The 72089-nt window shown below is 38.5% G+C and overlaps 2 protein-coding genes across 4 annotated transcripts; one reads left to right on the top strand and one right to left on the bottom strand.

Annotated features, from left to right (window-relative positions):
• Positions 1-50637: 50637 nt before the first annotated feature.
• LOC147509186 (uncharacterized) lies at positions 50638-51261 on the bottom strand. Its single transcript, XM_086597731.1, has one exon. It carries the CDS (start codon positions 51259-51261, stop codon positions 50638-50640), a length of 624 nt encoding a protein of 207 aa, XP_086453857.1.
• A 3046-nt stretch (positions 51262-54307) lies between these two features.
• Positions 54308-62892, top strand: LOC147509185 (RING/FYVE/PHD zinc finger superfamily protein). Of its 3 annotated transcripts, none has more exons than XM_086601487.1 (8): positions 54308-54465; positions 54592-54832; positions 54934-55019; positions 55888-56034; positions 57133-57235; positions 59975-60087; positions 61782-61888; positions 62576-62892. In XM_086601487.1, exons 2-7 carry the CDS (start codon positions 54655-54657, stop codon positions 61872-61874), a joined length of 720 nt encoding a protein of 239 aa, XP_086457613.1. In that variant the 5' UTR covers positions 54308-54465; positions 54592-54654; the 3' UTR covers positions 61875-61888; positions 62576-62892. The 3 variants fall into 3 exon arrangements, 2 of the variants coding, with proteins under 2 accessions (XP_086457613.1, XP_086457614.1); XR_015218416.1 differs by having other exon boundaries at positions 54324-54465; positions 59975-61129; XM_086601488.1 differs by lacking the exon at positions 54308-54465 and having other exon boundaries at positions 54512-54832.
• The last annotated feature ends 9197 nt before the right edge of the window (positions 62893-72089 follow it).

The following is a 72089-nucleotide window of genomic DNA, read 5'->3' as shown; positions in this document are numbered from 1 at the left end:
GCAACCAGTAATGCCCGATTTCTTTAGAACAACGCGTGTCTTGGACTCACCCAAATACTATCGGATATAGGGTAAATAATACCGCATCGAGTAATCTTAAAACTTCCTCTCGTACCACATCTTTCATGGTTAGGTTTAGATGGCGTTGTGGTTCACGCTAGACGCGTCTTAGCATTTTCTTCAAGATGTATGTGATGGGTGCATACATTAGGGTCAATGCCCTTAATGTCATCGAGGACCATCCAATAGCGTAAACGGTGTTGTTGAATGACATCTATTAAACGGGATTCTTGATCATCAACAATTGAGATGGTATAATAATTGGATGACTACCATCTCGATTAAGATGTAAATATTTTAATTATGAAGGAAGAGGTTTTAAGTCGTATGGATGGAGTGGGTATTAAAGATTCTTAAGGAAAGGCATCTTCCATAGAGTAAACAGATTGATGTTCATCCAAATCGCTGGACATCACGGTCGTAGGGTCAAATAATAGTATTGACTCTAATAACTCGTTTACTTCTTGTGTATAATCATCGTCCTCAAATTCAGAATCGCTAAATGAAAGAAATTGGTATACTTCATCTTCAGGAAAAGTGTTTGTTAAATACTCTTGCACAATGCTGTCAACCCTATTCACCTCACCATTAATGTCAGGCTCTGGAATTTATTTCATCATCTTGAACACATTTACCTCGACCGAAAGATTTGTGAAAGACATGGTCATAGAACCATCCCTACAGTTAATAAGAGCATTAGCAGTTGCTAGGAACGGACGTCCTAAGATGATAGGAATGGAATCACAAGAAACTTCTGTATCCAAAATAACAAAGTCAACAGGATAGAAAAAGTCTTATACTTTTACAAGGACGTTTTCCACAATTCCTTTTGGAACTTAATGGAACGATCGGCTAACTGTAAAGTTATGGTGGTAGGTTTCAGCTCATGAAGACCTAGTTGTTTAAATAAGTAATATGGAAGTAAGTTCACACTAGCTCCTAGGTCTAGTAGCGCAGTAGCCGTATATTTGTCACCTAAGGTGCATAGAACCGGTTCTTGTATTTGACTATACCATTGTGTTCTAAGATGGATGGAAACCGTGTTAGGTGAGGAACACTTTTTGAGGAACATTAGTTCTCTTTTTGTGGTGCACATATCTTTCAAAATTTTGCATGTTTTGGCAATAGCTTTAAAGGCATCGAGAAAAGGTAAGTTGATTGTCAAATTCTGAAAAAGTCTCGAATTTCATCAAAATTCTCATCGGGTTTATTCTTTGCCAAAGCGTCACGGGAAAGCGGTGCCTTAGGGAATTTGGCAAAGGGGTCTGCTTGCTTGTTTCCTAAATTTTGAGATGTTGACTTTGTTGTATTTGGTGAATCCTTCGTAGGTTCATTATTGGAAATAGATTCATTGGAACCGTCAGATTCCTTTGGTTAATCATCTGGCATTAAGTATTTGATTGTTTGCGGTTTTCCAAATCGAAGAGTAGTGATTGCATGTACCTCACCTTGGTTGGGAGTACTTATACCAGGTGCATTGGTGAGTTCAAAGGCAGTGTTTGCTGGCTTAGGGTTTGGAACTGCTTATCCGGAAAACGCCTTTCGACTATTTTCTTGCCAATTGTTGAAGTGATTGTTGGATAGGCGTTAAAATTTGAGATTGTTGGTTCATGTAAGCTAAGAAAGTCTCACTTGTCCTATCCGTAGAACGAAGTGCGTGCAGGTTGTACAGCAGTACTAGATCCGCGATTATTCTTTGAGAAGTTGTTGATTATAGTTGGGATTTGGATTGGGCCGGACAAGGTTGCGGTTGGTTTGATAGTTAGCATCAGAAGTATTTTGAAATTGATTCTGACTTTGTTGGTATTGCTGATTATTTCCTTGGCGGTAAGGAATAAAGTTGTTGGTTGGTCAAACTGGTGGATTAGCAAAACCTGGAGGAGTCCCCAGCTGTTGGTTATTTTGGCGCCAAGCGAAATTCGGATGTTGTCTCCAAGGTGCATTAGAAATGTTGAATGCACATGCCTCCTCCGATGGTTGAGTAGAGGAAGCATATAACAAGGGACAATATGCATCGGGATGGTCGGGGACTAAGACAAAAGAACACATGGGGAGGTGTCAACGTTCATAACCCTGTTTTGGTAGTTGATCGTTTACTTGAACCGCAAAGGGCATCTACTTTTTTAGTTAGGGATTCTATCAAATTTTTTAATTTAGGATCGGGTTTTACCTCAAAAATAGATGTAGCTTTGGTAATAGTATCCTTTGATGACCTAGACGATTCAGTGTTACCCCAGTGTGTACCTTTTTTCGCTTGTTTTTCAAGGAAAGTATATGCTTCAGTAGCTCCTTTGTCCATGAAGCAACCGCCGTTCATTATGTCAAGAGTTTCTTTTGATGATCAAAAAGTCCATTAAAGAAGGAACGAACAAGGGCGGCTTTGTCTAGTTGGTGATGAGGACATTCTAAAAGAAGATCATTAAAAGCGACTCCATGCTTCCGTGAGGATTCATGAGGATTTTGCGAAAGAATTGAATTTTTACGAGCATTTACGTAGTTTTCTTTTGAGTGTAAAATTGAAGCATGAAAGCTTGAACAAGTTTATTCCATGTGTCTATGGATTGTGGCTGTTGTCCTACAAGCCAAATTGACGATTTTTCTAAAAAGTGAATGGAAATAGACGAAGCAAGAGTTGTTCCTTAGAGACACCGGATGGTGAAATGTTGTGGCCACTTGTTGGAAACTCTACGAAGATGATTATCACGGTTTTGTGATCCAAACCATGATACCACGGGTAACAAACTAAAATGTTTGGTGGGATCTGAAAATCACCGACAATGTCCTCAAGTTTGATCGCAGGGAAGAAGGTCCTTCCATGTAATGCGATATAGAAGTCGTGAGGGGGCTTCTCGGTTGTGGAGGATCGTCGGCCATAACTGCAGAAGTTAATGGCGACGAAGGAACTTGATGAAGGTAATTAACTAGAACACTTTTTAGGTGAGAACTTACGCAGTTGCTTATCGTATTTTTTCGACGATAGGTATGTTCAAATTCTTTAGTGGAACCAGACTTTAATATCATGAAAGCATAAAATTAGATCTAATTGACAGAAGGAACTTATTATTACTTGAATTTTATGATTCTCTTAAAGATTTTGGAGTTGAACATCGTAGGCTTAAAAAGTCTTTGCTAATGTAGTAGTGAAGCGAGGAATACGTGTGTATAAACCAACGACCATGTTACAAGAGAGATATGAGGGAGGCTTTCCGTGCAAGCACAGTTCTTGTAACGCCCGTATTTAAAATACGTAATTATTTATTTTATTAATTAATTATTTATTTATTTAAAATTTAATCGGATTGGATTTGGGATACGTGGGCCTGGTTTCTGGGCCCAAGTCTGTGTTGGGCTTGGGTTTTAGACCCAAGTATATAAACACATTGTTATAGAGAATAGGGTTCTTGGAGAATAAAAAAATAATAAAAATAGAAGAGCTAGAAACTTCGTTTGCTAGAAGCGTGGGTAGCGATGATGACTTCGGACTTCGAGGAATTTCGGTGCATTCATTATTGTAGTAGATATTTTATAGAATTTTTTTATTAAAGTCTCGTTACTGTCGGTTTCTTTTCGGTTAAAATATGTGTGTTATTAAACTTGAAACTCTGGAAATTTTATTTGAACTATTGAACTGTGATACTCTGAACTTAAACCGTATGAAACTTTGTTAAAATTGGTTAAAAGCTGTCGAAACTCTTTACTTGGGTCTTTGTTAATGACTAAAGCCTCAAAGCAATGAATCTTTCTCTGTATGCGATACTGTGATACTGTGTGGGGGTGTCGATATTTTTTTTTATTGAACTGTTACGGCTTGGGCTATGGAAGCTCTGTTCAAGCTTTGAGCAAATGGCGTCAGCCCCGCAGAAATCGTGCGGCATAGTTTTAACGTTTTTGTTGGTTGGGGTTTTTAAACTCCTTTTGTTATGAAGTGTTGGTTAAACTGTTGGTGGTGGTTGGAGGTTGTCATGGGTGCTATCGAAGCTTTTAGAGGTCGTTAATGGCGGCCTTAAGAAAAATCGACGGTAAACGCGTTAGGTGAACTGTGGTTGTTGTTTTTTTTTGTTGATTGAAGATTGGGTAGTAAGGGGTTGAGGTGTAGGTATTGATGTTCGAATGGGGGCTGTTGGAGGTGGTAGAAGCTATTAATGGCGGCGCGAATTTTAGATCTAGGTTGAGGAAGTTTGGATTGAATGATTTGAGGTGTTTGCCTTAATTAAAGTTGGTTGGTTTATGATGGGGAGTCAAACCGATGTGAGGAGGAGGTGAGATTGTGGTGGCCGAAACTTGGTGGCTGGTGGTGGAGGATCTGTTGGAGGAAGAAGAAGGTGTGTGCGATCCGGTGCTCCCGGACGTATTCTAGTTTCACTAGATCTGTTGGGTTGGGCTTGAAGCTTGGGCCTAAGCTTGATTAGTTGCTGGGCCAAACTTTCTATTTTGGTTGGGCCGGTTGTGTTTTTAGTTTGGGCGGTTTCAGTTCAAATTTTTTGGGCCTAACCCATTTGTGTTTCGGGCCAGTTCAGTTGAAGTTTTTGGGCCTAAACACTAGTTAATTATTGGGCCGGATTAATTCTTTGTTTCGGACCAGTTTAGTTTAAGTTAATGGACCCAGTTTTAGTTTAATTGTTGGGCCGGTTCGAGTTAATTCTCCGGGTTGAACCCATTGGTGTTTTGAGCTAGTTTCAAATTTTGGTTTTTGGGCTGGTCATATAACTTAAAATATATCTAATTGGGTCTTTCAACATTCAAACTTTTGGGGCCGGGTTTTAAGGTTTGGGCTTGGCCAGTTGGGTCCGAACCATTACCTTAGCCATGAGCCCATGAGCCATGCACCTTGACCTTAGCCATGAACCATGGCTATGACCATGAACCTGTTGAACATAGAAACGACAGTTTGACTTTGACCGTTGACCATTGACCGTTGACTTTGACCTTTGACCGTTGACCGTTGACTGTGGAATGTTGACTTTTTCTAGTTTTTCACATATTTAAGAATATGGACAAATGTAGTAATAAAATGTTGTCGAACATTATATAACGTTGTTTGTCATTATCTAATTAAGATTTGACGTGAGTAGTGTGTAAAACATATATATATTGGGCTTTGATTGTGGACTGTGGACTGTTTAATTGTGCTGCATTTTATGTTGTAATTTGTATGGACAAATCAAATGTTAAAATACTGTGGAAGCTTGTATAAATTTGATGGTCATTATCTAATTAAGATTTGACGTTGATATTGTAACATTATATAATATGTTGGGATATATATATTAAATGCAATAGTTTTGGAGAAATAAATGTATAAACACTCCATTATTATATATGTGAGATGCTACTATGAGGTAGTATAATATTTGTGGATATTTCCCACGGGATTGTGGAGTAGTGTAATAATACATTGGCACGTGAAAGAATGAAAGTGGTTATGAGATATAATTAAGATATTTCTAAATATTGTGGCTTAGTGCAATAAGGTATTTGACCTGCACGTGATATAGTGGAATGTTTATGAGTCATAAATGTATGACACCTGAATAAATTACGTAACGAAAATCCTATAACCTGACTACCACAACTCATGTGATTTGCCCTGTGTGGGAGTATGTGATATGATTGGCCATTGTGTAGGGTGTGTATATATAAGATGTTGATTGACCCATGTGTTAGGCAATGCGTTGGCGAATAGTGGCTTGATTATTCCGTTAAAATATTGAAGCGAGACGCCGCGATATTTTTATGCCAAATAGTGGCGATTACTTACATAATGGCTTTAAAATGTGAAGGTTACCTGGTGTCGCGGCATCCCGCCGGGGAGTGGTTCGCACGGAGTGGTACATTATGTAAGGGGAGGCATATGGATGTACATGTTAAGGGGTAGCGATTGTGGTAGCCAGGGAAACTAGGTAAGACATAGATCTGGCGTGATTTTAGGGACACACAAAGAAAGCCTTAATTAATATAATTATGGTAATATGTTGGTTAATGATATATCTTTAGATAGATGATTGTATATGCTTGGCTGGTTATAGTTTAGTTAGAACCTAAGGCGCCTCGTGGATGAACTAAATGCCTTTTTATTATGAGTATAGTTTATTGTGTGGTTAGTGGGAAGTTAAGGCGCCTCAGTGGAGGAACTACCTGCCTTAGTTATTGAACTTAAGGATGTTGTATTAGTTGTTGAAAGTTAAGGCGCCTCGGGGAAGGAACTAACTGCCTTATGGATTGTGTATGTATATGTATAAGTATATGTTGTATTTTAGAGCTACTCACACCAAAGATTTTATAATGTCAACCCGATTTGCATGTTTGCTTATCGGTGTGTTCGATAAATGAACACAGTGATAAGTCTTGACAGTTTAGTATTGAAGAAGGTTGGTTCTTTGCTTGTGGTTGGCGTTAAGCGTTGCATCTCGGGATATGTTTTGTTTTCCCTTGAGGTGATATAGATTTTTGATCCTAGACAATGTTTTTGCATTTTCATTTGTTAATTTTTTGTAATGAAGAGGATTTTTGTTAATTCGAAATTTTTATTGGTTTTTAAATTATCCGCATATTTAAACTGTTTATGGGTTTTTGGGAGTTGAGAGTGCGTCACACCTCGAAGATCGAAGAGTCGGGAACAAATTTTGATTTTCCGAATTCTGTCGAAATTCGGGGTGTGACAGTTCTAATTAAGTAACCTCAATCTTTCAAGTTTCCTAGACACTGTTGGAATATGATTAAGATTTATGGAATTAAAATTTATGCAAGGTCGTTCTTAATTTTTTTTTTATTTTTTTTTAAAGATTTATGCAAGGGTGAAATTACAAGCATGCAACTACAATCTACTTGATAAGAGCCCAAAACTGTAGTTTTAACCCCATAATAATCATACTGTTAGACCAATTATGTGAATAATAAGTAAGAGTTAATCTGATTACGTGTTTTATGCATTTCGGGCTTCAAAGTCCATTATGTGCGAAAATGTGCCACTTTAGCGAGATAAAAATGAGCAAAAGTCGCCAGAAACTTCGAATGCCATATCTTTGGACTCAGACCTCGGAATTGGGCCTACCTTATGTCAAAACGACCCGGCTCGGAAAGAGCTTTGCAATGGTCCAAGCCTTGACCCAATCAGAGAAGCAGAAGTGAACGAAAAAGTCTGTTGAAGCCGAATCTTCTTTGAAGAGGCCTTTTTGGAAAAGAATTGTTTTGGGCACGATTCTGCGGCCCAAAACATGGCTCCAAGCCCATGCACGATTTTGGATCTGGATGTATAAAAACAAAAGCTTGACTCATTGTTAATGGCAGTTAGGTTAGGTAGATAGTTAGACCTAGATTAGTTAGCCTCCATTAATTAATTATAGAACTTAGTTTAATTAGTTTCAATTCATTGTATTAGATTAAACAAATGAATCTTGTTCTTCATTTGATTAGATCAATAAAGTAGTATTTTTTATCAATTTCGATTTTGTCATTTCCATTTCTAGATCTAATTTCAATTCTTGTTCTTATTTCATTTTAGTCATTAATTTAGATTTCATTATTGTTTAAATTAGTAAATTTCAATGCTTTATATTATGTTTAGTTTTAATCTAAATGGAAATGATTGCGGAATGATTCAAGGCTAAACCTCCATTAGAGGGGGTTGAGAAGCCTTGATGAAAGCTTGATTCCGACTATCGTAGAATCGTCGTAATTTCCTTTCCACTCTAGAAACGTTTAGTTCACCATGAGAATGGGTTTAATCGTTCACATGCTAATTATTAATTGGTAGGAATGCCATGTGTAATTAGGGATTAGGAAGAACCGATTGTTCTGCGTAGCAATTCAATTCGGATTCTGACGACTTCTTCGTAAGCTAGTGGATTAAGTTGAGTTAAGGTGGAATCAATCCCCTCTAACTCCTTAACATCGAATCAACGTAGCATTCCCTTGGTTAATCGATAGTCGACTAGTTGCATTTAGGTGGGTAGTTGCATCGTAGTCTAATTCCCCCCATTAAAAGCTCTCATTGACTTAAGACTGATTTCTTAGACTTAGAAAACAATCCATGCTAGGGAACTAGGAGTGGAGCGAACTTCCTACTCCACTTAGTGCAATTAGCGTCGAGTAGAAGCTTTGATAATTGAGATGTAAAAGGATAGTTTTAGTTTACTTACGTTGTGAATTCATCGTTCATTTAAGTAGGTAAACTATTCATTTTAGTTTTATCAAATGGCCTGCCATCTTAGTTACACTTTAGCATTGTTTTCCTTGTAGAAGTAGTCATTTTTAAGTCCCATTAAACCCACCCACCCTTGTTTGTTTCATCTTTGTGGTTGCCCGTTTCAATTGACAAATTCGAGAAAATACGAAAAGAGGCGCGCGACCAGCTAAGTTCTTGGAATTTAAATTACCAGCTTTACCATACGGCAGCCAAAGCGACCAGCCCCGATTTGGGCCCCATTTGACCAGCGACCAGCTAAAACACTGTAATTTGACAATTACTTTTTCCGGCCGGGACAATTATCTGAAGGCCTTGGCCTCACAATGTTAAAATTTCCGGTTTTCGCGGTTTTGATTCAACTTTGATCTTTCATATTTTTCGGTGTTCTAACCTGCTCTATACACTTGAACAAAGCGTAAACAAGGCGCTATTCATAAAAGCAAAAGGCCTTGGCCTAATCGGTATTCCTTTCTTCCACACCTCGCATCTCTGTTAGAGGTTTATACTAGTATATCGAAATTGTTTGGAGTGTTGCATGTTTAGTTAAGTTCGACTTAGTCTTGCATGAGATTAAGGTCGGCCGAACAAAAACACGAGCGTAAATACACAACAACATCAACAATCAAATCTATCTAGTATACCACCCACTACACCTCTAACTACTATTTCACACACACCACCACGATATAATGGGGAAGAAAGAGAGACTCCTCTCTCGGACTTCTACAAAGCCTTGGCGATAGCCCCAAATCTTGCATCGTTCTAGCGGACCAGTGAAGGATTTGAGAATCCCTCCAAATATTTTTAATTTGTTACCCGTTTTTCATGGTTTAGACCATGAAAAACCTTATCGGCGGCTACGTCGTAGGATTGAACAAGTCTTAACAACATTCCACCATCCTACGGTTGATGCGGAACAAATTAAATTAAGGGTATTCCCTTTCACCTTAGCCGATAAAGCGGCGTCTTGGTTAACTTTGCTTGGCCTAATTACGTGGACTTCGTGGGCTAAACTTGTTCAAATTTGTTTATGGAACATTTTACCCACCCCAAAAGGCGGATGAGATGCTTTCCAAGATTCATTTCTTTTCGACAAAATCCTCATGAATCATTTTTGGAGGCTTGGAATCGTTTCACCGATCTGCTTATAGAGTGTCCACACCATAACTTAGCGAAAAGACCGTTAGTTAGTGCCTTTTCAAAGGACTTCTACACCACCATAAAGAAGTCCTTGACATAATGAATGGGGGTAGTTTCTTAAGCAAAGGAGCCTCGGGGCTTATAAATTTTAGAGGACCAAACTAAAGCGAAATAATAATTGGGGGGTAGTGGCGATTACTCCGCTCCGCTAGTTCTTCTTCAACAGTTAAGGCCGCGGTATGTTTGAAATTAAACACGATTCGAGCTTAAAACTCTAATCGAAATCACTCACTAAAAGGTAGAGGCCATTTCTGTACAACAAAAGCCTATCCCGTCATGAATGTAAATTCAAACCCATGTAGTTTCTGTTGGAGTCACGAGCATCCGACTCCCAGCGTCCTATAGCCTATGAACGGGCTTGTTCCATTAATAGTGAACCCTAAGCCCCCGGGAGACAAAATCCCAACTCGGTTGGAGAAATAACCAACAAGTCACACCTCGAGGGTACAATAATCAATATGTTAGGCCAGCGAGCGGCTTTAACCAAGCTCCACTCGACAAGGGCGAGTCGGGGGTAATTTTAATAATTATAACAACCAAGTGCAACCTCGACAAGGTCAAGCACAAGGTCAAGGTAATTATAATAATTATAATGCTAATAGAGGTATCGTTAGGTCAATAATAATTATCAAAATCCACCTAAATAATTCCGTGAAATAGTTCGATCCACACCACCCGCGTGACTACTACACCCACACAACCGGATCGCCTTGACACCTTCATACAAGTGAGCCAAAAACTTTTCAAACCATGGCTCAATCTAACCAACGGCTTCTACAATCCGTTAATAATTTAACCCAACGGTTGGCTCAAGATAAAGCCCAAACCAAAGGTGTGTTGCCAGGTCCGCATGATACCTAATCCTAAAACAACAAACCACGGCCTTTGAGGTAACCGATAATACTAGTAATGAATATGAAAATGTAGGTGAGATAAATGCCATCACCACTCTCCGTTACGGCGAGTGGTTGATAACAAAAGGTAACTATGCCTATAGTTACCCCACCCGATAACCCTACACCTACTATTTTACTAGATACGAAAATAGAAACTGAAGAGCCTACCCAGTAGAGGTACCGGTTACAACACAACCTAAAAAACGAAAAGCCATGGTTAAACATCCGGGTGATACCATTGCTAAATATGAAGCGAAACCACCGTTTCCACAAAAATTAGCCATGTTAACTAGGGATACAAATTACGAGGAGATTAGGGGCGTTTTTAAGAATCTAACTATAAACCTTCCCTTCCTCGAAGCTATTAAAAGCTACCACATCATGCTAAGTTTCTTAAGGAATTGTGTACTACTAGGCGTAAGACAAATATACCAAAAGGCGCCTTTTAGCGAGAACAATTCCCAACCTTATCTGAAAATAATGGAATTGTTAAGTACAAGGACCACAATTAGATCCCTCTGACAATGCACCTTAGGAGATTCCTATCTGACGACCACAGCGTTATTAGACACGGGGGCTAGTGTTAACTTACTCCCATTTTATTTGTATAGACAAATAGGTCTAGACAAGATGCAACCCACTAAAATGGCGTTGCAATTAGCTGATCGGTCTATTAAGTATCCTAAGGGTGTAGTCGAAAATATCTTTGGTAAAAGTTCGATTTCTACTATCCGGCTGATTTTGTAGTCCTCGATCTGAAGTTAAGCTAACGACTCTGTCCGATCATTTTAGGGGCGCGTCCTTTCACGGCAACCGCCAATGCGCTCATTAATTGCCGTGATGGTTCAATGTCCATGTCTTTTGGCCATCTTGCTTTGTTGAAGTCAATGTTTTAAAACAAGGACCGCGATTACCCGATTAGATCATGGATGGAGAGGTTAGCATGATCGAAAGCGTTGTTCGAGATTATTTCAACAACACGTTCCACGATAGTCATATGCCCAAAATTCTTTCCTTTGGAAAGTCGGACTCAACATTTTCATTCCTACACTAGTCGATACACATATTATTGATGAGGAAGGGATAGATGATTTTCTCAAAGATGTAGAGGACTACCATAGTAATGTGGATATGACCAATCTAGATGAGGAATTGATGAGTTTTTTCAGGTAGGTGACAATTCACCCTATCAAGAACTAACTTGCACAACATCCACCTCGATTCCCCTCCTTCCACCCTTTCAAAGGAATCTCGAGTTTGCACTTTCGATCCTTTTGTTTCTCACATGCTTCATAATTTTTTAAATCCTCCTAGCAAACGGATACTTGAAGGACAAACTATTTGACACCTTCATTTTCAGAATTGAGGCGGTCCCTACACACACACATGAATGAGTTCGATGCTAAAACCACATCCTCATTGTATGCGGGCTGTCTTTCTACAACTTATCCATATCCACCATATTCTCCACAACCATTCACTTTTCCACACTTATTTACTAAAACACCCACTCATTCAAAAATGAAAACTAAGGTGCATGATAGGTTACATAATAGGGTTATCCGACTTCGTTTTCATTTCACTTCACTAGGTTGAGTCATAGGGAATCTTGGTGTTTCATTGTGTTTGGATATGTTTTCTGTGATATTTATTTATGGAATGATCCACAACTATTTAGGTTGTTGATATATGATCAAGCTGCATGTTCATACATATATTTTAGATAAAGTCTCGAATTATCGACTATAAGCGACTCAATTTTGTGTTTGGTGCATTTCCTTTCACTTTAATATATTGGTGAGTGCACCATTAAGGTAACGGGCCCTCCCATGGAGTGTGTGGCTGTAAGTACGGGATCCTAAGTCCACGGTTCACATAGTTCCGTTTTCCACTCTTGCATGTTTTTCTCGGATTTTTGAGTCATGTTTCTCTATGGTGTGAATTATGTCTTTATTGCTTATTATTTTTCCTTCTAAAAAAAAATAAATAAATAAATAAATAAATAAAAAATAAAAAAAAAAAAACAAACATAGTAATCTAGGAAGTCTAGGAATCGACTTTAAAAGACCAGGCTGCTAAAAACAAATTTTCTAAGCCGTTGTAAAAAAATTTGTTTGGGGTCAAGTGTTAAATGTTTCGATACTAAAATGTTTTATGTCCCATTAGAGTTGCTTAGGCCATTTTAATTGTATTACGATTCGGATTGACATAATCTATTAATTTAGAGTTCATTAGTTAAGCATAACTTACATCATGCACGCACTTCGAGGCGTTTTCCACTATCTCGTATGTCACCTGAAGTCAGAATAGAGTGTTTTATGGATCATTGGATAGGAAATTCTCTCCTGATCATTTCCATATCTCATTCGCAAAAATCGGACCGGTAACGAAGCGGGAATTTTGAATTGAAGTTCGCGAAAAAATCGAAAAAAAATCAAAAATTTCGATTTTGGGCTTGGGCCCAACCCGCGCCCAACCCGCGCCCACGACCAGCGCGCTCGCGCCCTTACCTTTAGCAACAGTTCATCGTTTTTTTTCCTCCATTCCGCCATTAACAAAGCTCCAAACCTAAACAAAATAAAAATTAAAAAGAAAATACAATAAACCCACGCCCAAAAATCAAATCCTAACCCCAAATCTTCTCTAAAACCAAACCACCACAACCCCCACCGATTTAAATCACTAAAAACCACCGAAATTTACAAATTTTGGTGCTGCCGCGCCACCACTCCACCACCACCACTGTTCTTTCAGTCGGTCAAGTTAAACCACCACCACCACATCATATTTAAACCCCCACTCCATTCCAAACACTAGATGGCTCAACAACGGCCGAATTATCACAGAACAAGTTTTCCTTTGCCGACCACTTCCGCGCCGTTTCACGGTGTGAAATGGCTAGTAGGACTGGGGTAGTTTATGGTACTTCGACCAAAGCCTTCTACCATGAAGACTTGGTCCGGCGGTTCTACAACACACCGGGGGAGTTGGAGGGAGTAGGATTTTTGTGTTGGTAAGGAAGAAGAGGAAGGAGTTGACTCGGAATTTGTTGGTGAGATTCTAGGCATTCCGCCTAGAATCCATCTGAATCTCCACTTTACAGGGAGCCCTAGTTTGGCCGGGGTAGAGCCTTTGATGGGCGTGGTATCATCAATGGGAGCTACAATACAAACTCCCATTGTATGCGCCGAGGCATCCACCGGGACCAACCGGTGGCTCTGACTTCGATGGATTAGTCGGAATGTCTAGGGAAGGACAAAGGTCGGTGACATCGGTCTGCCCTGCCTCCACATCTTATGGGTACTCGAAGAGCGCGAAATCACGATTTCTGTATCTTGGAGTTTTTCTTGAAACATGATTAGGGGTCGGAAAGTCTTTGGCACCTCTTCTGTGTTAATTACCAAGATCATCTTTTTGAAGATGAAAGCGACTCCGTCGATAGGATTTACATTACCACTGCACGTAACCCGCGTATCTATAGGGAGTGTGTCCAACAAGTTTGGATATTGCCAGATAGGATAGGGAACGATGGATGAGGTAGAGGGAGGAGGATGAGGATGATTCGGAGGAGGATGAGGAGGGCGTGACTTGCTTTGATCTGGGATGCCTTCGAGAGGTGTTGGTGCGATCGACGAAGCATGGCTATGCTTCATAGGGGCATCGTTCACTAAACACTATCTGTCTGGACCTCCGGACTCGACGGGCGACTATTCATCACAACCGAGATCCGCACCGGAGAGGGATGAGATGATGAACAGCGAAGGCTGAGATGGAGGCCAGCGCCCGTTTAAGTGGACATGCTTGCCGCGCTTCCCACCTCATCTAGACTTCGCCGAGGACACACCACGACTCACGAGGCATGGCGTCGTCGGCGAAGGGCGGCTGCTGTTGGACCTTCGGAAGCCGAGGAGCCCACCACTAGAGTGTGCCCTCCGCCACCGATGGCGAGGTGTTTAGAAGTCGAGGATTGATGGTGGTTGTTGTTTTATTTATTTTTGTTGTTTTATTGTAATGTAACTTTTATTTTTCGTATTTTGAATTTTGTAGGAAAGGTACTCGAATGAAAATTTTAATATAAGGGGTTATTTTCGGTATGTGTGGTTGTTTCATATTGATCCCACCTTCCCAACTTGTTTGGGGGTGGTTTTATCAATTCAAGCTTTATTTTTATATAACCACTAGTGTTAGAATTTATTCTGCGGAGTAAAGGTGAAAATATGGCCGTTTAGGCATATCTATGAGTGAGAATCATTGTAGGATGAAATCTAGATTAAATAGGTACATTCAATCATAAAATCAACCTAAAAGATACTGGGTTTGAATTAGAATCAAGAAAATGAGTTGTTTCCGTTTTCGGGTTTGGAAATTTTAGGATTTCGGAAGCTGCCGTAATTAGTTTTGGCAACTTTTCGATCCATTTTAGCAACTTTAAACCTATATAAACTTGATACAATCTATCCTCACAACTCACACTACACCTAAACTCCATCACTCACCTTTCACACCCAGCGATTCCCGTTTAGTCTCCATTTTGCAAATCTCTTCGGGCAACTTCGGGCCTGGCCTTTCAGCACTTCAGCGAAATTTTTAAATTTTTGCTTCGGCCGCGCGCAAGTCAAATCAAAAGCGACTTCGGCTCAAACACTGGAATTCCAAAATACAAAAGGCGACTTCAGCGCCCTAGTTAATGGCCTTCGCTGCCCACTTCCGTGGACCAGAAAAATTCCGGTTTTCAGCGAGTTGTGCCGGTTGTTTTGCGGTTGTTCGGGCGTAGTTTTGAGATGACATCTCCTATAATAATACGGAACAGTCTTTTCGAAGATTTGTTCCAAAAGCACTACTTACGGTGCTTGGTTTTGTGAGGTGATCACATCGTTGGCTGGGAACCTCTTATGGTAAGACCGGCTGAACTTTATTCTCCAAACTTGCATCTTATTTTTATAATAACTGCATTTTCTTTGAGAGCGGACGGAGAACAAGTGTTCTCCATCATTGGCGATGAACCAATGGAAATTACGGGTTCTTGCTAGCATTTGTTCTTGGACTTGCTATGCCGGTGAGATACAAGACCCATGGTGCTATTAGGTTAGATAATATGCATGTCTACACTTATGAGTCTTTGCCGCGAGCGAGGCTTATGGGGCAGCATTTTCCGTATTGAGGACCAAAGGGGACTATAGCGTTGCCCTTGGTAGCTTTGTCCATGAACATAGGAACTGTTATGTTTTGGATTATGCTAAACATTTTAGGGAATGGCGTTTTTCTTACGTGAATGGCGCCACTTGCGGCGTTTTCCTTGCTTTAGCCACGGGGCCTTGGTTTATGACCTTCCCGGAACTTTGATGTCTAGTTTAGCGCGAGCCCATACCATGAGGCATAAGTACCTTCTTATGCCTGTTCTAATTCCGCGTATTATGCTATGTTTCTTTCCTGTTTTTTGTACCGTTTCCGCGGATTGGATTAGGGTAGACGGTCGCGACCCACCAATAGTATTATTCGATCTTTCCGTGCAATGACTTGGCAAGGGTGGCGGATACAACCTCACCGGGTTGCACCCTACCCCCATCAGACCAAGTGGCACTTAATAGGTTAGCAACCATAGATGATAAATGGCGTGAAGCACGGCAAATTATCATAGCATGGCGGGGCCGAAGAGCCTCACTTCTTTATAGAAGTAGAGGATGGCGAATAACGAATAACGAGCGGGAGTGGAGGTAAGTTTTAGTTTACGTTAGTGTGCGCTTATGTCCCGAAGCAATTTAATTCTTTTAACCCCATAATGGGTGGAACTCTTATAGAGTTGAGTCGGTTTTTATTTCCTATATTAGTGCGTTCTAACCTTGTTTTGCAGATGTTTACGAATTTCCGCGTTTTCAATGGTATTTTCCTACCCTCTTTATTTAAATGCTTTGAGGACAAAGCATGCTTCTTGTTTGGGGGCATAGAAACCGCGTGTAATTAAGACATCTGCTAGGATATAAATATGTATAATATGCATTTGTTTTCTAGTTAAAATTTCAAAAATTCAAAAATATAAATAAATAAGTTATGCTATACACTTAGGAATATTGGTATTGTTTCTTTCTCCATGCTCTTAACAATCTAGAAGTCTCCGCGTGGCTTGTTCGCGTCGGAATAATTGTTAGAAACTTAGGTTAATATATAGGTAATAATCTTTACATCTATCTATAAATATATTACATGAGTATCTATGATTGTTAGCGATAAGTTTATGAAATCTAGGCTAGAGTACTTATTCTACAAAATCCTGTGAGAATATAGCCTAAAGCCTTATATAGGAGTGAAACATTTGAGAAATGACACAAGGGAGAAGTAAAATCGGGATAGAAAATCACCGTCCACTTGCTTGATCACTAAACCATATCTAAAGCGAGAATTTAGGCCTCTTTTGGATCGATATAGCCAGAAATTCAAACCTATGAATTATTTTCAAGCTAATTAAGCCCCAATGAGCCTTTTCATTAGCCCTTCCATAAACCACAATTCCTTTACCACTGTTACAAAAACAAAACAAAATAAAAAAAAAAAAAAAATAAATCAACCTACCCAATTTAGAATAAGTCCGAATATAGAATGATGAAGAAAGAAGAAGAAAAACATGTGTAAACAAAAATTAGTTAGTGCTTGAGAAAATAAAGAAAATAAGTTTCCATCCAAAGAAAAGAAAAATAAAAATAGAAATAAAATAAAAACTCCAAAAATAGAATAAAAGGGAGTCAAAGCCAAAGAAAAGAAAAAAAAAATATGGCTAAGGATGGAAACAAAGTGTAGAAGCAAAAAAAAATAACAAGGTTTTCTCTAGTTACATAATATGAAGACTCTATTATCTCAGACTTGTCCTTTTGAATATCCATTTCCTTCCTTCTTAAACCATCTCCTAATCCCGTAACACCTAATAAAGACCTCTAGCTCGATTAGGAATAGGTTAGTGTGATAGTAAGTGGCGGATGTGTTTGATCGACTTCCGCTTCCTTGTGTGTCATTGAGATTGTAAGGTAAAAGTGTGCTTGTAATGTACCTTGGGAGTAGCTTGCTTGAGTGGAAAAATCAGTGTTGTTTCTTGACTATTATTGTGAGAACCTACTTAAGGGCGCTATTCGAGTTCTCGAAACAAACACCTTCTAAACATTTTATAGTACTACTCATTGTGTATATGTTTATTGTAGATGATGGATTATTATGCATATATTAACTTAGGTTTCTGACTTGGTTATTCTTATTCAATTGCTAGAGATGTATAGATAGTTGAGCATGAATAAGGAAACAATAGTTTTATTTTCTTAGTCGTTGTAGTATAGATGAAGTTTGTGAGTACCTTCATTGGAAAACTCTCCGCGAGGCTATAACTTCGTCCACTAGGGAATTCCTAGTGGTTTAAAGGCCTGTTGCATATGGTCAATGCAATCGCACTTTCAGTAAAGCGAGTAGTTAGAACTCCATTTTGGTCACTTATTCTAATTTCTCATCTTTGCTTGAGGACAAGCAAAATCTTTGTTTGGGGTGGTTTGATAAGAGCCCAAAACTGTAGTTTTAACCCCTTAATAATCATCTTGTTAGACCAATTATGTGAATAATAAGTAAGAGTTAATCTTGATTACGTGTTTTTATGCATTTCGGGCTTCAAAGTCCATTATGTAATGCGAGAAATGTGCCACTTTAGCGAGATAAAGGAGCAAAAGTCGTGAGAACTTCGAATGCCATATCTTTGGACTCAGACCTTGGAATTGTGCCTACCTTATGTCAAAACGACCGGCTCGGAAAGAGCTTTGCAATGGTCCAAGCCTTGACCCAATCAGAGAAGCAGAAGTGGACGAAAAGTCTGTTGAAGCCGAATCTAGCTGAAGAGGCCTTTTTGGACTGAAAGTTTTTGGGCCTGATTCTCTGGCCCAAAACATGGCTCCAAGCCCATGCACGATTTTTGGATCTGGATGTATAAAAACAAAAGCTTGACTCATTGTTAATGGCAGTTAGGTTAGGTAGATAGTTAGACCTAGATTAGTTAGCCTCCATTAATTAGTTATAGAACTTAGTTTAATTAGTTTCAATTCATTGTATTAGATTAAACAAATGAATCTTGTTCTTCATTTGATTAGATCAATAAAGTAGTATTTTTTATCAATTTCGATTTTGTCATTTCCATTTCTAGATCTAATTTCAATTCTTGTTCTTATTTCATTTTAGTCATTAATTTAGATTTCATTATTGTTTAAATTAGTAAATTTCAATGCTTTATATTATGTTTAGTTTTAATCTAAATGGAAATGATTGAAATGATTCAAGGCTAAACCTCCATTAGAGGGGGTTGAGAAGCCTTGATGAAAGCTTGATTCGACTATCGTTAGAATAAATTAAGTAATTTCCTTTCCACTCTAGAAACGTTTAGTTCACCATGAGAATGGGTTTAATCGTTCACATGCTAATTATTAATTGGTAGGAATGCCATGTGTAATTAGGGATTAGGAAGAACCGATTGTTCTGCGTAGCGAGTTCAATTCGATTCTGACGACTTCGTCGCTAGGGATTAAGTTGAGTTAAGGTGGAATCAATCCCCTCTAACTCCTTAACATCGAATCAACGTAGCATTCCCTTGGTTGTCGATAGTCGACTAGTTGCATTTAGTGGGTAGTTGCATCGTAGTCTAATTCCCTTCAGAAAGCTCTCATTGACTTAAGACTGATTTCTTAGACTTAGAAAACAATCCATGCTAGGGAACTAGGAGTGGAACGAACTTCCTACTCCACTTAGTGCAATTCGCATCGAGAGTAGAAGCTTTGATAATTGAGTGTAAAAGGATAGTTTTAGTTTACTTACGTTGTGAATTCATCGTTCATTTCGTAGGTAGACTATTCATTTTACGTTTATCACTACTCATACAATACTAGATACAGTAGCATGTGAAGATACTCTACTCATACGTATAGCTATACGAATAGGCAAGGTTATATCATCGATAAATACTTCCATACGTACAGGCAAATATACATCAGTAATACGTATATGTGATAAGTGCTCAAAAAGTGCTATTTAACCCTTGATTATGCCTCTTGTTTAGCCATCTTAGTGGACTAATAGTGTTTGTAAGTTATGTTTTATGATTCTAAAGGTCAAAGAGAGAGTTTTGTGGAATATTAGAGAAAAAGGGGTAAAACGGAGCAATTCGGAGCATTAAGGATCACATGGGAATCCCGTGGACAATCATAGAGAAGGCCAAGGAATTTGAGCTATTAAAGATGCGACTTGGACCTATTTTAAAGCCTATTTGGAAGCCCAAGGCCAAAGGATTCATTGCTTGGACCAAAGCCCGCAAAAGGATAGAAGGATAGAAGCGAAAGAGACAAAATCGCTAACGCGTCGGGGCCGATGGATCGGCGTCCAGACGCATTGCTTGCGTCTGAGATGCATGAATAGTGCGTCCAGACACATGAATTGACATTGTAGCTAATTCCTTCTCAGTTTTGGAGACGAAGTTGGACTCTAAAAGAAGTCTATTTGTATTAGGAAACAAATGACGGTTTGGAATGCCTCTAGAGGTCATTGTAACCTCTATAAATAGAGGACCTAAGTGTCTCATGTAATTTGCTAATTCACTTATACTCTTGTCTCCAGAACTTGAGGCAGAGAGAGATTAATAATAAAAGATCGGTTTTAACTAGCTGAGTCTTAATAAATTAGTCTTTTTAGTCTTATGTTCTTCGACTCTTCTTCTTCTCGTTCTTCGTGTTCTTCCTTCTTTATGGAAGGCTAATCTTCTCCTTCAAGGGAGAAGATGAAGCCGGTGCTTAAGGTTTAATGATTCTTCTGGTTTATGGTGTTCTTCAATCAGGTTAGTTCTTTATGTTTTTAGTTATTAGTTATATTGCCCAGACCAGGGGATGGAAGTATAGATTAAGATTTTTATTTATTGCAATCGAATATCATACTAGTTTAGGGTTTTATTTATTGCAATTGAATATTTGCTAGTGACATGCTTTTATTTATTGCAATTGAATATAATGCTAGAATAGGGTTTTATTTATTGTAATTGAATATTATACTATTATTCTCTACTTTTCTTCTAGTTGTGTAGTGTTTTAGAGTAAGAGAAGTATTCCTTGTGTTTGCCTTAGATGGTGATTCTTTGAATAGCTGCCCAAGCTCACATAAAAGGAAAGAAGATACTAGTAACATGAATATAGGAACAACCTTAAGTAGAGTTATTTGTTAACGATGTTTTGTCCAAGAAGGCATCGACACTCGCTCGATTGCCTAATTGTAGTCTACTTGTGAGAACAACCATGAAGCAAAATGTCATAGATCAAAAGTATTAGTGGATTTTAATCTCTTGAATTCCCTCTCTTATAAATTCTCAATAGTTTAGTTTAGTTTAGTTTAGCATTAGAATCTACAATATCTATAATAATAGTTTTTAATCCCTCAATCCCCCTTTCCAGTCCTGTCATTCATATAAACATACACTTAAAACTGGAACGATACCCTACTCATCCTTTACTTATTGAGGGATAATTAGGTTTTGATACGCTTCTGTTTTGTTCAACGACCATCATCTATCTACATCATCCATATACCATCTCATCTACATACACAAAAAAGAGGCAAGGTCAAACGGCGCCACTGCCGTTTTAAGTTGTTTATGTTTAACGTTTTCTTTCAAGATTAGAAGTTTGGATCTTGAGGTAATTTTAGCCGCATCATCCATCCTTTTGAGAAATAGAGAAGCTTGAAGGACATCTCGAAGACAAGATCTACCATCCAGGTTAGTCGAATCTTCATTCTTTTTATTTCATTCTTAGTATAGTTGCATCATATCGTAGTTTAGTTATATTGCTTTCTTAGTATAGTTGCATCTTAGTTTAGTTTTATTGCTTTCTAGTATAATTGCATTTAAGACATTTTCAACAATTGAAGTTGTAAGCCAACACAGCGAAACATCAAACTCTAGTGTTTCTTGTCTGAATCTTGACGAACGGACTATCGTCTGTGGGCCGTGGTACTTAAGCAATCCAAGTGATTCACCATAACCCTAGAAGAGACAGCTTTAGACAACGGGCGAGATACTAGTTACAAAGCCCAACCCAGTTGAAGGAAAATAGTTTTGCATATTAGTATAATTTAGAATAGTTGCATATTAGTTTAATTGCATTCAAGCATAGTAGGATAGTTTTTCATCATCTTCGCATAGCAAGAATACTAGACAAGATTGATACAATGGCCGCCGAAATGATGGAGGTGTTGTAGACACCAATAATCCCTGGCTATCCTACCCATGCAAAGCCGCTAATGAAGAAAAAGCTAAGTGATTTCTATTCGCCAATCATTGGAGACCCACCCAGCAGTATTGTTTTTCCAGAGACAGAATCTAATCAGTTTGAACTTAGAGCATCAGTAATCTCTATGCTTCCAAAGTTCAATGGTTCAGACAATGTTTAGCCATATGTTCACATGAACAAATTTCTATCAGTCCTCAGAACTTTCAAGAACTAGACTATCAAAGATGAGAGTATCAAGTTGATTCTTTTTCCGCTCTCACTAGAAGGTAAAGCCTCCGAATGGTTAACTAAACAGCCGATCAATTCAATCAACAACTGGGAGAAGTTGAGAACAAAGTTTATGAACAAGTTCTACCCACCCCAGAAGACAGATGCCATGCAGCAAGCCATCAACAATTTCAAAGGGAAGGTGACTGAAGAATATCATCAAAGCTGGGAGAAATTTAATAATCTGCTAGTCTCATGTCCAGATCATGGATATGACTAGAGCACACTGGCTCATTTTTTCTATCGAGGACTCTCGATGATGAACAAGCGGATGATCTGATCAATGCACAAAGGCAAGTTTACATCAATGGATGGAGAGGAAGCTTACAACTTTCTCGAGAATTTAGGCTGAAGAAACACAACAATGGACTACTAGCAACGAGGATGTAGCTAGAATGGAGGGGGAGCCAAAGTAATTTGGTTACCAAGCACATGAACAATCAGATCAAGAACTGAAGTCTACATTGGCCAGCCCGGGCCAAAGATTGAAACTTCGAGTAAGAAATTTAACCAGTTCTCTATGAATCCTCCAAGATCAACAAGTCTCAAGCTAAATCTCTCCCAGTCATGCAAGCTAGCTAATATCGCTGAAGTCTGTTCGGACACTTCTCATGCAACTCTAGAATGTCCTAGTTACGCTTCAACATGCATCGGTTGGAGAGTACAATGTGAACTTATTTCGAGGCCCAACCAAGGTGGTAATAACTTTCAAGGCAATTATTGGAGACAGAACGCTGGAGCCCCAGGTTCTCAAGATCAAAGTTATATTCCACAGACAAGTCAAGCTTCACAGTTGGTCCCTCAACAACAATTATACTCTCAACAGAATTCCAATACAAGTGGAGAGTTAGTGCCTGATCTTAGGAGAAACTATGCCGCACCTGCCAACCTGGAGAATGCTATTACTTTGCTATCACAAAAAAATCAGAAATTTGAAAGTGTTCTAGAGCTTGTTGCACAGTCTCAGCTCAATCTCCCCGATCTCTCAAGCAAGTCAATGTTCTAGAATGGAGTCTCTAGAGGCTAAGGTCGACCAACTCACCACTATTTTGTCTGTAAAGACACAAGCCACTCAACCTAGCTTATTGGAACCAATATTGAAGAGTGAAAATGTATGCCACATTGGGACAACTTTTAGTACTGATCACCTCCATGATTATGTCAGCTTAGTTACTACTCTCAGATCAGGATTAAAGATAGACAACAAGGTTGACTTACCTTCTCATGATGACATTGCTACAAAGCAATCGGTCAAGATTTCAAATGAAGTTCGAAAGGAAGTGGGGGAAATCCTTTCCACTCCCATTGGTCAAGATAACCAAGACAAGATATGCAAGAATGCCAAAGAGAGAGAAGAGCAGACACATGCTGATGTGTTTGTACCAAAGACACCTTTTCCTATATTTTATGTTCAAAGCAAAAAGGACAAGCAATTTTTAGAGATGAAGGAGGCATTTGAGAAAGATAACATCAATATCCCATTTCTCAAAGCAATCAAGCAGTTGCCATTATATATGCCAAATTCTTGAAGGATGCATGCAACATAAAGAGAAGTACTCATGTTCCAAAGCGAGCGTTTCTAGCTGGACAAACAACATCTATTATCCATCAGCAAGCTCCAGTCAAGCTCAAAGATCCAGGAAGTCCTACAATATCATGCAAGATAGGATAAAAATTCACAGGTAATGCTCTTTTAGACCTTGGTGCTAGTGTTAATCTCTTGCCATATCATATGTACCAAGCGTTGGGCCTGGAGAACCTAAAGCCTACAAAAGTCAAATTGAAGTTAGCTGACCATTCTACCAAGATTCCCAGAGGCATAGTTGAGGATGTTCTTGTTCAAGTAGCCGATTTCTAGTATCCAGTGGATTTCATTGTAATAGACACCAAGGAGGCCTTTGATAAAATTTCAATTATTCTAGGCCGACCTTTTCTCGCTACCGCAAAAGCTTTGATAAATTGTCACAACTGTGAAATGAAGATCAACTTTGGTAAGATGTCCATGGACATAAATATCTTTCACTTGTTGCATAAGGATTGTGATGACACCGAAGGTGGTGAGGTGTACTTCCTTGATAGCATGATATAAGAATTTGTCCCATTTGAAGATACAATTGAAAGTGCTCAATCTATAGAAAATTGTGATGAACTTGAGAACCCCACCACAGAGGCGTTGCTAGCCATATTCTTGGAATCTCTACAAAAAATTCAGGATTTAAGTGAGCAGATAATGGAAAATTGACAGAGAGAGTATCATACCTTGAGAAGATGAACTCTACATTTCAGGATGAACAACAGGCTTCTGCCCAGAAAAATCAGTTACTAGAGAATCAGCTTAAAGGAGTTTTGGAAAAACAACAGAATCTAGAAACTGAAATGAGTCTTCTGAAGCAGAAAGTGGACCATATTGATAAAAAACATTGTACTGTTGAAGCCTCTTCTACACCATCATTGTCTGAACGAGAGAAGTATGTGAACTAGTCTACCACCCACCTTGAGCGCAGTCAGCCAAACATCCATTATCATTATTGTGGTGGTAAAGGGCACATCAGATACTATTGTCCTGTTAGAAAGAAAGATTTTCGTCAATCTTTTACACAGATGAACCACAAGGCCTATCACACAATCATCAGACCTGAAATAGTTCAAGCTAGAGAAGCAACTTCACCAACAATCTTTCTAACATATCAAGGATTATTTTTGACAACCCACAAGGTGAGACCTCCTCATCCTCAAAATATTCGTCCGATTTGGGTAAGAAAATCTGATCTCCTCACTCCAAATTGATAATGCATGATATATAGTCTTAGGAATCTGACTTAAAAAGACCTAACTAAAAAAAAAAAAAAAAAAAAAATCTTGGTAAAAGGAAATGTTCTTATTTCTGGGATTAATTTTGATATTTGGCATCAATGGTAGCATCTTCCCTTTTTCTCATTCATTTTATTTACTTAATTTCTATACATTGAGGACAATGCATATGTTAAGTTGGGGGAGGGTGTACTTGAGAAGTACTTGAGAAATGAATTTCAAAAATTAGTTTTCAAAAACAAAAATATTTTTGTTTCTTTATCAGTAGCATGAGAAAAATAAATTTTAATAATGAGTCTGGGATATATATTCTATACTGCTTAGTGTTGAGTTTGATAGATAGTTAATATTATTGATTTCATTACCGCTTAGACTATTTATTATGCTTGGACATAGTTCTTGTTGATAGAATTCTTTATGAAGGCACCACCATAATACTTGGTCAGTTTTATGTACTTTTGCTAAAAGAGAGATTTAAACCCCTAGTAAACTGGAAGTAAAATTTTTTGACTTAGCCGTGAGACTTGAGCTTTATACCCATTCTTTGGAGAGTTCTTACGAAAAATCCGAGTCTTAGTGACTCAACATCTTTCAGTTCTTTATGTCGTTGTAATATAGTCTCATTATTTGTTGATTTGGTTAATCACGAAGTGACATCAATGGGAGATAGCCATTAGGTCTTGTAGTCTATTCAAAACAGTATCATTCGATAAGTCAAGTAGTGAACCCATTCAGCCTTATCCCACCTAGTAGGACCATAATGTTAAACCCTTTTTGAGCCTTACAATAAACCATTTTCTTTCATAAAACCCTTTACGCGTCACACCCAACTCTAGACAAGGAGTATAGCCAAAAAATCTTTATCACCATACCCATATTTTTACGAGAATACGAGGGGCACAAAAGAGGAAGAAATAGTACAAAAGGAAGATTACAAGGAAATACCAGAGAGATACAATGAAGACCATCATTCTATTCTAAGTGAAAGAAGCTAGTGGAAAACAAGCATATCCAGTACTAATCAAGGCCGGATATACCACCGAGTTAAAAAAAAAAAAAAAAAAAAAAGTTGAACAGAATGGATGGAAAAGCTAAGACAAAGGAAGAATTTTCTCTGCAATACAGAATTTGAAGAAATCTTCCAAAGAATGAAGCAAAACCCTTAGTGTTTTTCAGAAACAACCTTAGAATCCTTTTTACCTTTCCTTCATAAACCAATACCCAAGCCAAATTACAACCCATGACTTATCACTACAGTATGGTACAAAGTCTAGAATAGGTGAGAGAATGCTAAAGTGAAGGACCCGACACTTCATATGTGATTGACATTCTTTCCATAAGACTAATTTCATCCAGAAGTCCGTTTTTCAAGGTAGTATGTGGGATGTTTGTATTCATTATTCTTTTCCCTACATACATGAGGTAAAATAGTATACCATCTTCTGAGAGATTCTTTTCTGAGAGTATGATCGGTGAGGATTGAAAGTCGAGATTATCTACCTATAGTAAACTAGGGATTCCGTTTCTTGGATAGGAGAGTATAGGAGATTGACTAAGTACACACATAAGCCTTGATTAAAATTTTGTCAATTTTACTATCTCCCATCATAATCTATGAGTCTTTTGCAAAGAATGTAGTTAGCAATGGAGACTATCTGTTGGAGTAAGCACTAAGTGGGTAAAGAATTTTTCTCTCTCTAAAAATACTATCATTCTTGAACATGCTATTGATTGATTTTGTGGGTATATCACCTGAAAACCCTCACGAGACTATAACTCGTACTTTTTGGGGAACTTAAAGGTTTAAAGCCTTGTTGCATATGGTAAATGCAATTACGATGTTTGCGAAAATGAGCTAGGATTTTATTTTTGTTATTAGGATGTGATTTTGATCACTTATCTATTTTTTTATCTTATTTGCTAAGATACTAGCAAAAGGCTAGTTGGGAGTTATGATAAGTGCTCAAAAAGTGCTATTTAACCCTCGATTATGCCTCTTGTTTAGTTATCTTAGTGGACTAATAGTGTTTGTAAGTTATGTTTTATGATTCTACAGGTTAAAGAGAGAGTTTTGTAGAATATTAGATAAAAAGGGATAAAATGGAGCAATTCAGAGCATTAAGGATCACATGGGAATCCCGTGGACAATCATAGAGAAGGCCAAGGAATTGGAGCTATTAAAGATGCAACTTTGACCTATTTTAAAGCCTATTTGGAAGCCCAAGGCCAAAGGATTATTTGCTTGGACCAAAGCCCGCAAAGAGGATAGAAGGATAGAAGCGAGAAGAGACAAAATCGGCTAACTTGGCGTGCGGGGCCTTATGGATCGAAAGCATCCAGACAGCATTGCTTGCATTTGAGATGCATGAATAGTCGTCCCGGCATGAATGAATCGACACTGTAGCCAATTCCTTCTTAGTTTTGGAGGCGAAGTTGGACTCGAAAGAAGTCTATTTGTATTAGGAAACAAATGACGGTTTGGAATGCCTCTAGAGCTCATTGTAACCTCTATAAATAGAGGACCTAAGTGCCTCATGTAATTTGCCAATTCACTTATACTCTTGTCTCGAACTTGAGGCAGAGAGATTAATAATAAAAGATCGGTTTTAACTAGGCTGAGTCTTAATAAATTAGTCTTTCTAGTCTTATGTTCTTCGACTATTCTTCTTCTCGTTCTTCGTGTTCTTCCTTTTTTATGGAAGGCTAATCTTCTCCTTCAAGGGAGAAGATGAAGCCGGTGCCTAAGGTTTAATGATTCTTCTGGTTTATGGTGTTCTTCAATCAGGTTAGTTCTTTATGTTTTTAGTTATTAGTTCCATTGCCCAGACCAGGGGATGGAAGTATAGATTAAGATTTTTATTTATTGCAATCGAATATCATGCTAGTTTAGGGTTTTATTTATTGCAATTGAATATTTGCTAGTGACATTCTTTTATTTATTGCAATTGAATATAATGCTAGAATAGGATTTTATTTATTGTAATTGAATATTATACTATTATTCTCTACTTTTCTTCTAGTTGTGTAATGTTTTAGAGTAAGAGAAGTATTCCTTGTGTTTGCCTTAGATGGTGATTCATTGAATAGCTGCCCAAGCTCACATAAAAGGAAAGAAGATACTAGTAACATGAACATAGGAACAACCTTAAGTAGAGTTATTTGTTAACGATGTTTTGTCCAAGAGGGCATCGACACTCGCTCGATTGCCTAATTGTAGTCTACTTGTGATAACAACCATGAAGCAGAAGGTCATAGATCAAAAGTATTGGTGGATTCTAATCTCTTGAATTCCAACTCTTATAAATTCTCAATAGTTTAGTTTAGTTTAGCATTAGAATCTACAATATCTATAATAATAGTTTTTAATCCCTCAAACCCCCTTTCCAGTCATGTCATTCATATAAACATACACTTAAAACCGGACGATACCTACTCATTCTTTACTTATTGAGGGATAATTAGGTTTTGATACGCTTCTGTTTTGTTCAACGACCATCATCTATCTACATCATTCATATACCATCTCATCTACATACACAAAAAAGAGGCAAGGTCAATATGTACGCTAATTTGTAGATCGATATTACGTAGGCGATATATCAACATTAACAGGAAAATTTGAATCACTCATAATTATCTAAATACAAGGTATCTTGCGAATATAGTAAATGCACGCGCGTATATAAATCGACAATGCTAAAACTAAACATGCAACGTATTATACATAAACTAAAATCACGACTCTTGTATTGCATAATAAATCGATTTCGCAATACTCATTGAGATTGCGAAAGTGTCATATAGAGAGCGACTTCACCCGTAGGTTTAGAAACAACTTACCCAACTCAGATTTTAACCCTCGTTGGAATGTTCTCCTCTTTCTTGACAAAATTGAAGTATTATACAAGACGTGTACTTATATGTAGAGATATACTAAACATGCAACAATAGACACTTATACGTAGAAAGACATATAACCATGCAAAACAGTACCATTTATATGTATATATACATTGATATGCAATTCATGCTCAGTTAATCGTATATAAATATTTACAGGTATATGAACATGATTCATGCATATTTCTAGGCTAATACGTAAATAATAATCCATAAACTAGTACATAATAACTACGTACATGACATTCATACAAAAATAGTAAAAATTTGGAACCTGTAGCGTCACGCTAGTCGCCAAAGAACTGAAACACAAGTTTCAATCCGTCGACGTAATTAATCCCAGAAGATATTTGAATTTCTGTTACCGTTCCAGAGAATTAGGCCTGAATATGGATCAAGATAGATCAGTGGATGCTGGAGCTATAACATGAGCAGCAAAAAAGTTACGACACCTGCGGTCACGGGTTACACCTGCGGACGCGAGTCCAGTACCGCGCACGCGGAGGATTATCCCACAGTGAGCTGAAATTTTGACAGCAACCTTAGATACTTGTGTAGTTTAATTTCCCGGTCCTAACTTTTTGTTCCTGGAAGTACAGCAAAAAATCCGATGATCGTCAGGTCGTTTGTGAGGCAAAAATTTGAAAATAAAACAAAAACGTAGAAAACAGCAAAAACGGAAGGAAAAATGAGGGTGGGGGTTCCCCTTGGAGCAATTTCCAGTCTGTAGCACAAGTCCTTGGTCTTTAGAATGGCAGCGGCGCCATTTTGATATTCACCTTTGGTATGTTAGAGATTTGAATCTCTTCCTTGGCCAACAAAGTATTTCCTTACTTACTTCTTCGTGTTCATATAATTTGGAGTAGGGATTCGAACCAACCTAAATTCTAGGACCACTTACAACTTGGTTTTACTCTTTTAGGAAACTAGTGAGTAAGTTTAGCTATGAATGTGTAAATACTAAATACTTGGTTTTTTTACTACACAAAAATTGAAAACATTAAGTTATGTAAACATGCAACTAAGACATGATAAAATTTTACTTAAAACAAAAATGGAGAGTTAATTCTCCTCATGTGAAAATAACTTTTGTTATTTGATTTTAGTAAGTGCATCTTAATCTTCCTAGAACTCTTAGACAAGTCCTAATAAAAGAAAACTTGATCAATAACATATATGACTCATCTCTAAGCTTCATACATGCTAGCATGTAGAACCAAAGCAATGACTTATCTCTAAGCTCATCACTTTGATCCTAACTAGACTCTACACCAACTATCATTTTGGGATAGGATGTAGGTCTAGTTGTTCTTCCTAAACAACTTACTAAACCAAATAACAAAGATTTTCCCTCACATGAGTATTATTAACTCTCCACAAAGGGAAGGTTAGCTCATGATCCTTGGGATAAAGGATGACAAATGTAGAATATAAAAAGAGAGAGAGAGAGAGAGAGAATAAAAAGAAGAAACTATCTATATAAACTCACTTGCATTTAGATTTGTTTTTAACTAGAATAACACAAGGTTTCCTCCATTAAAACTATTACAAGCTTTCTACAAAAACTAAAAAACTCAATAAAAACTAAGACTAAGGAACTAAAATAATGCATGGTAAAGGAAAAGAAGTCAAGGGAGTAAATGGAGTGTCTCCCCCCTTGTTTGTTTTCTTCCTTCTTTTTTCAATTCTTCCCCCTCATCCCACGTGAAACACCAAACCTCATTTACCTCATTTTTATCCACCACATTAAAGCAAAGTGACACTTTGTTTTTTTTTTTTTCACTATTAACACCTAATACAATTAATTACATGCAAAGTGTCAACTTTGCACCAATAATTTGGTATTTTTGTCTTGACATGCTCCATGATTAATGACTCATCAAATCTTGCGGGCCCGCATAGTGGGTCCACGTGCAGTCCAGTGGCGGTCCGGTCTTTTGGCAATTTTACAACTTTCCGCCTATGCGTAGAGTTTATTACCCTGATTGTCTGAGCAGCTCACTTGTTGCATTCGGAGTCCTGGTTCAAGCGGTAAGAGCTCCGGAAGTTTAATGCTTTTGTGCGGATTTGTTGGGCTTCACATGACTGATTTGGAAGAATTCATATATACATCGTTCCCCGTGCTTTAACGCAGGTTTAACCAATATTTTCATGTTTACTGCGAATACCTGCAAAAGTATGTATATATACTTATTTCATGATTATTAAACACATAATTAACCAAATTTATATGTCTCAATGGGGTTTAATATTACAGTTTTTGGTGTTTATCATCTATTGCTATAATGAGACTTCTAAACTTTTTATTCGTCATAGAAAAAGGAAACAAGACCTTTTGATACTAAACGGAAAAATATTTTTGGTCTTTTTCGAAAAAAATTTAGAAAGGAAGAAAAATACTACTATATAGAAAATGGCTAGTTTTTGCAAAATGTTACTAGACTGCTCCTAAACAAAACTATATTTTGTCCTCAGAGTATGAAGATATAAGGAAAGAGATTACCATAGAAACATGAGCAAAAACGGCAATACACCTTTATTATATTCTTCATGATGAAAATACGCCACCCCCAAATAAGTTGGGGGAATGGGTTGTTTGATATAGAACGAGAAATACATGGTTTATTATACTAGGGATATTTATTCTACTATAAAATCATTTTGGGTTTTTGTATTTTTTTTTTAAATATATATGAAATACATGAAAGAAAAATGGAAATTTTTGGCATAATGTATCCGTTTTACCTTCTACTCATATACCAAATTCCACAAGAAAAGCAAAATAAAACAAGCAGATAATATTAAGCATATAATTAAACTTATACTACGTCATACACATAAGAAAGAAAAAGAGAAAATAAATATATCAACTATACGGACACTAGGAAAATGCCTAGTCAAAATCCGTGCGTGACTCGTCTCGACATCGAGAAGATCCTTCTCCTTGATGACGTCGGGTCTTAGCATGCCTATTACTAAGCGGGAGCGCATCTCTGATGCTCAGCAGTGTTCTAGTGACACTGTGCTGAAAACGTCGATGTTCCTACTAGAAGGACCGCTACTCCTCTCTGAGGGTTCGCTGTTCTGCTATAATGTTACCCTGAGTTTCCCTGAGCTGGTGGAGATACGAATGCAGAACCCTCTTACCATCATGGAGGAAGTGAATTCCGTCCATGGGCTGAGTGAACTGTCGAGTGACATCTTCAGTGAAGTAAACCACCTTCTCAGTCGGCCGTGCTTGCTCAGTGGCTCTAGCTTTAGGTGGAAGCCATAACTTATGGACGCAGTGGGTATAGATAGGACCTGTGGTAGAGTCCTTGACCTCCACCAGGGCATCTGTGGCCTGGTGCTGCATGATCTTGGTGACCAGCACTGGTCAAGGAGTGGTGGACTTCTTCGGTTTGCAGAGTTGCTCAAAGATATAGGAGACGATGCAGAATCTATTCTTCTGCTCTTGAAGAATCCATAAAAGTTGAAGTATCACCTTACCTATATCTGAAGGCTTGGCTGAGCCTAGCAGGTTGTAAGCTGTCCACTGAGATACTGTCAGCTGGTTCCTTCGTAGCGAACTTTGAAAAACACAGTGAGACCTGGGGTTTTTCACCCCTTCGAGAAGTGTCTATACCATCATCACATCGATGGTCTTACAGTCTGGGGACTGTTTTGTCTGAACATAAGCCTTTAGAGGAATCCCCAAAACTCCACTCACCACCTCCTTGGTGAGCTCCAGTGAGCATCCATCCTTGACAACTGTGATGCAGTCATCCTCCCCTCTAAGCATGCAATTATAAAATGAAAGAGTAAGAGAGATAGAATATGCCGCACCTTCCAACAAAACCAAGGGTTCCCATCCTATTCTTCTAATCTCAGCCTTGAAGTGCACTTTAAATAAATCAGAATTGAAGAGGTTTTGAAAATTTTGCTCCGGCACGATTTTAAGAACTCAAGTCATTTAGAGTAGAGATTGATAAAATTGGGGTTCTCAGACTGTAAAAATTTGGAGTGGTGTTGTGTTGAGGTGAGATCACGGTCACGAGTTAAGAAGGGGCGGTCGCGAGCTGGTGTAGGTGGTTAGGATTGGGGATTTTGTAAGGAAGAAGATGGGAAGTTAGGTGGTCGCGTGGGTTAAATGGGTTGATTAGGCACGTGCCTCTTTAATGAAATTGAAATTTTAGCCCAAACCCAAACGAAATCAGGAAATTCCGATATTGTCCTCATTGCCTTGCCAACTTCAAGAGCCGATCCGTGCTTCGTTACTCATCCGATCTCGAACTGTGAGATACTAAAATGATCAGTATTAAAAATGCAATGTAACGGCATAGGGTACACTCACATTCAATGGTGGATGAGAAACAAATGATGGAAAGAACTGTAGAGGAACTGTAGGGAAATATGTACAGATAACAGAAGGAAAAATTAATTAATTTTTTTGGGTTTTGAATAAGTTTGACTAAATTTTTTAAAAATGTGGATCATTTTAAGTCAGATCTCCAAGACTTGGAAGTTTTTGAAAACTTGAGTCAATCCCGACCAGAAAGCTAGATTACTCTCTTAGACCAAGCGTAATGCACTAGAGGATAACACGTGTAGACTTTATAAATAGAATTATTATGGGGTTAAAGATCGGGGCAAGTTGGTGTTTGACAATTCAAGCACCAGCCTTCTCTTATAGGTCATCTCTTATGTACGTATGAACTTTTATCTAAAACAGGAATGATTTTCGGTATATGTGTTTATATCTTAAGCTGTAGTTCTCTAGGAAGTGCTTGCACACGATCATTGAAACTGATCTATCTAGTCTTGCTAGGTGGAAGATTTTTGTTTGCTACAGATGATATTTTTGAAAAGAGAGAGATTGAGAAAGGGAAAAGATTTTTAAGAAAGAAAAATTTTAAAATTTTTGTACAAGTTTGAGTCTTTTAACGTCAGATCCTCGAGACAAAATAGAGAGGTAGAGACAAAAGATATAATTAAACAGATGATAGTATCACTTTGGGTTACTCTATTTGTTTAATTTTCGTTTGGAGACGCCTCGTTTTTTTTTTAGTTGGTTTTCTCAATCAAAATATATCTCTAACCATATAGAGATTTTGCCAAGAAGATAAAATTATACGTTAATCCGGTATCATTTTGGTTACTCCGGGGCGTATAATTTTCATTTTTATATCCTCGGTTTTGAAAACTATGGAGAGATGTTTTAAGAAACTCGTATTCAAAAGTTGTGATTCTAGATGCTACTATTTGAAAACAAACCATAATAGATAATCTTAGGCAACTTTCGTGTCGACTTTGTGGCGAACCCAATCTAGACAGGTAGAGTTTCAGCTATGCGAGTTGGGCAATTTACTGCGCAAGACATGGAATGTTCTGACTCGGGCGAATAGCTCGGTGATATAGGCGACCCTTAGTAAGCAAAGATGATCTCAAACCGCCCCTAGATTGCGTTGTTCTAGGAATTAGTCTATGTAAAATTCATTGCCCGTTTTGAAAAATCACTTAACTATTGATGTATCGAGAATCTTATCATTAACAGCACAAAGAAAACAAATATTTTTGTAAAAGAAGTGTAAAATAAATAAAAGAAAAATTGTATACTCGCTCCACAGGTTCACACTTACTCCAACAACAAGTAAAAAGTGTTTTACAAATAATATACGAGATATACTGTGGACTAAGGCTCTGACACTTACAACCACACCCTTCAAGTGGAGAGGTCCGGTTACCTTATTGATGTATCCCCTTAAAGCAAAAGATGGAATGGAATGGGAAAAGAATACATCGGAAAAGAGGATTCAATCCTCGTAGATGGGATGATTAAGAAAGAGTTTTTAGCACTCTAGCTTCATTCACATCACTTGTTGCTTCAAAGGTTGTGTTTGTTGGTTTAGTATTAGGAATAACTTGACCTGGGAACACACCTTTTTGGGTTTTATTTTGGGCTAATAAGTTCAGAGATTGTTGCATGGATGCTAGGATTTGGGTTTGTTGTTGCATGATAGATAACATTATTTCGGTGGGCTTATCTATTTGGACACTAGTTGATGGTGTAATGGGAACTAGGTCTCTTTGGTTGTTGACAGGTGGGTTTTGATAGTTCTGGTTAAACTGGGATGGAACCAATGCTCTGTTCTGATTGTTATAAGTACCTTGTCCTTGTCTGAATATATTTGTTGGTTTGTTGAAACCTAGAGGTGGTTGGTTTTGTGGAATGTTGGTCCATGGGAAGTTTGGATGTTGTCTCCATGGTGCATTTGGTACATTGAAAGCACATACTTCTTCTGGCTGAAGTGATGATAGGTTTGTGATCAAGGGACATGTGGCATCTATATGATTTAAGCTTAGACAGAAATTGCACGGTGAGGTATTTATGTTCATGACAAGATGAATGGTTTGGTCTTTTTGTTTGGTCGTGAGGGCATCTATCTTTCTTGTGAGGGTTTCGATTAAGGTTTTGATTTCTGGATCTGATTTCACCTCAAAAATACCACTAGCCTTAGATGTACTAGGTTGGGCTATTCTGGAATTGTTTATGTCGCCCTAATGGGTACTCTTTTCAGCTTGGTTTTCAAGAAAGGTTAAGACTTCAGTTGCATCTCTATCCAAAAAATTATCGTTACTTATGATGTCGAAGGTTACTTTGTGTTATGGGAGAAGACATTTGAAGAAACATTGGACAAGAGTGAATTTCTCTAGTTTATGGTGAGGGCATGAATGGAGTAGGTTAGAGAATCTATCCCATACTTTAGAAAATGTCTCACTCGGACTCTGTCTGAAAAACTGTATCTTGCTTCTTATTTCTTATGTTTTCTTTGGCGGGAAATACTTCTTCATGAAGGAGAACACAATATTTTCCCATGTATCGAAAGAGTCGGCCTTCTATGAAAGAAGCCAAGCGTGACTCTTACTAGCTAGAGTGAAAGGAAACACTCGTAGCTTAACCTGATCGTCGGTGATGCCCGGATAGTGGAAAGTATTACATACATCATGTATCCGGCATAGATGCTCGTACGGTAACTCATGTTCTAACCCGTGGAAGATGGGTAGAAGATTGAACACGTTCGGTGGAATGTGGAAATCGCTTGTGAGCAGTGTGAGTCGTATACAAGATGGAGGCCCATCTTGCAACGGTGTGTAGAAGTTGGAGAGAGGCTTTTCAGCTTGCACTACTTCGTCAGCCATCTTAGTAGATGGAGGACTAGAGATAGGAGATTGTCTAGGACGACGTGCTTTCCAACATGAGTAAGTTTTATTCTTGCTAATACTAGAATTGCCTGAACGTAGTATCATACACTTTTAGCAAGACCCCAAAACTATCCTAACATGCGCAAACAGTGCAATGTATGCTAAAGAATTCGAAATTCATTTTTGCAAGTATGGAGTTTTGAAAACTTTGCTTTGGTCTATAAATTACTATGCCCTGTTCAGGGGAACAATTGGGCGCGAGACTAGGATGGCTCTATTACACGTCTCAGAAGGGTAGGTAGTCACTTCACCAAGTAGTGTGCTACCAAGAATCTCACTCACGATGAATCTGGGGGAGGGGAGTGAGGAAGGTAGTTGGTCCACTGGAATCTGGTAACTGATTACTCTAAATCCTCGTGGCTATATTTTTGTCCTTTTATGGAGGAGCGTGACTACTTTGGGATCTAATTGATTGATTTTAATTCATTTTTTGGTATAGGGTTCAAGAATCAAGCAACGTCCAATTTACCTACATTGGGGAATGACTTCCCAATGGTTGTTATGTGGCTCGGGTTCAGCCTTATGCACGAATGTAAATTGCAGTGCGGAAATTAAATTTCAAACAATCACGTAAGCATGGTTGAACACACACGGTATCCTCTTGCTTGGGCTTCGAGGAGGTTTATAAATTACCTCTCAAGCCGTGCTTACACGCTGCTTGAGAAGAAGGCGACGTCGGTTGGCGCATGATCTGAGAATCAGACCCAACCTTTCGAGCTTTACCCTGTTTTAAGTTACAATAAAGGTCCACTTAAAAAACCCACAAGTTGGGTTTTTGATAATTTATACAACTTTGCCTTCAAGGGCCCAACCTTAAAACTAAACTAATATTATACTAATCTATTAGATTAACTAGTTTTAGATTGATAAGCTAGATTAACTAGAGTCAAATGGACTTAGAGTGTTGATTCATAGTGTGTGAGCTATGATCCACAACTTGCCTCACACACTTGAATTTCCCATGACAATTAAAACTCTAATTCCTTGGTAAGTATATAACTTAAACCAAGTTTAACTCATGTTCATCCACACAAATCAATCAAAAACCAATTTTTCCTATATTTTTTTTCGTTTTTCTTTTTATCTTTAAGTATTATATACAAGTTCCATTGATTTATCCTACTTTATTACAAAATTTGGGCTTGGTGTTCAACTATTCATCAAAAACCAACTGAGTTGCCAAAAAACTGGACCTTTGTGCATGGAAGTGACTGGTGGTCGCCCCTTGCTAGCTCGCGGTCGCCTATAGACTTCGGTGAAGTTTGGTCGTCTTTCGGCTGTGTCTTCAACTCCTCTCCAGCTTATTGGTCCTGAACCCTAATTTGCAAGAAAGTAAATCAGTAATGAAAAACAACAAAATAAAATGACAAAAAAAAAAAAAAAAAAAAAAAAAAAAAAGAAATGGAAATATGAGAATGGTGCTTCCTCCTTAGATTCTCAACAAAGCACTCTTGCTCCTCCAATCCATGACGACGACGCTATTTGAAGTTTTAGTAAGTGGTGGTAACTTCAAAGAGTTTGTAAGAAGTGAGGTTTATCCTAAATTGTTTGGAGTTTAACTGTGGGAGTTGTGAAGAAGAAAGGTAGACTCTTGGTATAGGTTATTTAGTTTAAGATAATGAAAACATGAAACCTCAAGTTGTTGGTATTGAAATGACATGAAAACATTGAAATAAGTATTGATTGAAGATTGAAATAAGAACAACAAGATAAGATTTAAGATTGAAATCAAACAAAGTAAAATAACAAGATGTAAATAAAAGAAAATGAAGAACAATAAAGTAAAGGACTTGAATTGAAAAACTAGACAAGAAATTAAAACAAAACAAATAGTTTGGACCCTAAAGCAATGGATACTTTCTTTTTCCCTAGCTTTTAGATTATATACCCCTACTTTTACCTTTTACATATTTACCCTTCTTCATTACAAATGAGACACCTCACACATCACTTTTGCTTTTGTTTTTTGATTTCTTCTTGACCAAGGTAGGTTTTGGGAGAATGTCATATTTTGAGATAAGGGCCTCCATCTTTGGTCTTCTGAGTTGAGGGCTTTGACCCTTGACTTTGATATTTGACCTTGACCGTTGACTTTGACTTTTTCAACACTTTTCCATAGCAGCTTCTGGTCTTCATAATAAACGTGATTAAGGCTCCTCTTGGTGCTAAGACGCTAGTTTTTATGATAAGTGGTATAAAATTCTCCATATCCTAAAAAAGACAATAAGAGCTATGAGTTGTTTTTTCGTTAAGCGTAAGACGAGCTGTAATACAGTAATATAAGGATAATAAAACGCACATTTGGGAGTACTTTTACCATATCATTAAATGCTTAAGCATTTTCTCTGCAACCGCTTGCAAATGTATCATTCTCCTTATCTCATATAGTCACATTCATTGTTTGGATCCTTAATGAGATAGTGGACGTGATCCACGTTACTTCACGTCTTTCTTAGAGCAACCATTGCTTTTCTCCCCTTAACGACGGTAAGACTGTCTCATTAAATTGACAATCATGTAATACAGGTTCTCTAAGTGAACTTCTTGCTTCTAACGTTAGATATGATACACAATGTCTTTCTCATTTATGGGTATAATCTACCAGACATATGTCCATAATACTTTTCTCTATTTATATATCTATATATTTTAACATAAAACAAAATAAATTTGTAAAGATTGACACTAGTACAAGTATATTAAGAAAAATAAAACTTGAGATTCATAATAAAGAAATTCAAAATATTAACGACAATCATGGCCTAGACTTTCCATGAAGAGAACACAATATTAACGGTAAACGTTCCATGAACTGACAATAAAAATATAATTAACTAAATAAATCATTCCAAGGATGAAAGCTTGCTCATCAAACTTGCCCATTGCTATTTGGATCCTTGTTTCGACCCCCACCTACGTGGCAAACGTCCATTGGTAGGAGTCTCCACTTTATTCGTTTAATCGACAGGGCTAAAGCCCAATTCGCAATATCATGAATCAATGTACAGGCCCATTAACTCATGTGGGTAAGGCTGAACCTTAGCCACATGGCTTGCCACTAATGTACGTTGATTTATGTCCAGATTCGTTTCTTATCAAAGAGATAATTATCAGTTGAAAGTTATAGTATATCACAATTACTCAAGCTACAAGATTACTTGAGCTACAAGGACTCTCTACTCTACCTATATAAATACCAAACTATTTTTCATTCGGAACTCGTTCTTGAGACTTGATCCCACCGATAATTTGGAGTGCGTAGGCAACCGCAAAGGTACAGTCTCATCATTCCCCGATCACCATCATTTTCTAATTACTTTTCTCGTTCTTTGTCTTTTTCATCAACACTTGGTGTTTTGATCATATTTGGTCGAAACATAATTGGCGCCGTCTGCGGTTCTTATACTACACCCTCGATCACGTTAGCGAAAGTTATGACCGATACTTTCGAAGAGCTCAAGGTCCCGATGTGATTATTGGCGATCATCCACGAACATGATGGTCAAGGACAACTTGGCGCCGACAAAGATAATACCTTCTAATATTGTTGTTCCACCAATCGCCAAATTATTCAAATGAGGTTATTGCCTCGACGATTCTCCAATTATCGATCGCGGATAATGTAAGTCATATGTCTCGAGAAGCACTTCTTCAAAAGTTAAAGACCGTCCGTAAAACGCAGAATAATTACTACTGGCGTCATCTTAAACGGCGCGCTCCACTCGCAGATGATGTTGTATCTGTCAGACCACAACGTCACACATGCCAATGACATAATACTGTGTGGGATCGTTTAAGTGGTGAGGATGAGATTCGCGATATTCGCAACAGCCATCAACGAGTTAAGAGTAATGGGCGAATTCCCGACCTCCGCCGAGAAATCTCCACCCACTTGGTCACGTTCTTGGTAGGCAAGGTATGCTAATAATCGTCGTCCGCACCCCCACGATCCTACAAATTTTTGGCAAGTCCCGAGGAATTGAATGGCGAATAGAATAATGATCGCTCTCATGATCGGAACCATCGGTATGGTGAAACACTTCAAAGAACGCGTTCTTATCATTCGAACATTATCGTCTTGAAAGCCCAACATACCATCCACAATCATCTCGACCACGAAACGATGAATCTTCGCCATTTTCTTCTCGTTCTGTTCGCTCCCATAGGCGTCATCGTGACTATGATCCGCGATCCAACAGATCTGGATCGATGACTCCTCAACGTGTCGAGAAATGATTAAAAATCTCTTACGGGCCGGCGATCTTTTGAATTGACACTAGAAAATCTGGCAGTTGAAGATGGTATTTTGGACAAATTTTCTCTCGCCGTCCAAAGGGCTACTCATAACAAAGACTTCAAACAACCAGAGTTTGATCAATATGATGATGTCGAGGGTTGCCCTATGCTTCATGTGATTAATTTCACAAACAAACTGGTTTTATCGGGAGGTGATGATGCTTTAAAATGCAAACTTTTCCCTTCTACATTAAAAGGGGAAGCGTTGGTATGGTTTAGCGAATTACCTCCGCGCTCTATTCGTCGATTCAAGGACTTAACCGAAAAGTTTTCAAGACGTTTTCATCATAATCTCAAACGTCCAAATGGAGTCCGAGTTCTTTTCAACATCAAGCAACAACGTGAGGAAACTCTCCGTAGTTTTATCGCGCGTTTCCGCCAAGCTGCAGCTGAGATTTCTGAGCAATCCGATCTAATGGTGGTTTATGCTTTTAAAGAAGCTATCTTGTTTGATAAAGATGGGTTATACAACTCTCTTGTTCGGGATATTCCATCTTCCCGACGTGCGTTATACCAGCGAGTTCAACAATTTATCAATGTTGAAGACGACACGCTGCTCAAACTTCTCGTGACAAAGATAATAAAGGAAAGGATTTCAATGATTAGCGAAATAAACAGAAGAATCCGACTTTTGATCAACAGCAACCCAGTCAGAAGCCTCCGTATAAGAAAGAAGACTCCACAAGCAGGACTGGAAAGCCTTTTACTGATTTTGAATTAACTCCGCTTAATACCAAATATGCAGTAGTTTACGACAAAATCAAGGATAAGAGTCTTCTCACTCCGCCGTTTCCCTTGCGCGACGACACTAAAACAACTCGCGATAAATCGTTATGGTGCAAATTTCATAATGATTATGGTCATGAGACGGAGAATTGTCGGTCTTTGCGGGGAAGAATTGAAAAGCTTGTGTAGAATGGGAAACTTGATCAATATATGCAGAAGAAAGTAACAACTCAAGCTTTAACTATCACTGATCACAATGTCATTAAGGTTGACACATGCCATCATTGATTCATTGTCCAATACTCGTGAAAAACCGCTCATCGTTCTAAAGTCAAATATCAGTCTAATTTGTACGAAGTTAACGGGATCAATTTCGTAGAAGGTTTTCGCACGGAGACTATTGAAGATGAACCATTATGTTTCATTGACCAAGATCTAATGGGCGTGCATGTTCCTCATTATGATGCTGTCGTGATAACTGCGTATATCAGCTGTATGCGTGTACAATGTATAATGATCGACACTGGTAGTTCAGCTAGCGTCATGTTTTCTAGGTGTTATCACAGTATTCCTTTTACTGATAACTTGGTCACCCCTGAAAATGCGCCTATCGTTGGTTTTGATGGTACCGCTACTCATTGCGTTGGAAAGGTGTCTCTCCCGGTCACTCTTATGCAGAAGGAAGTCAATATTGATTTCTTATTGATGGATTGTAAATCCCCTTACAATGTCATCCTTGGTCGAGATTGGATTCATTATATGGAAGCTGTTGTCTCAACATATCATCAAGTCATCAAGCTTCCATTCAATAAAAAAGTATGTAAGGTCTTGTGCGATCATCAACCATCATCTCTAATTTGCCACGACAATGTTCTCGATGATTATAAGAAGTTTGAACTTGTTGGACGAACTATTCTGAGTTCCAACGCCGTCAAATAACAATTACAGCATCCGGGACCTTCAGTTTACTCTGCCAATAGAAATGTTGAAGGACCCCCGACAGTCGATCCACTTTTAGAAGTTCAAATTGGCCAACTCCCTGAAGAGACTACTTTTATTTCAGCGAACTTCCGAAGAAGAGGAGAGACAAGAGCTTATTTTGTTATTGCGGAAGAATAATCATGTGTTTGCTTGGCGAATAGAGCAAATGCCTGGTATAGATCCTTCGGTGGTTTGTCATAAACTCAACATTGATCCTAATGCAAAACCAGTTCGACAAAAGCCCCGAAGGATGGCCCCCGATAGAAAGATGAAAGTGAAAGACGAAATCGACCGTCTCTTGTCTGTTAACTTTATAAGGCCTGTGACTTATCCAACATGGATGTCAAATGTTGTCGCAGTGCCTAAAAAGAACTGCAAATTACGTGTTTGTATCGATTTCACAAATCTCAATAAGGCTTGTCCGGTTCATCCGTATCTATTGCCTCGTATATCTGAAATGGTCAATGCAACATCTGGGTTTCAGCGTTTGTCTTTTTTGGATGCTTATTCTGGTTATCATCAGATTCCATTATTCATTGAGGACCAAGAGTTCACTGCATTCATTACAGACCAAGGCATTTACTGTTACCAGTTAATGCATTTCGGTCTGAAAAACGTTGGAGCCACATATCAAAAGCTAGTCAACACTATTTTTTCTGACCTACTTGGAAAGACAGTTGAAGCATACATCGACGATATGGTTGTCAAATCTACAGAAGCACCTGATCATCTTACTGATTTGCAAGCTGTTTTCGACAGACTCTCCAATGTCAACATGCGTTTAAATCCGGCTAAGTGTTCTTTCGGTTTATCATCTGGTAAATTCTTAGGATATATGATGACTAGACGCGGAATTGAAGCAAATCCGGATCAGATTCGAGCTGTCCTTGAAATGCCTCCTCCGACGTCAAAGAAAGAAATTCAACGACTTACGGGGCGGCTTGGCTGCCCTAAATCGCTTTATCTCGGTATTACGATCGATGCCGTCCTTTTTCCAAACATTGAAAGACGCGACAATTTGGATGAGGAGGGCTTGTGAACTTGCATTTAGTCATTTGAAAGCATACTTAGTCCAACCTCTAGTTATTGCCGGTCTAGCAACGGGCAGCCTATAGGTCGTATTTAGCCGCCAACGATCATGCCGTAAGTGCCGTCTTATTTGTCAACGGTGGCGATGAAGGCCCTATATTCTTTGTTAGCAAGACTCTTACAACTGCTGAAACAAGATATTCTCGAGTGGAGAAAATTGCATTGGCTTTGGTTCATCTTTGCCCGGCGTCTTAAACCTTATTTCGAGGGGCGAGTCGTCAAAGTTTATCACGGAATATCCATGCGAAAGCTTTTTCGCAATGCTTTCGAGAATCAAAGTAAGCCTCGCTGAATGGGAATGGGAAAGTTACCTTAAGCTTATAGCATTGTGTTTGAAACTTCGCTGGCCGAGAAAGGACAAGCTTTAGCTTCGCTAATGGCTGATTTTCCAATTGAGGATATTCTTATGTCTGACGCATTACTAAACTAAGAGAATGTCGTCGACAACACGCCATTACCTCTTAGGGATGATGGTTTGCCAAACTTATTAGATGTATCTGCTGATTGTTGGATTGTTTACACTGATGGTTCGCATAATAAGTATGGCTTCGGTATTGGTTGTGTATTCTTGCAATCGAATGGAGAAAAAATTGAGAAGTCAGTGCGTTTGAGTTTTGACGCTTCAAATAATGAGGCCGAGTATGAAGCTGTCATTTGCGGCTTGCGCACTGCTCTTCACTTGGGGGCGACTAAGCTACAATTATTCACAGATTCTAAGTTAGTCGCTAGCCAGTTTGGTGGATCGTATGCAGCTCGTGACGATAGAATGGCGGCTTATGTGGACTTAATTCATCGGATTGCTCGAAATTTTGATTCTATCAGTATTGTGCAGCGTCCGCGTCATGACGTGCGACATGCGGATTCTCTCGCTTATTTATCTGCGGCAGTTAAGTCAGATAAGCCTCGCCAGATTACCATTGAATTTCAAAAGGAACCGAGTATCGATCTGTCCATCGAGGATGTGTGCGATATGTACATCACTCAGAGTTGTTTTTTCATCAAGACATTTTCTGAGGAATCACGTCATGCCAATTTGATATCTCCTATGCTGACTCGGAAGCGCAAGCGTGATCTTGATAATCAAGCTATCATTGCAGAGAAAACGCTTGATCCACAACTTATGCTATCAGATGACCACAATGATCCCGTTAATGATATTGTCTCGGTCCATACCGGCGCGGCGATCATGAAGTGACAATGCTCGAGGTTCCTGATATAGAGCTAAGTTTTCCACTTACACCTTGTGACGAAGATGATTGGCGTCTTCCTTATATCACATATTTACATGATCACATCTTGCCTCCCGATCATAAAGTGGGTGATCGTGTCAAACGCGTGATGCTTGGAAATATTGCCTCGATATCGACTTGAACGGTTCACATTTGCAACTTTATCGCAAAAGGCACAAGTCTTAACCCTATGCTTCGTTGTCTCGGCTCAGCAGAAGGTTTGCTCGATCTGGCGGAAATTCATTCAGGCCTATGTGGGAACCACTCCCGGGGGCGAAGTCTTGCTCATAGAGCAATGACACAAGGATACTGGTGGCCGTACATGCAAAAGGATGCTAAACGTTTGTCTGAGAAGTGTGTTCCTTGTCAGAAATATGCTAACATGAGAAATCTTCCAGCAACGGAACTTCATCCAATCTTGAGCCCTTGGCCGTTTGCAAAGTGGGGTCTTGACATCGTCGGTCCTCTTCCTCAAAGCTCTGGCGGTGTTAGTTTCTTACTCGTCGCAACTGATTATTTTACCAAGTGGGCTGAAGCTATGCCCTTAGCCCAGATCCATGCTTCAGATGTTAAAAAATTCTTATGGCGAGACATTGTTTGTCGTTTCGGTATTCCAACATCATTGACTTCCGACAATGGCAAACAATTTGATCTTTGAAGAAATTCGACAATTTTGTTACGACTTGAAGATTAATCACAATTTCTTGCACCATACCATCCTCAAGCTAATGGACAAAATTTGAAGCTACTAACAAATCCATTCTTGCAATGCTCAGCGGCGACTTCAACAGGCCAAAGGAAAGGAAATTGGGTTAAAGAACTTCCTAGCGGTTATGTGGGCTTATTGAACCACACCTAAACATTCAACCGGATTTTCTCCGTTTAATCTTGCTTACGATGCGGAGGCGGTCTTTGCCTTACAGTTGATGACACCAACCACCACGAACTTCTAACGTGGAATTGGAGTCGAATGATCAAGCACTTGCTCAAGCCAAAACCTTGATAGATGAGACAAAGAGATGTTGGTCTTCAACGATTAATTAGTTATCAAAGGCGATATGAAACGAAAATATGATAAGAAAGTTCGACTTAAAGTGTTTGAGAAAGATGACTGGGTACTCTATTGAAAGACGAGGTTGATAGATTCCGGTAAATTTGGAGAAAACTGGATAGGTCCATACATCATAGATCGCCCTGCCACCAAAGGATCGTATTTTCTTCGAGATTTAGATGGGAATGTTCTCGATAAGCCGTGGAATGCGTTTCATCTGCGCCAAGTTCTATAAGTAGATTTTAGTTGTGTTTTCCGTTATCACGGAGAAATAAAATAATACAATATTTAGTTTGTTTCGATTCGGGCATGTATTTTCCGTTGTTATCTTTGCATTTTTAAGACTTCGGTAATCAATAAAGATGCGTTCTTTCACTTCCGAGTTCAATGGTATGATTTTGGTTTTAGTGAACCTTATAATCGCTACAACAAAATCTGGCGAAATTATCACGCGTTTAATTTCGTGGGTCTAAGTAAGTTGAACGCTTTTACGCCGCTTAGTCGTTAATATCGCTCCAACAAAATCCGGGCGAAATTACCACGCGTTTAATTTAGTCGATCTAAGTCGAACGCTTTTACGCGGCTTAGCTTAGTCGTTACTATCGCTACAACAAAATCGGTGAAATTACCACGCGTTTAATTTCGTCGGTCTAAGTCGAACGCTTTTACGCCGCGGCAGTCGTTAATATCGCTCCGACAAAATATGGCGAAATTACCACGTTTAATTTCGTCAGTCTAAGTCGAACGCTTTTACGCTCGCTTAGTCGTTAATATCGCTCCGACAAAATATGGCGAAATTACCACGTTTAATTTCGTCAGTCTAAGTTGAACGCTTTTACGCTCGCTTAGTCGTTACTATCGCTACAACCAAATCTGGCGAAATTACCATGTTTAATTTCGTCAGTCTAAGTTGAACGCTTTTAAGCTCGCTTAGTCGTTACTATCGCTACAACAAAATCTGGCGAAATTACCACGTTTAATTTCGTCAGTCTAAGTTGAACGCTTTTACGCTCGCTTAGTCGTTACTATCACTACAATCTAATTTTGCAAGCTTAAAGTTAGCATTGGGGGCGTTTCATTCTATTTCGTGTCATCTATATAATTCAACAACATTGTCAGTTTTCCACAGGTATGTTATCTGACATTACAATGATATTCAATTGCCAAGACATACTTTATTTTATTCAAAAAGAATTTTTAGCTCTATGGTATTACAAACGCGCCAAAATCACATGATCATTGGTTTGGGCAAATCCAATGGTTCCTTACAAACTTTTAGCATATACAACTTCGTACAAATCTTTGTAATTCATCTTCTCACGTTCTAGTTCATCTCTCGTTTCTATTAAAGTCTCTGTCAATTGTCTTACGGACGATTCACAATGTGCCATTTGCACGTGATCTTGGCCGAGCCGCTCGTTTAAATCTGTCATTCGCTTGTTATTTTTCTCTGCCTCTTTTTGTGCACGTTTAAGTTCTTGATCTTTGGTCGCCACGAGTGCCTTTAATTCTATCACATCTGCTTTTAAGTGTTTGTGTTCTTCCATTATCTCACAGGCTTTCCCAAAGTCTTTGTACGATCTCTGCTCGGCTTCTTCCGTCCGCTCGATTAAGTTTTTGTTTTCGTCTTCTAACTCTCTGTTGGTTCCGCTTAACGCTTTGTTTGCCTCTTCCAATTTTCGGTTGAGTATTTTCACTTTCTCTATTTCTTCTACGGCATTGACTTCATTCGGAACGATACTTGTCTTCGCAACTGTTTCATGAATTTCTTTGGCCCGTACTACCGCCGTTTTAACCTGCGGCGAAATATATCTGATTTCATCAATCTTTCAGACTTAAACACAAGTTTGCAATAACTGATAAAAAAATACTATCATACCTGGTTCATACTATCGAAAATCATTGACACTGCTCTGTCATATTCTCCGATGTTCTCCGTATTCTGGTCACAGTTTTGATATTTTTCGAACCCCTCCATTGGCGTGGTCCCTGGCAATACCTTCGCTTCGTCGTCCAGACTTGAACATCTTTGCTTCATCTACCAATTTTCATCGGTTTAGTGTTGGACATAAATTTCTTTACCGTCCCTAACTGATAGTAAAGTTAACGATCAACTTCATCGTTAGCGATTCTATGGTTTTCCTCCATGAGTAGTATTACCCGGACCGGTACTTGCCGGTGGTGGTTGGATTCTTTGCTCTTGCATTTTGTTTTGCCGTTTGTTTTCTTTCACCGACTTTGTGTTCTTCGCTGCACTATCTTTTGTAAGTATCACGGTTTCGTTCTTTCCCCCGCCATTCTTTTCCTGTATATACCAAACCAGAGCGAGATATTACATATCCCCACACTTTTACATATATATGTTTTCTACGGTACATACCTTTTCCTCTTTGTGTTGAGAATGTACTTTATTTAATGCGGGCTGTTTTTTGTGCATTGTAGTCTCGTCCCTCGAGGCATTATACATTGTAACGTTGGTTGTCTCTCTTGGTCTTCGTTCGCCCATTTTCTTGTGGAACATCTTTTTTTGTACAATTTGCTATTTGTGTTTGGCAAGCTCAGCACTAATTCTCGCTGTGTTAATTCCGTTCCATCTTCTTTTTCACTATCGCTATCGCTGCCAAATATTGCATTTATGAGAATCTTATTCTTCTTCGCCATTTCACTATGTGTCTCCTTGGACCTATCGAGCTGTTGTTCAATACCCCCATAGTGTTGGAAATCAACAATATCATCGAAATAACTCAGATCTACCAATCTTTCGTCAGAACATTCATGAAAGAAGAAACGAAGGTTGTTCTCCACTTCCTTGTCCAATTCAATGTCTGGTAGTGTACTTGCGTTTTCTGTTAAACACAAAATAACTCGTGTTAGTCAATAGTTTACTCGTAGTACAATTTTCAATACTTATGTTTTGGCTTACCTCGAAATTTGTTCTAAGACTTTAAACTCTGTCGGTTCCACTTCCCTCGCATAAAGCGGTACGAAATCTATCCCATCCGGTGTATACTTTTGGGAACCCTTTAAAAGTTCTGTTTGAATCCCTGAATTCAACTTCAAATTTTATGTACCCTTTCGTCAGTATGGCTTTCGGTCGTATCAACGCGAAGATTTCTTGAGCCCCAAACCTTCTGTTAAATTCATTTTGTAAACGGTGCGCTCTCGTAAAGATTAACCAGAACGATATTGGCAGTTGTCCCGGTGCAATTTGCCACCACTCCAATAATTGCGCAATTTCTTTGTTCAACGGAATTGTATTCCTACAATTTAATTGTGTGTAAGCCACTACTACTTCATCTTCTTCAACTTTCGTTTCAAATTCGTACACTTCTTCCATCTCAAATTTCTCGAGTCCTAGTATTTTCTGTATTTCCTTAAGCGACCATTGACGCGGTTTCATGTAGTCGTTGTATTTGTCTCCTTCTTTCCACCTCACCAAGTCTCCGATCGTCATCGAGTTTTTTTCTTCTTGATTATCTTTCATCCGTGTAATACAATCGTTTCTACCGCCAAAACGGGTCAGATAGCTCAAAAACCGGATGCAATAGCTCCACAAGGGTGAACCGGGTCAGATCAAGGCAACATAGGTACAGTGCCCCTCCTTGGCTGGCACGACACCTTATCATGGTTTGTATTTCAGTTCCGGATGCACCTGGGCATATTAATAAAGGCGTGCACGGTGCCTTTATTAGCTAAAGGCCGCCCCGTTATCATATTGGTTAATATGAGTTTGAATGTGGCGCCATCTTCGATTGCCAAAAACAAATCAGTATGGCCACCTTACCATCGTCTCCAGCCGATCTTGAGAGGGTCTACAACCAAACCAAAGTTAATATGTTTGTCGCCACCTATGTTGACCCTTACAAGCCAAGGTAAGGTCGTTTTCTCTATCTTTTCGCATGCTCGCCTGGCGATGGTAAGGACCCACGAAAATCAGCACCGCCATGCATTTTTCCACACCGGTTTCTCCGAATCAGTGAGAGAAATCTACCTCATACCACCGAGCTCCCCACCTAGACATGTTGAATCTTCATGGGCCAAGGGTGTTTGGTGATATCTCCTACTCCGCATGCTTGATGAGTGAGATGTTGGGAGTACGCGTCTCGTTGCCTCTCTCGTTGTTTCTGCAGACAACGTAGCCAGGGAACGGATTGCTATGGCGACTGAAGGTCAAGCTAAGGTTTTCTCCACTTTCAAGGGTAGGACATTCTAGAGCCCCAAGTGTGAGTCATCAAGAGCCTACCGTGTCAAAACGAGATATATGAGAAGAGCTGATGGTGAGAGAGTGTACCTGATTGCGACGGAACACAGCGTTCTAGAACGGCAGTAATACGGAAGAAGACGAGCTTTATGCGGCTTCAAAACTTCTCTTGCCTACGTCTGTTCTTTTGGATGAGCGTACAATTTTTTTTTTGGATTGGGATATGCGGCCCCAGCACTTATATAGGATTACGAGCGGGTTTTCCAGTGCTGGTGGGTTCTTCTCCAACTCCAACTTTATCTATACTCTCAATTCTTATCTCATCCGAACACTTTGAGTCCAATTCATATTTAACTACCTTTTATTATTATTATTACTAAATTGCCCCTACGTTTAATTTTCAACGGTATAATCCAAGTATCGCTATTCCGTTGGCACGCATCGTCGAATTCAAATTTCGTATTATTACGTGGACGCCGCGTTGATGCGTTTTTAATCGATTTTTTTGCAATTTTATTTCGTGCATATTTTATTTTTTTCTGTGCATTTTCGGCTATCTTTTATTTAACTACATTGCGTCCCGTATACGTTAGTTTGACATTATTTCGTTACCGCTAATTCACGATTTTTTTTTTTTTTTCGACAGTCAATTTTTCAATTATTTCTTTTCGCATGACACTTCGTTATACATTCCGCTCATTTTTCTTTCTTCTTTGCCATATGAACTTTGTTAAGCATGCCAAAGAGGCGCGTTTTTGACCCCCACCTACGTGGCAAACGTCCATTGGTAGGAGTCTCCACTTTATTCGTTTAACCGGCGGGGCTAAAGCCCAATTCGCAATATTATGGATCAATGTACGGGCCATTAACTCATGTGGGTAAAATTTGAACCTTAGCCACATGGCTTCCACTCATGTATGCGTTGATTTATGTCCAGTTCGTTTCTTATCAAAGAGATAATTATCAGTTGAAAGTTATAGTATATCACAATTACTCAAGCTACAAGATTACTTGAGCTATAAGGACTCTCTACTCTACCTATATAAATACCAAACTATTTTTCATTCAGAACTACGTTCTTGAGACTTGATCCCACTGATAATTTGGTTACGTAGGCAACCGCAAGGTATAGTCTCATCATTCCCCCGATCACCATCATTTTTCTAATTACTTTTCTACGTTCTTCGTCTTTTTCATCAACACTTGGTGTTTTGATCATATTTGGTTGAAACAATCATCATACTGAACATCAAGGAAATCGGAACAATCCAAATGAGTACCATCATTAAAGTGGTCACTCTTCCAATTCTCTATCACATTTGTTTCCATTTTCTTAGAGGTTTTATACTTTTCAACCTCTTCTATAGGAGCTCGGCAGTATTTGGCCCATTGTCCATCACTACCACCAAAATTGTAGCAAATATCACTGCTCTCCTTTTGTTTGTTACGAGGATTTGAGTCCCTTTTATGCGGTGGAGGAGCTGTCCACTTGTTCCAATTACCCTTTGGTTGGTCATTAGTATTCCAATGATCCTTTTTTCTATTACCATTGCCATCTCCGTAAGGATGATAACCTCGACCACCTCTCCCAATATTTCTGCCTCTTCCACGCCCTCTCCCATGTCCTCTACCACTAGCTAGAAAGCTAACATTTGCTTCTGAAATTTCCATTGACCCAGTTGGTATGGAGTTGTGGTTTTTCATGAGAACATTATAGTTTGCCTTTGATATAAGAAGGCAAGTCACAAGTTGAGAATATTTCTCAAATTTTCTTTCACGGTATTGTTGTTGCAAAAGTACATTATTTGCGTGAAAGGTGGAGAGAGTTTTCTCAGTCATTTGTGACTCTGTTACTGTTTCACCACATAGTCTAAGACGAGAAACAATATTGAACAAAGCAGAATTGTATTCTTTCACAGTTTTGTAGTCTTGATATCTCAAGCTCAACCATTCGATCACTTTGGGCAGTTGGCAGGATAACCATCATTTGGTGGTCAAATCTACCATTAAGGATGTCCACAAGCTCAAAGGATCATCCTCACATAGATGCTCTGCCTTTAGATCATCATGAATATGATGACGCAAAAATATCAAAGCCTTAGCCTTCTTTTCAGGGGTTGCAGTGTTATCTTTCTTGATAGCATCGCCTAGGACATTGGATTGCAAATGTAACTTTGCATCCAATTGCCATGACAGGTAGTTATCGCCACTCACACCAAGAGCTTTGAATTCAAGTTTAGCAATGCTTGACATCTAATTAACACAGCTAATTAATTAATCATATATAATAAAATCATGTAGACACTCAACCTTATTTTAGATAACTATTAAGAATGTACATAGCGTTTAGCTTAGAAAATACTTCAAAACAACTATTATATGCTAGGTTCTAATCTAACCATGTATATATGATTAAATATTTGAGTAAAAGAAAACTCCAGGTTCCTAAAAATTGAATGGATCTTGGAAACTCCAGGTTCCTAAAAATTGATCTCAGGAACTTCCTAAAAATTCGACCTTAAAACTTCTGGTTCCTAAAAAAATTAGATCTTGGAACTTCAGGTTCCTAAAAATAATAGATCTTAGAACTTCAGGTTCCTAAAAATTGAATATTGGAACTTCAGGTTCCTAAAAAAAAATAGATCTTGAAACTTTGGGTTCCAAATATATCGTAGAACTTTAGAGTCTACATAATTGTTTAAGATTATATATCAAAAAAACAAAAAGAAAAGAAAAGAAAATTCAAATTGAAATCATATATCAAGTATGAACAGTAACACTCTTTATTTTATATCCGATGATCTAACCGTTGGAGTTTTCTAAATTTTTGATATGTTTGTACTTCATGAGTCGTGCATCTACAATAAAAATTTCAGGTCAATCCAACAATGGAAATACCCTCATCTAAGCGGAAAATGAAAAACTGCTTTGGTGGAATAAATCGGTTAGTGTTCTCGTATCTTTGCTTTTGTGTAGTAGATGGTGAGTAGAAGAAGATGGATAGCTCCTGTAGTCTTAGGTCTTTGATAAATAAGTAAATTAACTAGCTTTAGAGAGAACACTACATCAATCAAGTAGAAGAACAATGAGAGAGAAAGAGATCTTATTGATGTGTAGAATAATGAGAGATTACAGTCCTTTATATAGAGGAGTTACTTCCTAGATAAGTAACCTCCTTAAGCCCTAATGGGCTAGCTCATGGTAGGCATCCATAAAGCCCATACCTTTATAACACAACTATCTAATTCCGACTCTAAGTTGACTAGTAATTTGATGACCATAAAAATTCAAAGAAATGATTATATGTTTTCTTCGCATTTGGTTCCAACCCATTGACATTGGCTGGAATGTGGAGAGTTCCAGGCTTGTAGCGAGTGATAACTGATTTGGGAGAGTAAGTGTGTTTAGCTAATGAAAGTAAAGACATTGCTTTTTGGTTTAAAGCACAAGTTTGAAATAGAAGGAGGACAAAAATAAATAATGATGGAAAGAGATGTAGGCATTGTATAGAGCTATTGTGTTACATTAAAACCACTCATAATATAAATCTGGATAAGAGAAGAAGAGATGGCTAAAGAGTGATGTTGTTTTGAAGAAGAATATACGGAGATAATGTTTGCTTACGTAGGCGATCCACCATATATACCAAAGGTCCCATTCACAGCAACAACAATGTAGATAAAGGAGAGATCATTTCTTACTAAAATATAACTACGAAAATGCTTTTCTTTCTAGTCAATGTTCTGGTTTGACTAAAGTAGCCAACGGAGTTCTTGATTAATTACCGCATAAGAAACATATTATTGTTGGGACTGTAGAATGTCGTGTCTATAAGTTTACGTGGATTTTATATGGAGGTACAATCATGTTATTTTTTACTATCCGCAATATTCAAATTAAGGGTTACTTTGTTCTCAAATCAATACATCGTACTTATTTTGAAATATGTTCTCAGTATCTCACTAGTAAGAGAGATCCGATTAGAAGATCTTTAAACAACGTTGGTCTTTATAAAGCAATATATATTGTCAATATATAAGTTTTTAACAAATCGAAGTGAGGACCTTCAGCGATATTGTCAATATAGAAGTGAGGACCTTCAGCGAAGACCAAGATTTTGCAAATTGGTGTAGAGAAGAAATAGTTGTGTCGGAGAATTTGAATTTTAAACACCCAAAAGTATTATACTTTGAATAATACAATAATTCACAAAAAATTGCGAATTCATGATGATAAAAGTTTAAAACGGAAATTTATGAATTATTCAAAAATTCGTTTAAAAAAACGTCCATAATTACGATAATTATGATTTAGGGGCGGCGCTAAGCATGTGCATAGGCCCTGAATCTCGGAACCCCAAAATTACTAAAAAAAGTGATGACACGTTAGGTTTAAAATTCAAATTAATCCAAATTTCTCAAGTAAATTAGTTTCTTCATTAAATTTTTATTTCTAAATTCTCTCTATTAAAATAGGAATTGAAATATTTGTCTAACTAATTAAGTTATGTTTATAAAATAAAACTTTAATTCTCCGTTCAATTAATATAGACAACCAGCAACAAGGACACCAAGAAAGAGGTAAAAATAAAATAAAGAAGACCCGTAGTTATTTTCTTCTTCTTTCACACAATCTTATTATCGAAAAAAAAAAAATCCCACAATCTCACACTTTTCTAATTTTCAATTTTCACATTCTCTCTCCTTCAGTATTCATTGTGTTGGTGTTGCTTATTATTAATTCTTTAAGTGTTAATTTTGCAAGCATGTACAATCATGCACAGGGCCCGCCGAGTCTCATTTCTGCTTTACCATTATTATTATTGATTTATTGTACAAGTAGAACCAATGAAACATACATGGAATGTCTGTGAGATTAATTAGTTGGGCACCTTGATTGTGATGATGTGTTGGAAATCAAATAGTGAACTGGTCAAATAATTGAAAAGTCTTTTGTCCCCAAACAAATCATTCTCTCAAAGTCTCAATTAATAAAAAAAATCTCGTTATTTGCCGAAATGTTCCAACCAACGCTCAAAAACAGGTATACTTTCTAATTAATTAGTTATTAGTGTTCAATTGATTATGTTAATCCCAACAAGTGAAGAATTAATTTGGAAAAGCACTTTTGATGATTGATAAAATTGGTGATCTTCTCTAATTCTTGCAGCCTCGTTCCATTATTTTGAAATGGTCAGAAGCACTGACCTCTTTTGGTGCACCTCAGTTCACAATGCAGTTGGTGTCAACTGGCAGTAGTGGAACAGAAGACATTTCAGAAACAGAACCCATTTTACCCCAGTCGGACGAATCCCCTTTTTCATGTGAAATCCGACCATTGGTGGATGATGAATTTTGCAATCTAGTAAATACAGGACAACCGTTTTGTAGAATTTGCCTTGATATTGGAGGTTATTTCACCTTATATATATATATCTTCTTTTTTGGCCTTTTCACTAATACCCCTCAACTTACGGAATTTGTAATTGATGCACTTGGGTTCCATTTGTAGGTGAGGATCTGATAGCACCCTGCGATTGCCGAGGCACACAGAAGTATGTCCATCGGTCATGTCTTGACCATTGGAGATCAACCAAGGTAAATACTAGAGGCTGTTTTCTTTTTCGGTTTGTTTGCTTCCGTACTGGTAGCTGAACACCAGACATTCTACTTTTGTAGTTTAGGGAGTCCTGGACTTTGTGGCAGATATAGGGAATAATGGAATATATAAGGCTGAGTCCAATGGCTCTCTATCCCTTTAAAAGTAGGAAAATCAACAGACAGATTTATCTTTCTATCTAAATTATATGTAGAGAGTAAAATGTAGATAAATAAAATAATCCTTCAGATATATACTAAAAATAATGATAGTTATTTAAATTTTACTTTATCGTATTCTACTTTATTGACTTTAGCACTACTTTTAAAGGGATAGAGAGCCATTGGACTCAGCCTAAGAAGGAAGACAGATCTAAATTCTATTGGTTATTGTATTCCAACTTTAGGTAGTACTAGCTCTTAATATTTTTTTTTTTTTTTTAATTATTATTGGTAAGCCTGTTTTAAATGAGATCAGTAACTCTTTTGATACTGGCTCTTAATATCAGTTTAGTGTACATACCATCATCCCTGGTTTTCTTTTTTTCGTATTGCCAGTGGTCGTTCAGAACTTCAGATTGGCCCTTGGTAGGATGTTAATTGAAACTAGCAGTTTCAAATTTGTTTTATAGTGACCGCATTAATTTTAAAATACGAATGCAATTTCTAACTATTTTTATACTGGTGCAACACTTTTCCACTCTAGTGATTAGGATTTGATATGGGAGTATGGGACCCATTCAGATGAGCTCGAAGATTTGGAATAAGTCCTTATGAGGGCCGTTCTGTTTTTTTCTTTCATATGTTGCTGTTGTTTCCATTCTCCAGAGGATGTAACTATTCTTTCATGTTTGATTATGTTGTTCAGGAGGGTTTTGCTTTTGCTCACTGTACAGAATGCAGGGCTTTGTTCATACTACGGGCAAATGTGCCTCCGGATCGCTGGTGGTTGAGATTAAAGTTTCAGTTCCTCGTTGTTAGAGACCATGCGTTCATTTTCATTTCTGTTCTGTTGGTAAGATAATTGTTCATGTATTACTATTACAATGGTGCTTCCTCTGTCAAATTTCTAGACAAGTTTAGTTTGTGAAGTAACATGTCCGTATCATGTTCCCGAATTTAGTACATTAACAAGTGCTGCATGTACATAAAAGGTGTTATTCTGAAGTAGATATTTTTCTCAAATCATTGTAAATCAGTCTGGTGACATCGTTAGAACTTGAATATTGTACAAAAACCTAGAACGTCCAATGCAAATGTCTTCAGCAGTCACTTATACTCTCAAATGGCATTGCTTAAGTTGTTACTTTTCGGGAGGACGATATGGGCGTCATGAAGGTTATCTTACTCAAAAATCACACCATTGATATATTCTATTTTTTTCAAAAAGTTTGAAGATTGTGCTCAATTGATGGTCAACAACTTCGGAAATTCATTGAAGTTATTACTATTTTTTTATTCTTTTTTTGATATGTAAAAAGTACATTTCATTCCAAGAGTTAAAATTACAATCACAATAGGGTCACTGTCCTCAGCAAGATGCTAAGTTGTCAATACTGCCTAACCCTCCCAAAAAAGAAAACTTCACGTCACAAGATTGCAAGTTACAGAAGAATTCTTTGAAAGTTTTAGGGTAAATTTGATTGTTTAGAGGTTTTCCTTTAAGATATATTATCTCCACTATGCCAATACTTTTCCCAAAAATATTTGGCAGTGTAAGCAAAGTGCCAAACTGTGTTGAACGCCAGATTAACTCATCTTGTAAGTGCAGTGAATTATGCTATTTACTTAAAATTCGTTATTTGCAAAGTATACCCAGTGGTATAATTTTTCGCCAAGGGTTACTTATATAGACTGAATTGCATTACGTAGGACTAGTCCATTTCTGATAATTCTTGAACATCATAAACATTGTTGACAAGAAGTCCTCTGTGATACTGCATAAGCTACTTGTAACATGTAGGATTGAATCAAGATTAAAATTTGAGTAAATATTGGTGCTGCATCTTTATACTATTTTATGTCTCACACTAACATTTGATGGTAACTATTAAATTAGAAAGTTATTGTGAATTGAAATATATGAATAATGTCGACCCAATGTGTTTGACAGATTGTTGCTATCGTGGGTTTGCTAGTATACAAATTCTATGGAGAGGACCTAAGGGAAATGTTTGGTTATGAAGAACATCCGTATGGATTTTACACAATGGCTGGTATGTTCCCTTCTTGAATGTACTAGTATATGGTAACTGTTGCCGGTGACTGGGTCCCGATTTGTCTTAGTACCCATAATATCTTCTTTGACGCATCTTGAATTTTGATAAACTAAAACACCTCTAGTGATCAAAATTGGCGACATCAAAAAGTAAATCAATCATCTGATGTTATATAGCCAATTGTTTGTTTTCTTACCATTGCATAGAATCAGTTCAAAACAATGCAGAATTACATGATTTTAGAAAACGAGTTACATACTTGTTATGTACCCTGTCAAAAGGGTAAATGGGTGATTTTTAGCCTGTCCCTTGTCTCCCTTCTCACACTAAATCCCTTTATGAAGACCCTCCCACTTTTGCCCCTTGATCAGTTCCTTATTTTTGTTTGTTTGTTTGTTGGTTTGTTTTGATCAGTAAAATGTACTTTTCATTCCCAATAAAGTATTGTATAAATACAATGGCAGTTTTTCCTTAGCAAGTTACTAAGAATCACTATGATAGACCCCCAAAATAGTGATACACTACTACTGTTGGCAGGACGTTGGCTCTATGACCTTTACTAGAGTAAAAAACTTATGTGCTGCAAAACTTTTATTCACTATTAGGAAGTATTTAATAATGTGTTATCCTGTAAGTTCTTTCCCTTGAGGCAGAAATTTAAGTAAAGATTAGATAAAGGATTACATAACTTAAACTCGAAATTTCATTTTGTGTAGCCTTTGGGATTTTTGAAATCAGATTTCGTGTCCTAATTTTTTTAAAATAAATAAATAATATACTCTATTGTTTTTTTTTTTGCTCGGTAATATACTCTATTGTTTACAAGTTACTACTATACAGGCATAACTCTTCAATGGGAGTTCTTCTCTGAAGAAATCCTTTCAAGTTATTGTATATTTCAAATTTTTTGTTTGTGCAAGTCAAGGTCCATAATGGTGAATTTTGACAATCTTTAGAGGCTTCGTGCTATAACAATGGTGATTTTCCTTTTACAGCTCTGGACCATATTTAAGCTTTGTATATCCTTGCAACCATTGATGGTCACGTGTAGGGTTTAAAAAAGCGCACTGAGACTCACGCCTTGAGGCTCCCCCTAGACCCTTACTCCCAAAATTGCACTGAGGCTATAGCCTCACAGGTAGGGCTGTCAATGGATCGGTTTGGATCGGATTTCGTAAAATCCATTACCGAACTGATAAGAATTTAGTGAATCTGAACCGATAAGGTATATTAGCTACTGAAACCGATCCAAACCGATAAGGTATACTGTCTACCGAAACCGAACCACCCACCTGAACCGATAATTAGCAATTTGTCTCTTTGAACAAAAACCATGATTTTTATCATTTTTTTTCAAGTCAGATCACATATAGAAGAATTAAGAATAGAAGAGAATCATAATCACATATCCACATACTGTATTAAGGATCTGATAGTGTACAAAATAAAGTAATAAACAAAAGACCAAGTGAAAAATCCCAAATCTTTAAAGATAGCATATCCAGAAAAATCTCAAAGCTTCGTTCCAAGCAAAATCATACTACCCAAAATCAAGAGATTTCAGGTACCTTGTTTGAAGGTAGAAATTAAAGATCATCCTTACTTAAAAGAATTGGTTGCTTTCACAAATTCACCTACTTGGCTACATAACAAACATCCCATCATTCAATCAAATAGATAAGTTTTTTCTTTGGGACTTAGGCAGTAAAAGAAATTGAGAAATTGACCTTTCGAATATGAATGAGAAATTGATCTTGTGACTAAGGGATCTATGTACATTAGCAACCTCGTTGAGTGAGATAAAGAGGGGGTTGGCGCTTTGTTGAGTGAGAGAGAAAGGGGTTTGAGAAACAATCGATCTACACTCTCACTAAAAAAGTGGGCAACCCATCTACATTGAATCTAGCAGTTGATTTTATATTAGTTGATCTCAGCCATATAATTTTCTAAAACTTATACCAAACTATCGGTTCGGGTTAATATTGGTTCAGTGGAAGGACAAACCGAATCCAAACCGATATCTTATCGGTACTGGAAAATGGACCCATTACCGAACCGAACCCAAAATACCAAATCCGAAACCATTTTTATCGGTTTGGTTCAGGTTGGTTACCGGGTTATCGGAACCCATTGACACCCCTACTCACAGGTAGTGCAAGAGGCTCAAGGCTTTCTAAGTGTATTTTGATTCTTTTATCCATGTTGCATTGCTTTTTAAGTTCCGAGAGTGAGTTGTTACTTTTATTCATATGACATGTTCTATCTCATAATTTATGTATATTTCTGTATTTTTAAGTGTGATTTTTTGGACATTTGAGGCTTGTGCAATTACGCCTCAATTGCCTTTGAGGCTCGTATTAAGCCTCTAAGAGGCTTGGCACTTCAAGGGTCTAATGTTTTTGTCTAAAACACTGATCACGTGATTAATGCCTTGGCTAAAATCTCAATAGGGACACCAGTATACTTCATATTTTTTTGTAAAGTGATATTTGGTGCTGTATGACGTAAAATAGTGCAGGCTGCAAAGTTGGGTTGGGGTTTTTGAAAAATGGTTTGATGGGTTTGTCATGTCTTTGTAGATGTATCACTTACAATCCCCAAACTGATGGAATCATAATTCCATCAAATCTTTCTGCAATGGCTAGGCTAGCTGCCAATCATTTCTGACTATTTTTTTGTTAGTATATATCTGTTCATTATCATGAATCTGACATATTTTAATTTTGTTTAACATAGTTTTAGCTATTGTTCTGGTGGGGCTGCTTTATGGGTTCTTCATAGCTATAATCTGTGGACAGAGAATCAATGAGCGACACTACCATGTTCTTGCTAAACAAGAACTAACAAAGGTTGAGTACATCTTTTCTCAAATCTTGTGACAAAGTATAGGAGTCCTATTCCCCTAAGATAAGTTAAGAAAAAGAAAAGTTGAAGTAGAATTACTGGAATTAATCTGAATGGAAATGTTGCGCCTTACTAAAGTTGGCTATAGAGCTAGTGAGAATTACTGAATTTATTCTGAATTGAAATGTTGCGCCTAACTAAAGTTGGTTATAGAGTTAGTGAGAATGATGGAAACTTGTCCCAGTACTTCTGTTTCCCGACGGAAATGTCCATATAGATATTATGAGTTGCCCCGTGTCCTCAGATTCTTTTCCAGATTTGAATGGATACAAAATCGTAACAAGTATGCCTCTTGATCCGAATGGATACCTACACAAAGATCAATCAATTTTTCAATGGCACATTTTTTCCTCGGCTGGTAGAATTAGATATTAGGAACAATTATATTTTATTGACCCTCATCTTGAGCGAGACCACAATTAGTACTTGATAATCTAGTAAAGATTGGTTTGGGACAATGTGTGAGTTACTATGTAAGGTATATAGATGCTCAGGTGTTTCGGAAATTTTATCCTACAGCCATAAATTTCTGTTACAAAGATTTGATTAAGATGTTCTTTCCGTGCTAACTGGAATAGAAATTTTTAAAAGGCACTTCTTGAAGATTGACTGTTTATTTTATTGTTATTTGTTTAAAAGTTGAGTTGAGAAGCATTTCTGAAACTTTGGCTATAGATAACCTGTTTGCATGGTCTCAATTGATAATAGGTTGCTAATAGGTCTTTGATATACAAGTACAAAGCATGGAACAGAGAACCCTGTAGATAGTATAGACAAACTTGTTACATTTTTTTTTTGATTGGCTACATTTTATTTCATGACAGGAAGAACATTTTTTTGGGATTTCGCTTGAAAAAAGTGCAAATTGATAAATGTTTGAATCTTTATGTTTATAATAGCAAGTAACAGAATGGAAATTTTAAGTTGATAAATTGTGGTTCCAACCGTTCCATGTGTCTCACTCTCAGCTCTGTTACCTGGCAACAGGTATTTTTTTTGGTTTATTTTATAGGTTCATATTCTGAAGTTTGTCTTCGCTTCTTCTCCATTTAAATTTAGGATGCAGCATTCTAACTGAAAACTTCGAAGAAAAAGTATATAGTAGAATAGGGTACACCTGAAACCTATGAGAGTATACCACCCAAACTCAATTCTCTTAAGGGCAATACCCCTTTACTCTTGAATGCAAGAAAGAGCCTTATTCTTCAATCCTTACCTAATTGTGCCATCAGGATTTTATGCTTAGTTTTCTTATACTTGGGTCTTGCTGCTAGAAGAAATCCATCACAGGGCACTAGTTATTAGTTTCTTAAACTGTGCACTTAATGTTGCTTGTAGAAATCCAAGTGATGCCTCCATCAAACCCATCATATTGTTGCCACACTAAAAGTATGAAGAGAAAAGTTTTGGGAGAAAAGAGAGTACGGTTTAATTAGTTTCTGTCTTCTCTCACACTTTTATATAGGAAGGATACCCCGGTTTGCAATATAAAAAACCTAAAACAATTTGGGTCATGGGCACTCCCGCTCTCTTCGGGGGAAGTGTCCCTCCTATTTAATATCTCGGCTTAGAACTCTAACAGCGACTCTAATTCCCCTATCTTCTCCATGAGTGAAGCCTGACATTTGCATCTTGGCAGGAGTTCGTGGTGGAAAACCGAGAAGATAATAAGGCTCCCCCTGAACTTGATCCTAGCTATGTTACCGAGCTAAAAATGTTGGGGCTCTATTGAGTTGGGATGTTCTGGTAAGCAATTTGAGCTTTACTATTGTATACTCTATTTTCTATCCTACATTTTCTTATCTTGTATCTAGTTGGACTTTGAGTTTCTTTTATATATATTTTAAAATTTATTGTTAACCGTTGCATTAAATTGTTGATCTTCATTCGCTAAAGGTTCCCTCTTTCAAACAAAAACTGTGAGACTTATCTGGTTGAGATTGTCTCTTTCCACACAATTTCATATTTTGGAGTATTTTGTGTACTTTGGGTATCGACATTTTGGAGTTTTCCTGTGTGATTTTTTCTATGAAGTACTTGTACCTGTTTTTAAAGACAACTCAAAACCAATTGGCAATGAGTGGAGCGGCTCAAGATGTAATTTTAATGCCACGCTCTAGCTACCCACACCATAAATCTCAACAGTTTGTATGCATCACAGATATTTTCTTTTTCTGGAAAGGACCATCAAACTGACGTTTTTCTTAGATACATTGTTGACCCAGTGGCTAAAACCCTAATGTACCAAATATGTGTCAGATTCACAAATAAGTTATGATAAAGTGGCAACTTTGGAAGGCTCCACCTTTCTTCTTGTCCTTTTAGTTATAATTGTTGATCTATTTTACCTCAGTTACACAGATGAAGCTCTATCCCTTTTTCTTTTGCTAGATAGATAAGAATTGATGTACAAATTTTGCTTCTCCTACACAGATAAAGCTCAGATGTGTCAAAATGCCATCTTCAAGGATCACAGCTGTATTTTGGTGACATATAGAGCTTGCGGTCTTCGTGTAAGTAATTATCAATGATACCGGACGAAAGATACAAATCCTAAGTTACACTGAGGAGAATTAGACAGGTTGATCGACACCTTTTTTTTGTTCCCCCTGCATACACAACCTTAACAAATATTGTTTTGATCTGTGCTTTGTAATCATTTAGCAAATTGTACAGTACAAGTGTATTGAAATTTTGAAAACGTACTGTTGTTCACACCTTTTTTACTTCATCAAATATGTTGTTGCACATATCTTGATTCCAAGATCCCCTTATTGGCACTCATTTTTACTTAATCAATTTGTTGTTGCACATATGTTGATTACAAAACCCACCTTGTTGTACATATATTTCAATTCAGATCTTTAGTTTCCCCTCTTGGTTTGGCTTGGGTTACACACTTACACCACAGGTTTTATATGATTATACCATACTGTTTTTTACCATTCGAAACTAAGGAGCAAAAAAAAAAGTTTTTTAGCCGCCAAGTAGTAATAATCTATTCTAATATCAATTTAAGCATTGCAAATATGTTTGCAGGTGTGTATCGTCTTTTTTCTCAAAATTTCTTAAATTTTTGATAACAATTTTTATTTTCTAAAACTATTCGGTCCCCAAACTATTTCAAAATCTGACATTATTAAACGTATCGAGGGTCTTCATAATACTGAAATTTCTGCCAAGGTTTTTGAGGATTTGACTTGTTCAGATTTTCGCAAATTAAAAAGTGTCAACTGTGAGCTTAACACAGATGAATGGCGTATTGTTGTAGTCACCTAAACATCTTTCGGATGTGCTGTTGTGATCCATGAGTCTTCTCTGCAGTCTGCATCTCTATGCCCCATTCTTTCGGAGTTAGGAATGGATTCCAGTAGCTAGCGTTTGGAGTTGGTCTAAGCAAATTTTTTTCAGGCCACTAGAACGAAATGGGAACGTACTTTCTTTATAATACATCCATTGGCTGGTTAATTTAATCCAATTCACCTATTACAAACTCAGAGCTATAACGATGATTCCTAGATTATCTGAAATGTTTTAGTTGACTTTGGAGCGTACAATGTCTAATATGTTCTTACTAATGTGATTATTCTTAGCCTCATAACACGAATATGCACAGGATGACAGGAAGCACTTCTCTATCTTTGTTGTTGAATTGTTGTTATCATGTTAAAAATATTAGAGCATTGCATATGGAGATTTATAACTTCAAAACTAAAATGGAGCAGGCAATTTGATCTCCAATATGTAGTATCCTATTACCTATTTTAAAGTTTAAACAACAATTCTATTAATTAATACTCGTCGAGCTATCACAGAAATTATAAATACCATCACCAGGCCAAATTCTAGTTTCAAACATATCCTCTGATGGCATTCTCTTGGACATTCGCCTTTGCTAGTCTCTCTCTCCATCACATTTCTCTTGAAACCTTTACTCAATCTACTGACCCACTCCTGTAGTAGTAATGGTAAACGATCACAAATCTCACCTGGACCACCCAATATCCCCATCATAACTTCTATCCAGTGGGTTCTCAAGTCCTTTGCAGATGTAGAACCGACTCTCCGCCACCTTTGTGCCAAATATGGTCCCATCTTCACACTTGGACTCGGCCGGCATAAAGAAATATTCATCGATCGTTGCCCATGATATTGCTTGCAAAGCTCTCATCACTAATGAGGCCATCTTCGCTGATCGTCCACCTGCCCCAGTCGCAACTCGATTCTTGAGCAATAACCAGCACATCATCCACATGGCTGGGTATGGACCACTCTGGCGTCTGCTTTGCCGAAACCTTGCCTCTGGAGTCCTTCACTCATCCCAGGTAATATCCTATGCCATGCACGTAAAAGGGTGCTAGACAATCTGAAAAACAAGATCAAACAAGAAGAAGCCACAGCGGGAGGGGTTGTTCGCGTTGGGCGTCATTTCTAGTATGCCATGTTCTCTTTACTTGTGCTAATGTGTTTTGGAGACGATATTAAACTTGATGACAAAGTAAATAGAGAAATAGAAAGAGTTCAGAGAGATCTGCCTATCATTTTTGGCACTTTTAGTGTCCTCAATTTCTTCCCTGAAAGATTAGGGAAAATTTTGTTTCAAAAAGAATGGAGCAGACTACACAAACTACGAAGTAATAAAGGAGTATTTCTTCCTCTCATACAAGCTCGTAAAGAAAAAATGAAGGCGACAACCTCCACCTTATCTGCTTCCTCTAATGTTGCTTACGTCGATACTTTTGTCATCTTCATTTGCCAGGAGGAAGAAAACTAAATGAAGTAGAGATAGTAGCTTTAATTTGTGCTCGGAGTTTACGCGGGTTCAAAGACTACGTCCATAGCTTTACAGTGGATCACGGCTAATCTGGTCAAACATCAGGATATCCAGCTCAAATTATTTAATGAGATGAAGGGAGTTATCATTGCATCATCTGATGATAGCAGGTAGGCGCATGCCAGTATGATTATCAAAGAGGATGATTTAAAGAAGATGCCTTATTTGAGAGCTGTGGTGTTGGAAGGGATGAGGAGACATCCACCTCTCCACTTTGTGGTGCCCCACGCAGTCACAGAAAATATAGTGTTGGAAAAGACGCTATCGTGAACTTGATGATAGCGGAGATAGGGTAGGATCCAAAGGTATGGGGATCCTTAGGAATTTAAGGCAGAAAAGTTTTTGAGTAGCACTACTGTCAGTGATGGGGAAGTATTATTTGATCTAACTGGGACGAGAGAGATTAAGATTATTCCTTTTGGAGATGGGAGGAGGATGTGCCCTGGTCATGGGAGGAGGAGATTAAGCTTATTTTGTGGCCAAGTTGGTGATGGATTTTAAATGGACAATTGAGACTGGAGATGATGTGGATATGTCCGAGAAGGAAGAGTTGGTCGTTGGGATGAAGAATCCCTTGCGCGCTTGGCTAGCAGCCAGGCAAGCATAATGTCCTGAGTTTCTTCTGAGTAATAATTCACTCAGGCAGCAAATCGGATAGGAGAAATATTGGATACCTGATTTTCTGCCGATGTATGTAAATTTAGCAAACTCATTATCCATTAGAATCCCATTAGCAGTCTTCTTCACTAGCTTAATGCTAGTAACAATTGTGTGTTCTTGTACGTCACTGGACTTCAAAACGTCCACTGTTTCAACTTTCAAGACTCTTCCCTCGTCCTGTCATTTCCTTTATAAACTTTTGTTCTTTAACTAGTGGGTTAGTTAGACTTACCATTACTAGTTACAATTAGTGTTACCCCCATTTTCAAAAATATTAGTGATACCCCCCTTAACTAGTTATTGTGCCAGAAAAAAACGATGATCGATGTTGAATATAGTACAATGCATGTGGAATATGAACACCAAAACTAAAACAGAGCCGGCTATTCTGCTACAAGTGATCGATAGGACGGACCACCGGCCCGCACAGAACAAAAGTAGCAATGTGGGACATCTCCCTCGGGGCGGACTGAACTTGATCATAGTCAGCCACTTTCCTGATCGTCCACCTGCCCCTGCATGTTGCAACTCGCCTTCTTAATCAATAACCAACACACCATTCACATGGCTGGCTATGGGCCACTCTGGCGTCTCCTTTGACGAAACCTGGTATCTAAATCCTACACTCATCTCAGGTAGTATCTTAACCCCATGTAGGCCGTAAAAAGGTATTGGATAAACTGAAGAACAAGCTGAAAGAAGACCCACCCTGGCGGGAGGACTTGTTCCCGTTGGGCATCAATTCCGATACGCCATGTTCTCTTTGCTTCTTGTGCTAATGTGTTTCGGAGACGATATTAAAGTTGATGACGACGACAAAATTATTGGAGAAATAGAGAGAGTTCTGAGAGATCTGCCTTTCATTTTTTCTGCCTTCAGTGTCCTCAATTTCTTCTCTGAAAGATTAGGGAAGGTTTTGTTTTGAAAAGAATCGAGTAGACTACACAAACTTCGTAGTAATAAAGAAAGAGTATTCCTTCCTCTCGTACAAGCTCGTAATGAAAAACATGAAAACAACAGCCGCCTCCTTCTCCTCCCCTGCTGCGTACATCGATACTCTTGTCAATCTTCATTTCCCAGAAGGAGCAAGAAAACTAAACCAAGAAGAGATAGTAGGTTTGTCTTTCGAGTTTCTGGATGCGGGTTCAGAGTCCACAGCATTGGAATGGATCATGGTTAATCTGGCAAAACATCAAGATATCCAGCTCAAATTATTCAATGAAATCAAGGGAGTTATCATGGCATCCTCAGATGGTAGCGTGCAGGCACATGCAAGTGAAATTATCAATGAAGAGGATTTAAAGATGATGGCTTACTTGAGACTTTGAGAGCTGTGGTGTGAATTGGACAGACTGAGAAGACATCAACCTCTCCACTTTGTGATGCCACATGCAGTCAAAGTACATATACAGTTTGGACGGACGCAATGGTGAACTTGATGATAGCAGAGATGGGGTGGTGTGGGAAGATCCCATGGAGTTTAACCCAGAAAGTTTTATGAAGTAGCAGTAGCGTTACAACTCAGAAGTGAGGCAGTAGTACTATTTAATATAACTGGGACAAAAGAAATCCTGGTCTTGGGTCATGCTTCATTTGGTGTATTTGTTGGGAGATTTCACTAGAAAGTCACACCTCAATCTAGTTACTTTCTATCCCAAATGATTTCAACTTGGAGCTCACACTAAGGAAATCACCCACCCAAGACTTTGGTAGTTATCACAACAAACTCAAACAAGCAAAGCCACTAATTTATCATCACCCATAGCAAGCAAACAATAAATAAGGAAGTAAATATGCAAAGAGACACAAAGATTTAGGTGGTTCGGTAAATGTTACCTACATCCACACAAAAGCCAAGTTTCTTTTATAGCAAAGATTGGAGAGTTTACAAGAGATATCAAGAATCAAGAACAAGAGGCCTCACTCAAACCCTAGCTCAATAGAGCTCCCACAATACCCAAGAAATGAATCTCTCAAAAAGTTGTCTCAAAACCCTAATCTATTTCCTTTATATAGGTGTATATAGAAAAAAAGGGAGAAAAGGTTTGGGGCTGAAATATCGACAAATCGTCGAAATTCTGAAAAGTTTCAGAACTATAAAGCTTGGCGGTGAGATCTGGGAGCTTCATGCATTTCGGCGGTTCCATAGCCCAACAATCTCCCACTTGGAACCTTCGAGATTCTACATGCACATCACATCTCAATTGTAACAACTCCATCCAATTCCAATTTACTAAAGAAACACTCGGCTCATCCATCATGGTCTTCAAGCAAGAAGACCCACCGGATTGAACACAACTTCAACTTCTCGATGAAGGGCGGTCTTGGTCAACATATCCGGCTGGATTCTCACTCCTTGGATCTTCTCAAGTGCCAAAACCTCATCCTTTAACGAGATCGGATAAAATGATACCGAGACCAATGTGCTTGGTCCTAGAATGAAAGGCGAATTCTTAGCAAGATGTATAGCACTTTGGACCGCCACCGTGTAACACACTTCTCTCTTGCTTCATCCCAAGCTCTTCTATCAATCCACGTAACCGGATCATCTCTTTGCTTGCCTGCAATAGCGGCCACATACTGCGCTACGTGGTAGACAAAGCAACAATCTTACATGGCGAAAATCCAACTCATCTGCGGTAGCACCTCTTTGTAAAGACATAACCAATAGTGCTTCTTCTGCGATCTACTTCTCTGCAAAATCGGCATCCACATACCCTTGCGGGTTCACAACACCCTTCCATAACATAGGCATTTCTCGTAGTACCTCTCGGATATCTCAATATCCACTTCACGGCTTCCCAATGTTGCTTGCCAAAGATTAGACATAAATCTATCGACGGCTCCCTTTGGCTTGGGCTATATCGGGGCGCGTGCAAACCATGGCATACATAAGACTTCCAATGGCGGTATGGTACCTTAGCCATGAAGTTTCTTTCCTCAACGATCTTGGGAGAGTGTTCTTTGGACAACTTGAAGTGGATCACCAAAGGTGTGCAAACCGGTTTTACGCACTACCCATGTTGAACCTCTTCAATACCTTCTCAATATACTTTCGACTGAGACAACTCGTAATACCTTTACGCTTTATCTCTTCTAATCCTCATCCCTAGAATCTGTTTCACTGCACCCAAGTCCTTCATAGAGAACTCACTTGCTAACTTCTCTTTCAATCTCCCAATTTCTGACATATCAGAACTTGCTATCAACATATCATCAACATATAGCAACAGGATGACGTAGCTGGAGTCGAACCTCTTGAAGTAGCAACAATGGTCAGTGTTGCACTTATAGTAGCCATTTCCTTGCATGAAGTTATCAAACTTCCTGTACCACTGCCTAGGGGCTTGCTTCAAACCATACAAGCTCTTTCTGAGCTTGCATACCATATTCTCTTTACCCTTCTTGATGAAACCCTCCGGCTACTGCATGTAAATTTCCTCAACTAGGTCACCATGGAGGAAGGCAGTTTTAACCTCCAACCGCCAAGATACAAATCTTCCACGCGCAACAATACTCAACACCGACCCGAATAGTATTCAGTTTCACCACCGGGGAGAATATCTCGTGAAGTCAACGCTTTGCTTTCTGGCTGAAAACCCTTGACTACTAGCCTCGCTTTGTTTCTCAGGAACCATCATGTTCCTCTTTGACTCTAAACACCCATTTGTTCTAGAGCCTTCTTGCCCATGGGTAGTTTGGCTAACTCCCACGTGCCACTAGAGATGAGGGACTTCATCTCATCTTGCATAACAAGCTCCCACTCGCTTGCATCACTCACCTCAATGCTTCATCATAGCATTGAGGCTCGCCACCATCGATGAAGTAGCAAGTAATTCACATAGGTGGAGGGTGGATATCTCGTACTTTCGGTACATGTGGCTGGATGTCTTCCTTGGGGCCGCGAGGTGGAGATGGATTCGGTGGTGTAGTATCCTCATTATTCTCTCGAGTCACTACTCTTGTCATCCTCGATGGGGCTCCCACTATACCACGACTTACATCGAAGTCTTCCAACTCAACATACTGCGTGCGCTCTCGTACCCGATTCCTTGGTTTGTGCTTCATCTCTGTCCTTGTACATCACCTTCTCATTAAACACAACATCTCTACTACGAATGATTTTCCGATTTTAATCATCCCAAAAGCGATACCCAAAATCATCACCGCTATAGCCGATGAAGGTGCACTTTAGTGACTTAGCATCAAGCTTGCTTCTAGCTTGGTCACTAATGTGGACATAGGACACACAACCAAACACCTTCAAATGGGAAAGGTTCACATTCTTCCCGCTCCACACTTCCTCACGGAATCTTAAAATCCAAAGGTACCGATGGTCCTCTATTGATCGTAAGGCTGGCGTGCTAACACTTTCTGCCCAAAACTGCTTGGGCAAGCCTGCTAGTGTACGTATACACCTAGCTCTCTCTGTCAGTGTTCTATTCATCCGCTCTGCAACCCCATTCTGCTGAGGTGCCCCTGGCAAAGTCTTTTCCATCTTGATGCCATTGTCAGCACAGTACTTCTTAAAACCTAAATCCTCATACTCTCCACCGTTGTCGGATCTCAGCTTCTTTACTTTCAAGCTTGTCTCATTCTCAACCATGGCCTTCCAAGTCTTGAATACTTCAAATACTTCTGACTTGTGTCTCAAGAAATAGACCCACACCTTCCTAGTATGGTCATCAATGAAAGTCACAAAATATGACTTTCCGCCAAGTGAAGAGACATTAGCTGGCCCCCAAACATCTGTATGAATCAACTCAAGCCTTCTTGCTTTCTTTTGTCGACCCATTCTCTCGAAAACTCACCCGCTTACGCTTTCCAAATACCGGTTCTCCGCGAAGTCAATTTCAGTCGGTTTGTAACTTTGGGAGTTTACCGTAAGAAAGAGTGAAGGATTTTCATTCCTTTCTCACTCATGTGACCAAGTCTGCGGTTGCCAAACATTTGGATCCTCTTTGCCATGTGCCCGCGACAATCGACTCACAACCATGTGCGTCATGTAGAAATACCATCTTTCTTACCATTTGCAACAATCAATGAACATTCGAGACCTTCCAAGTATCACCGGTGAAGGCGTAACAAATCCTTCACTTGCCAATTGCCCCACATAAATCAAATTCTTCCTCAATCCGGGCGTGTCCGGCGTCCCTCAATAACCATGACGAGCCATTCATCTTGACATGCACGCGTCACCCTTTGCCGACAATGTCACAAGGTTGGTCATCACCGAGAAAGACCGTTCCAAGGTCACCTTCGGTGTAGTTCTCAAGGAACTCTCGATGTGAGGTAGCATGGAAAGATGCGCCGGAATCAAGTACCCAAGACTCCTTGTGCTCTATCGAACATATCAAAGCGTCATCTACCATCTCAACAACATTAGCTTCTTGATTCTTTTTCTTGTTCTTATTAATGTTGTTGTTGTTTCTTGGTGCCATACAATTGGGGCTATAGTGGCCAGGCCTACCACAATTATAGCACACCACTTCACTTATGTCTCGAGGTTTGTGTTCAACGCTTTGCAATTGGGGGGCTTAAGATTTCGATCTCCCCCTCCACTTCTTCTTACCACGATTCCTGTTTGAATTTCTCCCCCTACTTTCAGTGCTTAATGCCGACCCCGAAGTTGACCCCGAAAATGAAGGACAATCCTGTCTCCGAATTTCCTCGGTTAGTACCATACTAACAACGTGCTCAAACTTCAACTTGATCATTCCCGCAGAGCCACTAATAGCCGCAACTGTAGCCTTCCAACTTGGAGGCATTTGTCCAAGTATCGCCAAAGCTAGCACCTCATCACTAAATGTAATCTCAACCGACTCCAATTGGTCCTTAGTTTGGTTGAATTCATTTAAGTGATCCTTGAAGGATGTCCCTCCGACATTCTCATACTAAATAGCTTGGTGATCAAATAGACTTTGTTCGCGGCGGGGTTGTTCATACATCGTAGTAAGTGCCTCCATGAGAGACTTCGCGTCTTCTCGATCTTAATATTGAAGGCTACCGACTTGAAAGACTCAATCGGATTGTGGCCAAGGCCTTTCTATCCCCGCAAATCCCATTTGTTTTCGCGGAATCTCCTCGGGCTTCTCACTTATCAACGTTTCCATCAAATCCTTTTGATAGAGAACATCCTCAATTTGCATCTTCCAATAGCCAAAGTTTGTTCCATCAAACTTCTATCCTGTAGCTTTCTTTGTCGGTCGTCATGACTTTACTGAATCAAAACCAACGGTGGAGAACCTCTCAGAGGAATTTCCTCAAACACCTAGCCTCCAATGCTAAAGGTGGAGTCTTTTCCTCACACACCCCCGTAGCTCACATTCTGATCCAGTAGCTCGATACCACTTGTTGGGAGATTTCACTAGAAAGTCACACCTCAATCTAGTTACTTTCTATCCCAAATGATTTCAACTTGGAGCTCACACCAAGGAAATCACCCACCCAAGA

The sequence above is a fragment of the Coptis chinensis genome, chromosome 3, assembly GCF_015680905.1.
Source record: "Coptis chinensis isolate HL-2020 chromosome 3, ASM1568090v1, whole genome shotgun sequence".
Lineage (NCBI taxonomy): Eukaryota > Viridiplantae > Streptophyta > Magnoliopsida > Ranunculales > Ranunculaceae > Coptis > Coptis chinensis.
Note: the sequence above shows the minus strand (reverse complement) of the source record. Positions and strands in the feature narration are given on the sequence as shown.

What these genes read in the sequence shown, in the direction of transcription:
- LOC147509186 (XM_086597731.1), bottom strand. Translation starts at nt 51,261, where the DNA reads ATGACTGAGAAAACTCTCTCCACCTTTCACGCAAATAATGTACTTTTG.
- LOC147509185 (XM_086601487.1), top strand. Translation starts at nt 54,655, where the DNA reads ATGCAGTTGGTGTCAACTGGCAGTAGTGGAACAGAAGACATTTCAGAA. An exon ending in TTTTCATTTCTGTTCTGTTG is followed by an intron (nt 56,035 to 57,132) that starts GTAAGATAATTG and finishes TGTGTTTGACAG; the next exon opens with ATTGTTGCTATCGTGGGTTT. An exon ending in TGGATTTTACACAATGGCTG is followed by an intron (nt 57,236 to 59,974) that starts GTATGTTCCCTT and finishes TGTTTAACATAG; the next exon opens with TTTTAGCTATTGTTCTGGTG.